This window comes from Natator depressus, chromosome 12 (genome assembly GCF_965152275.1).
Source record: "Natator depressus isolate rNatDep1 chromosome 12, rNatDep2.hap1, whole genome shotgun sequence".
Lineage (NCBI taxonomy): Eukaryota > Metazoa > Chordata > Testudines > Cheloniidae > Natator > Natator depressus.
In genome coordinates, this window is record NC_134245.1 from 30526567 (window position 1) to 30592829 (window position 66263).

The 66263-nt window shown below is 41.3% G+C and overlaps 1 protein-coding gene across 7 annotated transcripts; it reads left to right on the forward strand.

The window, feature by feature from the left end:
• Positions 1–43180: 43180 nt before the first annotated feature.
• NUDT7 (nudix hydrolase 7) lies at positions 43181–59034 on the forward strand. 7 transcript variants are annotated; one of them, XM_074969171.1, is made up of 5 exons: positions 51962–52014; positions 53646–53721; positions 55511–55664; positions 56981–57139; positions 58527–59034. In XM_074969171.1, exons 1-5 carry the CDS (start codon positions 52002–52004, stop codon positions 58908–58910), a joined length of 786 nt encoding a protein of 261 aa, XP_074825272.1. In that variant the 5' UTR covers positions 51962–52001; the 3' UTR covers positions 58911–59034. The 7 variants fall into 7 exon arrangements, with proteins under 7 accessions (XP_074825277.1, XP_074825275.1, XP_074825272.1 ...); XM_074969172.1 differs by having other exon boundaries at positions 52002–52014; positions 55514–55664; XM_074969176.1 differs by lacking the exons at positions 51962–52014; positions 53646–53721 and adding an exon at positions 43181–43209.
• The last annotated feature ends 7229 nt before the right edge of the window (positions 59035–66263 follow it).

The following is a 66263-nucleotide window of genomic DNA, read 5'->3' on the forward strand; positions in this document are numbered from 1 at the left end:
GACAAGTGATGGGGAAAACTGATCAGCAGATGAAACAGGCAAATGCTTTTCCATTCCTACACATTTCATCTTGTGAAAGTTCAACACTTTTAACCACATGCTTTCTCATAAAACATTAGCATAAGCCCTTTTGGTTTTAACTGTTTTGACATGCTTTCTACGAGTGCTTTGATTTTCAGCTAGAGGCACTTCAGTGACAAATCCATTCATACATAGAGAAGGAGCAGGTGTCTGTTAAGGGATCTTCCATGCCCTGAATTGTTAGCTATTCCCTCCCAAAATAAACTCCCTAGAAGTCTGAGACCTCATGCAGTAGTTGCTACCTGGGGGAGAAAGGGAAAGAGAAGAGGGGGAGGGTTTTGATTCCAGAATGTTCAGTTTGTCAAAATACATGAAAATATTCAAGCAACAAAAGGCACAACTTGTACATTTGTGGCGGCTGACTTTGTATGTGAATCATTTTGCACAGCTTGATTGGGGGAATGTAAATAACTTACAGCAGCTCAGAACAAGAGATTGCAAGGGAACAAACAGCCTTTCCTAGGACTATATTGGGATAATTCTCCTCTCCAGCTGACTTAAAGTGGACTAATGGCACAAGCTGAATAGTTGTTGTAATCTAGTGCAGTGGTTTTCAACCTATGGAGCACGGACCCCTGGGGTCCACCGACTATGTCTAAGATTTCCAAAGAGGTCTGCGTCTGAAATTGTTTAGGTATCTGCAAATGAAAAAATAAGGTTGAAAACCACTGATCTAGTGAAATTTAGGTCTGCCCTGAAAACTGGTGTCCACACAGAGTCCGTTTGCATTATACTGGCCACTCTGCTGTGCTTGGAGCCAAGTTTTGAAAGGGTCCTCATGCTGAGTTCTAAAAAGTTGCCCACAATTTTTCACACCCTAAGGGCTTGTCTATATAGCAAGCTAATGCCCAGCAAGTTGTGGGTGAAAATTGACAGCACTGTCAATTAATACGCTAGCATGCTGTGCGCTAATTCACCATTTAGACATGCCCTAGGTTTTTGCATATGCAAATACTCAGATTTGTGTACGCCAGCTTTATTGCCACTTGCAAAGGGCTTCTCCTTCTACTAAATTTGAGTTTGTGCACACGCAGATTTGGACTTACAAAATAAATATCGCATGTGCAGAAAACTTGGAGGGAGAAAACTGGTGCGATTTTGAAAATCTAGCCTTTAACATTCACTTTTTAATTAAAAATGAAACCAAAAACATCTCTGGGGAATGGATAGATGCTATTCAGAGTGATGTATTCAAACCCTTTTAGACCCTGAGCATGTAAATTATACTTGTTTTTGTTTTGAACATCAGTGAATTCCAAGTTGTTGCAAGTTATGTTTCTTTGCCACTTACCCCTTTTACATGATCACGAAACACAGAAAGGTCTTGGGTAACATTTTCAAAAGTGCCTAAATGACCTAGAAGCCAAGCCTGGGACTTGGCTTCTAAGTCATTTAGGCGCTTTCGGAAATGTTAACTCTTGATTCTCCAAGTCCTTATACAGCACACAGCAGAAAACACAATGTGCAGCAGAGGCTTTGCATGGACACAAGCAACACTAAGAATCGGTCTCCTGCACTGATTGCTAGTATATCTTAGTACCCTTGCAGACTTGCTCCCTCCCTCTAAAGAGTACAGGGCATAAAAGGTCATGGCATGCGTGGAGAATGGACATGTCTGAGAAGACATGGTCTTAAATGCAACCCACTTTGTGCTGAAAAGACTTTACTCTTACTACAAAGCAGAAATTGCCTGGTGCCTGTCTAGCAGCACCCTCAGTGATGTAGGTTTGGCTTCCCCCGCACACAATGTGCTGTGGTATTTCTTGGAGGGGTGGGGAGAAAATTCCTGTGTGTCTTCCCTGCCTCCCACACTGCAGGGACCCTGTTCTGGTCCCTGCTCATGTCTCCCCAGCCGCACTCCTCCCGCAGGAACCCTGAGTATCCCTCAGCCACGGAGTCTCTCCTCTCTTACCCACACAGTGCACGAGTCAGGAGTCAAGTTCTCAGATGACTCCCCTGTGCTCTGCTGTACAAGAACAGACTCCCCAGCACCAGGTTGTAACACCATTTGGCCCCGCTGCCTCTCCGTCTGGATGAGGCCAGGCCACCTAGACAGAGGGGTGGCCGGGTCAACTTTCAGTGGTGACCACACAGCTGGAGCGACTCTCTGGACTGCTCTGGCAGCACCTGTGCTGATTTAGTACAGCCCCGCTGCTTTAAAGTGGTCGGGCCAGGGCCACCTCAGCTCTGCAGCCTGTGGAACTTTGAGCAAGTGCAAAAAGCGTGAGGCGAGGGGCTCTCACCCCCACTAGTCTGCCCCTAATTGGCAGCACTGCTGCGCTGATCGTCACACTTCAACCTGCGGTTCTATGAGCACCATTCCACACCCTCTCTGTGCAGGATCAAGCCTTCACTGTGACTTACACCAGCCTTGATATCCTTATCCCTCAGCTTTGTCCAGAGACTTCCATGGGCACTGTATCTGCTCTACTTCAGGCTGCCTTCTGCTGAATTTGGCCCAAGCTTGGTTTGTGAAAGCATTAATTTACCCTTTGAAGTGAATTTTAAGTGAGCCATTTCTAGGGTCCTGCATGAACTTGCAAAACAAGAAATTCTTGAAGCAAACTGTGTAAACATTTCACATATGCGTAGCTGGAAAGACACTAATTACAATAAATGGTGCCCCAGGTATGTATATGGCTAAGCAATTAACGGTGTTACATTAGATTGCACATTTACAGAAACTGGCCTTACAGGGCAGGGGATCCCAGGAGATAATTTTCCCCACCAAAGAATATTCTTTGACAATATGCAGAATCAAAGTAACTTCACATGGCATGTGGGTTTATTTTATGTAAAATAAATATGTGTATGCTGAAAACCACAATTTTCAAAGAAAAACCAGTGGAACCAACCCACAACAAAGATGGATTGTTTTAAAATGCTCTGGCTATTCCATTGTATTACGATGTGTCACTTGTGGCTGGAACATGAAGCCTTGGAGGATATAAATAAATAGTTAAATGAATGTCTAGTTGACATATTTGCAAGGTACATCATGACACAGTGCCAGCAGTTGTGCATGCACAATTTTGATGACACCTGGCTAGTTTAAGCTTCTGGGGATTATATCCCTCGTAACAAACTAAAGATGTTCGTTCATAGGAATTCAACATCCAGGAGTGTATATGCCTAATGTTTGCATTCTTAGGCCAGGATAGCAGTCCCTCCAGGAAGATATAGTATTTATTTAAATTCCTCCTTTTAAAGGCCTGCATGGGAGCTTCTGCCTTTTGGAGAGATATCCCAGTACCTGCAGTGGATAGATGGACGAATCAAGTTTGCTAAGTGCTGAAGACACTTAGAAAGCTAGTGAGAACACTGGCATATAATGAGTACACTAATCTGTGCTCCCCAAACACTGACTACACTGAACTGGACATGTTTAAATGCTTTCTAATCTCACCATTCTTGAGCCATTTTTATCTCAAGAGTGGAGGGCAGAAACATTTTCCAGTGTGAGGATATATCCTCTTTAATGACTTTACATGACAGCTCTGGTTTTCCCCTTAAAGGAATGGAAAAGAATAAATGGAACTGCACCCATTTATGGCAGCTGTGAATTTGACACTGTCACTTGAAAACTCTCACCCTCTTCCCCCCTACACACAAACGCACACACACGCCCCTGACCCCTTCTGAAGCCCTATTATGACTAGATCAAAGACAATTCTTTTTGCTAGAGTTTCCACATGGTGAACACATGTCTCTGATTCACACTCAGGTATCTTATTTTCACCTCCTGGTATTGCTCTAGCTGATCGGTGACCAGCACATCTGTTCTCATGGATGCCCTTTTGTTTTCTTTGAGATGCTGCTAGAACTCCCCTGCACTTCAGACCAACTCGGGTGGTGAAATATAGCACCTCGCACCATTTCCTTTGGAAATAACATGAGAAAACAAATATCTTAAATATTAGAATTCTTGTGGTATTTCTGCTGCTTATTCTGAAAATACCACAAAAATTGTGTGTGTGTATGTTTGTGTGAGTGATGGTATTTCAGCTGAAAACAGCGATGGCAACACTCCAATCAGAAAGATGGACAAGCCAATGTACAGCTCGGGCATTGCCTAGGTTCATTTCTACTGAGATCACTGCCTGGGCCTCAATCCAGTATGTGCTTAATTTTGAGCATGAGTAATTCCATTGATTTTAATGCTTAGGTGCTTTGCTGGATTGAGGTTGTGTCATTAATGATGGGAAAACACCCATGCCAAATTTAGTCCAGCGGTACATGAGTGTGTAACTATAGCTTCCTATTTTACGCTATGTGGAAAATCACCTCAAAAGTAGGTGCAAAGTGATAAGACTTAACACTAACTTACACAGACACAGCAGCCTACATACTGCCTAGAGCTATGGATAAAGACATCTTGAATTATTTATCTAACCGAATGTAATGTGTGCACACACAGTGCAATGCAGAGGAGACTCAACCCCGTTGCATTCGAAGGCGAACAAGGAAAGCAACAGCAATACTGATCACTTTGGCGGTAGGAATTTTTGTTTTCAACCATCGTAAAAAATAATGAGGCAATGAATAAGGATGGATTTTCAAAGGAGCCTAAGGGAGTTAGTCACTCGACTCCAATTCAGTGGGTAATCTGGGTGATTATCAAGGTTGGTGTTTTTGTTACATAACAAAATAAGACAAGTTACTGGGGATAAGAAAGCTGTCTTGCCAAGATTGCCATCCATCAGTAAAGTCATGAAGTTCTTGCTCCCAATGAGATTTAAAAATAAATCTATTTTAAGAAATTGTCAGTCATATAACAAACAGAGAAAAGAAAGGATGCTTGATATATTTACTTCAATAAAGACAGACACAGCGGTAGGTTTTATAGGTAGTGAATACAGCAGATTGTGGAGAAAGAAAATAAATTAACGCATGCATCAAGGAATTAATGGGCACTCGCCTGTATGAAATGTTCACATTCAAATTTACTGCTGTGATTTTTTGATAGGTAAGGAACGATAGAAAGTGGAGTTCACCACTACTCTTTGTGCATGGGGTTTTACTATGGGGATTTATGGTAATTGTAATTTATGAGCATCAATCCAATATTGAAATGATTATGTTGACTGGGTTTCAGTCTTTTTAACTAAATAAGCCTTTTCTAGAGGGATTATAGTTCGGATAACCTTTAGCCTATCACATGTGGAGGAGAATACGTTGGATTTGGCCAGTCGATTTTCTACAAAAAAATAAAAAGGTGAATTTGGACCTAAAAATACCTCAGCTTGCAATAAGCTGTATATGCCTGAAAAGATTCTGGGAGAGGGTCCTCTTATAAGAGGACATCATTTAGGATTTACCTGCATGGGACATCCCATTTTGATGGGAGTTTATTTTTGAAACTGCAGTATACAACAGCTGACAAAGTATCAACTTCTTTTTGGGAGGTTGTGCAGGGCTGAGAGAACAATGCTTTGCAGTCCTGCTGTCATTGCTATCAGAGGCAATGCCTTGAGGGGGGCATGCGGGGTCATGTCCCCTACCCCCGCCAGATTTGCTGCTTGGCTTTTGTACTGAGCATGCTCACATAGACTGAAGCAGGCTGCCTTCACTCTGCCCTACCCCCGCCCCCATCAGCAGGCATAGCTCGTCTCTGATTGCTATCCTTTATTGTCTGCTCATAAAGAGGCTGTCACTGGTTACTTTAAGAAAGCACAAACTCTGCTTCAATTCACCTGTCTGTCACTTTCCCATTATTTCTACTTTCCTCCTCAGTCCAGGATAGTAAACGTTTCTGAGATAGTACTTACTACCCACCCAATCTATACAACAAGGATAGCTAACTCTTCATCCAGATCATACAGTAAGTCCAGCCCACTAGCAATTTTGCAATAAATTAACAAAAGCCTTCAGAGCTTGAACCTATCAGTTTCAAGCCATAGGTATTAGTAAAGTTTATAATGACAGTTTTGATTTTTCTTCTCACATCTGCCAGGTGATAGATACACTGTGCATCTTTAAATGTACTGGGCACAGCAGTACTCAAACATGCTGTCTCAATTAGGATTATAAAAGAAATTAATATTTGTTAATTTTCCATAATGGGAATGCATTGTTTGATTGCTGTATGGTATGTATCAAAATTACAATCTTTTGTTTTCTGTGCCCCAACAAGACCTGGAGTATAATTTGACTTTCCATAGGAAATACAGAAAGTTGCTTCTTCTAAGAGTGTATTTTAACAGCTGGTGGCTGGAACTGTTGGAATAGTTGGCAATGAAACTTGAAACCATGGAGCAAACTTTGGAGACTACCATACAGGTGAAGCCAGCAAGCTTTCACTGGAACTGGCTGTTGGGCCTGTGAACCTTTCATCAAAGTTCAGAATTAAACTTTTCTCCTCTGCTTGAACAGACACTAATTTCTACAGTTGTGTGGTGTCATTGGGCTTTATAACAAAATGTGAGCAACATTTGATCATGACAGGAACTGAACGAATCATCAAAGAAACCCTCATAAGTACTTGAATAACTCCACAGAGCTGAATGATGCTCACCTTTACTCTGTTAGGTTCAATATCTTATTGCCCTGCAGGCAGAACCCAGAGACTCAGCTACCTCTCTGTCTCGTGTGTTTGGGTTTTAAAGCTACCGTGGAGCCCTATATGGTTAGTTCAGTCTAAATATCTCCACTTGGTCCAGGTTCATCACAGCAGATCTATTAAAATACAAAGTGCTGTAGTAAGTGATAATAAATTAGATGTAGCCCAGAGGCTGCTATTTTTATAGGGTTTTTTAATTGTCTCATATAATAAAAATATGTTGTTTTATAACAATACACTGGGATGCTACTCAATAATTATTAAAAATATAAAGGACTCAGATCAATTCAAATTCCAACCATTCATAAACAAAACAACTCAGCTGGCCTAAAACACCTAACCACTAAAAGCACAAACCAAAGACACAGAATAATGGTTAGCCAAAGGCCAGACTGAACAAACATTTCTAGTCGAGTGATCAGAGGCTCAATAAAATTTAGATTCTGATGGATATGAAGTACAGAGGGAATGGGATCTTGATCCATGTTAAAACGGATGCACCCATTTTACAGTCATTACAATCCCCTAAAAACTGCATGTTGTTTTTGTAGCATGATTCTTTTTGTTTGCCCCATCTAATGGATTTTCGCTAGAACTACAGCACCAGTCCTGGGGACAGCCAGGTTTCGTTCAGTTTGCTTCCTATCCAGAGATTGTTGGGTCTCTTCACATTTTCTTGCAGCTCTGGCAATGGAAGGTAATTTGAGGGATGCTGGAGAAGTATGAAGTTTAGCGTCATTCAAAATCTCACCAGAACTGGACATTTTTGCCAAAATAACTTCCCTCTGGTGTGAGCAAATTCCTAAAGGCTCAGGCCTATTTAGAGTACACTAAATCTTTCTCTCTCAGGAGCTTTTGCTTTTCTTGGGTTAGGTTCTTCCAGTCCTTGAATGTCTATGAGTTAGGAGTGTCCAAGAGGCTATTTAGACCATCCATCCTCTTCTCATTCTTCTAGAAGGTTCAGGCCAAATTATCCCTCCACTGGTATAGATCCTACTAAATGATAGAGCCCTTGTTCTAGAAACTGGGGCTTCTGGAATCTGTTTTGCCCCCAGGCACTGATTAGGGAAGGCCACGAGGAACTTTTGCACAGATACCTATAGAACAAGTGGAAGGCTGTTTGATTTGTGGATGGCCCATCCCTTCTGTTAGAGGAACAGGTCTCAGTTTAGGAGAAATGGAGATGGTAAAATGGAGTCTTCAAGTCTATTCTCTTAAAAGCTGTAAAACACGTGCATCTTTTGTGGACACATTTTTCCTGCTACATTATGTCAGGAGAGTTTCTACTGCACCTACAGATCAAGTGACATCTCCTGTTATAGGCTGCCCCTGTGGAAGCCACATTAAAGACAGAGAGAGGCTTCTTTTCCATGAGCTGTTAAAGTGAGATGATGGTGGTTACTTTCCATCTAGTGAAATTCCTTTTTTTGCTGTAAACATTCCTAGAGGAATCCTCATATAGTGATCTTGAGTTTTAATCTATTTTCTGGCAGATCATAAGTGGAACATATATTGCCTAAACATGTATAGGTTTCCAATAGCAGAAGAGTCTATATCTACAGATTGCCTACAGCTGTCCTAACCACATGAAAAGATTGAACACTTTCCAGTAACCTTATTTTGCTGTGAATTCATTCATCAAATGTTAGATGCTAAGCAACAGACAAAGAATGAAAGCTTTGGCTTCACAGCTTCACCCTGTTGGTAAAACTTTCACAGCAACTTGATCCTTAGTACAGGAAACACAAGAGGAAATACTGCTTTAGAGAGGACTTTTTTTTTCTTTCTGCCATTGAATTTCAAAACTATTAAGCCATGTCAGGACAATGCACAGTTGAAGAAAATGCCTGAATTGGGACTGATTTTCTAGCCTGCGCTCCAACCAAATCCCCACTGAAGTCTGTTGAAACCCATTGGGACTGTCCTCACTTCTGTACATTTCAGAAGCCTAAAGCCAACAGAAGAACTTCATCCAAAAGGCGTTCTTGAAGAGAGATTTCTAAATATCCTATATATTTAGGGACCAAACTTGCAGTCTTTTACCAAGCAAATTTACCATTGACATCAAAGTTTTTCCTTGGTTGGACTGTAGGATTCATACTATATAATTTAATCTATGTATTATCTTAATTATCTTCATTCCATAATTTTTCCAGTGTATTCATTATTAAATTCAAGAGTTATATAAAGGTGATACACAAATTTCCAGCAATTCAGTGTATTGCAAAGTTTCAAGTTCTTGAGTCTGGGGGTCAAAAGACCAGAAGCCAAATTCCTCCTGGTATAACTCCATTAGAGGATGAATCTGGTCCCTGGATTCCAGTCTCCACTCTGACACTGACTCATTGGGTGACTTGCGAAATGTCCCAATTTCTTTGTATCTACATTTTGGCCAAATTTGAAATGGGTCTAATTGGAGGCTCTAAGTATCATTTCACAGGGGTGTTGTGATCCACTACTAATATTTGCAAAGCACTTTGCAATTCTTCAATGAAACATGGAATAAAACTGTGTATTATTTTTGATTACTTAATAATCAAACTTTTCATACCCACTTTGATAGATGGTGAGAATGTCAGGCACAAAGAGAGTACTCCTATACAAGAAGCCTCATTCACCACTTCATTACACCATTTTTTAACCAGTTTATCTCCATTACTTCCACAGGTTAACACTAACTCCAGTGGAGTCATGCCAGTGTAAAGCTGTTGTGGAGTGGTGAACCTGGCTCAAGAAGTGTTTTGCTTCTCTACAGGAATTCTGACCATGGTGTATATAGAGTAATCCATAGGAGCACCTATACTCTGGCCCCTTTGTATTTATTTTTATATTTGCCAGATAATTTAAATCTGAAACTTAATGGTCAAACTCTCAGCATGAAAAAGTACCTTTGTGTACAGATCTGAATAATGATTTTAAAATGTTGCCCTAAGATGGGATACACTTGTCTTTGAACCTCTGAGCAAAATTCTGTCTTTTCTGATCGAGATGACTGGGGGAGAAGATTTAAAAGGGACAGGGAGCTGCTTCTGCCAGCGCATCTCTGCAGGCAGAGAACAGAATACCAAATCAGCGCTCCTGTGTCTCCTAGATACACACAGAATGTTCTGATGGTGTTTCTTTTTCAACTGTAACAGTAAATCCAATTTACCATTCTGTAACCATGACTAACATGAACGCCGCTTGCATGCTTTCAACCATGACTTCTCCATTGTAGAGTATGACACCTCTATTCTCCAGAGACACAGACATCCTATAATATGCAGAAACTCCATGACACTCGCACCCATAGGCGATTCGGGGACATTTTTAAAATCAGCTGAAGCCCTCCCTTCAATAACTGAACAAGCAGACACTTTGGTTATTACTCCCTCCCCTTTACCTCAACTTCCAATTCTGTAATTTATACAAAGAATTGGAATTCCCTTTCCCTCTTCCACAAGCCCAAGTCTTCCAAAATCAAATATTTACTGCTCCAAAAGAGGTGCTTATCGGTTCTTTTGTGTAAGACCGCTTTGGGAAACAGCACTCAATACCATCTTTCAGATCATACCTCTCAGCCACATTGTAGCTATTTTTACATTAATGAGATTCATGATAATGATCAACACTGTAATTTACTAGTCAAGTCCCAACAAAACTTGTTTTCTTATCAAAACTTTCCCTATATCATTACATAGTTCACAGAACATGGGCCTCAACCATACTGAAAAATCATTGTAACATCACAGTGTATAGACAACATAATATTGTGGATTAGCTGATGGTGGTAACTATAATAACTAAAGCGATCTGGTGGCTTGAACACAGAACCAGGCATGAATTCCAATCCCAGCTCTATTAATGAGTCCTTTAGTCTCAAGTGAAGTGTGTCCCTCTGTCTGTTTCCCCATGCCATTGTGAACTGACCAATGGGGAAGATACAATGTAGAAATACCATACAGGCAACTGGATCCCTATGTAAATACAGTCTAAAGAGCCAGTTTTCTCAGAAGGAGTTCAAACGTTTTTCTAGTTCAAGAGATTACAAATTTACACACTCCTCCTCATTACTGAGGAGAGGGGATTGTTGGCTTTGCACAGAGCAAGTCAACATATAGTTAAAAAAACCTTAATTAGAGAGGAAAGCCATGCCATTAAACAGGTGATTACATAGGAATGCAGAAGTGGCAGCTGACTTTTAATAATCCTGGACAGGAATGTACAGTTTATCGCTCCTTAGCCCCCAGGAGAAGAACCTTGAGACCAGGAAGAAGCTGTGAGAGCCATATAAAAAGTGTGAATCTCTGGTGAAGTAATGAGCTACTGTCTAGTGTGGCGCTCCCTTTCCCTATCTTAAAAACACATGTCAAGGTGATGTTCTTGGAAAATAAAAATTACTTACCTTCTCTATGGATGCAATCCAACTCCCATTACAAACAATGAAAAATTCCACTTGAGTTGGCTCGGCCAATATATGACTTTCTGTGTGATTGCTTATTCCTCTCCAATACATGTCGTGTCTAATTTAAGATTGCTTGGGAAGAAGGTCATGCAGGCACACCATGGTAAAGCCAAGAATTGAACTCAGTTCTCTTGCTTCCTAAGCCAGCACCTTCCTTCCCCAAGATCATTCTTCTTACTCATGTGAGCAAGGTTTACAGGATTGGACTGCTATTTTGACATTCACAAAGTTCACTATCCTTTGAGTGTTTCTAGTCTCACAAAACTGGTGATTAATAAATTGCCAAAGTACAAAGGATTCTGCTCTTGAAATATGCACTTTCAAAATGAAGAGATTTCAGTTAGCCATTTAAAAGAATTCATGGGATCTTGCCTTGCTTAAGGGTAATCTTCTTTTTGTTCAAGGAGGATGTCTTCAAACATTTTTTAATTTAAACATTTAACCTCAGCATTATCCTAATCCATTAATGGATACAAGGATTAGAACATTCTTTCAGATATCATTATGCAACCTATAATAACTCAATCTGATGGTAGGGAGAAATCACATAAAAATTCACCAAAAGTACATGCACTTTTTACAAAGTTGTATCATACACCTTGTAATGAAGAATTTGGAAGCCAGTTTCCTATGCTGGTTTATGAAATTCACTTATACAATATTTATCTGTTATGAATTTGAATAATTCAGGCCAGACTTTGGCAACCATCCTTGAATATCTTTAGCTAGCTACACCCAGATAGAGCAGATGGGGAATCAACATCATTAGTTCAGGAGAACTTTGAACTAATTAGTGAGTGAAAAGAGAAGAGGGGAAGCTCTTTAATTATGATGTGAGGAGAGAGACAGCATATTGAACCTATAAATGCAAAGTCAGAAGGATGGCAAACAGCAGAGGATAGGGAATTACTACAGAAGGATCTGCGAACTGGTCACAAATTGATTTGATGTGCTGGATGGTAATTGATGTTAATACAAGCTAATATATTTTATAAAAAATAGCAAGCACAAATATTAAATGGAGGCTACTGGCTGGAAAATAGCAATGCTGAGAGGAATGAGCAAGTACCTGTTGATATTAATTGATACTGCAGAGACAAAAAAGACTGATGTGATTTGGAGATGTACAAAATATACAGCATGCCTATCTAGAGCACATGTGAGAGCCCACAGGTAATAATTCCTCTTTATACAGCCTCAGTGAATCACCCTTGGAGTACTTTATACAGTTTGGGGTTCCTTGACATTAAAAAATAGGCCATTACTAATTTAGTGCGATGGTATGTTCCCCCTACAATAGCCCCTGAAGTGGTTAAGGTAACTAAGTGGGCCAATTAAACTCCTAGGCTGCACCTGGAGGAGGAACCAGGGAGCAATGAGGACTAATTAAAGGATGACGCTCACCTGGATAGGAATGGATGGGACTTGTGTAAAGCCAGGTGGCTGAAGGCGGAAAGGGGCTGAAGGAAGATGGTCTGCAGTCACTCTCTCGTCTACACGGCAATTAAGAGCCCGTGGCTTGGGCTCAGGTTAAGTGGCTGTTTAACTGTGGTGTAGAAGTTTGGGCTCAGACTGAAGTCACCAGGGCATGGGTGGCACAGATCAGCCACAAAATCAGCTGTAAGTGGTTTAATGCACCCTGCTGTAATGGGGTGTCCACCCCACACAGGGCCTGGAAGTGTTAAGGGTAGGCAAGGCTCAGGGAAAAGAGCAGAAAGGTTTGAGGTAGGTCAAACCCCTGCCAAGGAGAGGGTCCCTGAGCCGGGACCTGGAGTAGAGGGTGGGCTGGGTCCCCCTATCACACACTGCCAAAGTGGCACTGGTGAGGCAGTGAGCAGGAAGTCTGCCTGAGCCCGTTTGTAAAGAGGGGGGAACACATACGGTGACCTGGCCGGAGGGTCGAGTCGTGAAGAGGAGGCTGCACTTCCTGGAGTGAGAGGGATCGCAGGGTGAGAGGATGCAAGGAGACAAAACACCAGGGGAGGGTGCAATGCCTTGTCAGAGCTAGTCCCCAGAGTGACCAGGAGGAGGCACCACCAATTGTGAGTGAACCCTGTGACACCTGCCTAGTAGAGTTCAGCTACAGGAGAGAATTTTGTCCCAAGTGGTTTTGAGTGGCAGTATTCATGAGTGCCCAGAGCAGGGGTGTGAGAATTGACTCTATTCTTGACTCTATTCCTTCCCAGCATATCCAATAATTCACTGTGTCCCCAAATACATGTCATTGATCCTTTTGGACTCAGTTTTCCCATGTTAAAATTGCTATGGCCAGAGACTTACTGCAATCCTGACATGGGGTTGGTGTGAGGCATAAATAATAAAAGCTTGTCAGACACTTTGAGGTCAGGGATTAATAGCCCTATATAAAAGGAGAGAGAGTATATGTGGGTTGTTTCGTGTTTTAGCCCTCACAAATCTTTTACAATCTGGACTACATTTAGATGTAACATGTAAAGAAGAAGACAGCCAAGATTTACTCTTTGCCCAAGGGGAGAAAATTTCAAGGTGTTTACACTCCAAACATTATCAGAGTGAGACATCTGAAAATTAGAATTCTTTGTTAGTCTATTAATATTTACAAATGTGTATAGTTGCGTAATATTCCATTCCCCAATTTCCATGCATAGCAGAGTGGAAAATGCTTGCCCTGTGCTACAATATCATTTTGCCACCATGCTCTGTCATGTAGTGTGTTGGAGTAACTTTTTCAACTTCTTTGGGAGTTGTGTCTCAATTTCCTGCTCATTTGGATGCAATTGCAGTGGAGTGAGTAAATGCTGCAATGCAGTTACAGATCTAGCTTAGCAGCCTTACATGTTATATAGCCAAGAGTTCATGAAATAGATTAACCTCATATTAGGGCTTCCTTGCTATCCTTATTCTATATTTTGGAGGGGGACAAAAGGGTGCAAAGACCAACCAATCATGAGGCAAAGAAGATGGAGGAGGGAGCAGCCCCTTGTTGTTCTCTTCAGGATCCAACAAAAAGTCCTCCAGAAAGGCATCACGGGTAATATTTTCAAAGCATCTGAATGATTTAGGAACCTAAGTCTCATTTTCAAAAGGAAACTTAGGACCAGTTGTTCAAAGGTATTTAAGCATCTAACGATGCAGATAGGTGCCTTGTGGAATTTTCAACAGTGCCTAAGCAGGTTAGGTCTCTAACTCTCATTGACTTCAATGGGAATTAGGTGTCTAAGCATTTTTTAAAATGCCACTAGGTGTCTGTATCTTTAGGTGCCAAAAACCAGGGCTGTCCCTACCCATCCGCAAAGTACGCAGCCATGTAGGGCACCAGGAAATTTGGGACGCCAAATTTCCTGGTGTTCTATGCAACTGCGTGCTGCTCCAGCCCCTGCTCCGCCTCTTCCCCAAAGCCCCCACCCCTGCTCTGCCCCAGCCCTACCCCCACTCCACCCCTTCCCCAAAGCCCCCGCCCCTGCTCCGCCTCTTTCCGCAGCAGCAGGAGTCGAGGCTGCCCTGCGCTCACTGGGTGGCGGGAAGTGGGGCGACCCGGCCCCAACCCACTCCACTCTGCCGGCTCGTGCTGGGGGACGGTTTTCCCCCTGCCCCCCCCAAGCCTGCTTCTGCCCCTGCATGGAGGCTGGGAGCCATCCTCTTCCCCCCCCCCCCCCGTGGGGGGGCTGCGTAGGGTACCAAAATGGCTAGGGTCACTTTTGAAGATGGAAATTAGGATCCTAAGTCATTTAAGGATTTTTGAAAATTTTAGCCCGTATGGCTGGAGATATACAAGCTTCTTGGGCCAAGAGTGTCAGCATGGAGTGGGGGCAAAGCTTGGGATCAGCCACTCCATGAGTCATGCTGAAAGTCAGAACTAAGTCAGCTGTGAGAATCTTCACTTGAAGACTGAGAGAGAGGCCAACAATAAATTCTGCCTTCAAAGAACAAATCCATGAAATTCTGCCCCCCAGCCTCCACTTTTGCAGATCCTAAAATTAAGAAGTCATTTAACTATTGCAAATGAAAAAAAACATTTTTCAGTCTGAGTCTTTGTATTAATTTTGTAGTTGTGTTACCCGTGGTTATTTGAACCCAAAGCTATGGTAACTAGTCTCTGTTTTCCAGGCAGTGTCAGGAAATAAATCACTGGTGGACACAGCACCTCCATCTAATAAATTATTGGTACACCCAAGACTGCTTCCACCCAAAATCCTTTTTTATTGAGTCTAAAGTACACATCAAAATCTGGCAATCATCTAGACTCATCCCAGATAGATATAGTTATCCAAAGTCTGAGGTGGTATCAAGTGATTCAGCAGCAGGTTTCCAGTGGCCAGCTTTTCTCCTAGCCTCTGGAGAGTTAGGTGCCAGTCTCCGAGCTAGTAGAAATCCTCTTAAACTTCTCCCAAGCTTCTCCAAAGTGCACACACTAACTAAACTTTTTATAGGTTTTCTCCAGACCAAGCACATAACTCATAATAGCCACTAATAGGCTAATAATGTCCCTAGCAACACCCTAGCAACAACTAATAATAATTCATTATTCTACTTACCGGCCAAACAACTTCAGCAAGAAATTTACAAACACAGGCACCCAAATCAAGGTCAGTTTTCCACACTCCCCCGTTTCCCTCAACACACTTCTCATGAATCTGTCCTGTCACTGTATCTATCCTGTTAGTAACACTCTGCAGTTTGTGCAGCTGTTTTGTCTGTCTAAGGCCAAATTATTCCTATGTGGTATCCTCGCTTCCAGACCCTGGGGGCTAAGTGCACAAGATGGCTGCGAGTTGTGTCAAGTCCAGTTCTCTCGGAACAGTCATACTAACCAGACACACATTGCAGAGCAGATATAAGGGCTGTATTAAAATTCCTTTACGAGATGCCCACCCTCTCCTCTATTATTTGGTAAAGGGACAATTTCTGAGCCTAATCCTTCAGTCCTTACCCATGCAAGCAGTTCTAATTGTGTGTATCATCCTATTGACTTCAACAGGACTCATGTAATTAAGAAAACTCATGTGAGTAAAGGTTGCAGGATAAAGCTCTATGGATGTCATTTTAAAAACAGCTACTTTATTTTGCAGTATCCCCTATTTATCTTACAAAAAAATCCGTCTTAAACCTATAATATACTTAGGAGATGATGAAAATTTAAGGCAATAGATTTTGGTCTTTTTTTCCCAAACAGTACAATATACAGCCAGGTAATTTCTCCTTATCATTCTCTATTAGTAAAATAAGTTACTTCTTTATCCATTTACCTGGTTTAATATCACCAGATAGGCCTATTATTGCATTTTCATTTGCATGTATTGTGCTTGTGCAGGTTTTGGTTTGCTTTCCATCTCACACACCTTTGTCCTATTGACTTATGCCCTCTGTGCTCCATTTCCATTTTCAGCCATACTTTATTTTTCATTTGACAGAAAGGAATCAGAAATAGGAACGTGATCTTTTTATAATCCAAATTCAGGGACAAAACTATATATTATAAATAGTACCTTGCTCTGTGAATAGTCACACTGCCATCAGTGTATTAACTGTAAAGAAATGCATTGCTAAAGAGTATCAGAAGCTAGTTATTCTGTTTTATTCTATTGTTTACACTGCTGTCAGCACCATAGTAGGTTAGCATCTTCTATATGTACACTAATCCCTGTGACCAACATTTGTCCCTTATGCTTCATTCTTTTATGCTTCCTCCCACCGAGAGGAAATGGGTGTGTGCAGCATAGTGATTTAGTAGGGTGCGGTTTCATGTTGTTTTTGTTTTCAATTTTGTGTGTACAGTGCGATGTGTCTATACTAGAGAAGGCAAGGCCCAAGAAGCGTGCTTTGCACTTTGAGTGCATTTTGCCACTTGCAAGGAGAGGGATAATGAAATAAAACTGATGAAACGGAAAGAAATTGCAGGACATTTTTTGAAAAAAATTCAAAATTTCACTCAAAAAACTGTTGGCATTTTTCATTCAGCTGTAATGGGGAAAGACGCTGGAGTGGAGAGGGAGTGGCTAACGTGTTTTGATCCAGTGACTTCTTTACATTGACTTCAGTGGTCTCTGGATCAGCCCCCGATAAGATTTTAGAAGTGTTTGGCATGTGCCTCAAAAATTTACCTGGTGTCACTGTACCTTGGATCTGTAATTTTGGATGCTCAATCCAGCCAATCAGAAATACATAAACTTCTAATGTTTTCCTCCACTAGAATTTTATTTCTAAGTTGTTTTTCCTAAGAATAAAGCAAAAAAGCGCATGGTACTCCATGTGCTGAGCTTTGCTGTTTGTTTTTTTTTCTCTATTTTCATACAATAATTAAATGCATGTTTGGGCCAAACTTTGTCATGGGGTATGTTACAAGAAAACAAAGCAGTAGTGTCAGACACAGACTACAGTAAGCAGAGACTAATGCCAGTAGACAATTAAGGGAGAATATGGGATCGAGTGTCAGATGAACAATTTTAGTTTTAATATTTTTTTAATATTTAAAATATCCCATTAATTCTAAACTAGGTCAAACACAATCTGAGCTGGCACGCATGTGATGGCATTTCCTTTGTTTTCCAAGTGAAATCACTGTTATAGGAGCTGAAATATTTTTCAGAAAATGCTTGAGTTTTAAGAGGTGACATTTAAAAAAGGATATAAATTATAAAGCAAACATCTAAACATTTTCATAATGTTGAAATGGTTATTGTAAAAAATGTATTTGATATAATAAGAAGCATATGTTTTGTTAGGCTGAATCCACAGAAAATATTCTCTGTCGAACCACTGGATAATCATTCACACTGAATTCACTCCACTCACCCCACAAAACATGGGTCTATCCTAGAGCTTTTCACACACAACAAACACTGTGCTTTTAAAGAAAAAAAATCGTGTTTCTTAAGAGTGTTAGCTAAAAAAGCTAATTTGCTCTCCATTTCTTCTGAAGATGCTTATGCTAAAATGGGTAAAATGCAAAGGTGAATAAAACCGAGTCTTATCCTATGCTACTTTCACACCAAAAGCCCATGGAACTCTTTCCACTATTTGGCATCCAGAATTGCTGAAAGGCCACCATGGAAGTCTTCCCATTGACTTCAAAGACTTTGCATCAAGCCTCTATTAAAGATAAGGAATGTGAGATTGGTCTGATGGTGCTGAAACCCTAATGAAAGTGGAGAATTTTTCATCCGTTCAGTTCTCATACCAAAGTCACCAGTTAAAATGGTTGAAAGCCAAATCCCGCTTGCCTCAATCACACAAAACTCTCTTTGACATCAATGAATTAAGACAACAAGGATTGCCCTTTAGAGACTAATTTAATGAACATAATGATTAAATAGGTTGTCATTAGCTCATCTATGAATTTTCCAAGTTACAAACAAAGCAATTTAATAGCTCTTCGAAATATGCTGTCTTAGAAAGTCAACATCCATAAAGAGACAAAGCATACTGTAGACAACAGGGCTTACTCTGCTTTATTAACACAAAGGTTGGAGATGTATCAGAACACTCAAATAAAAGACATTCATCTTGGTTTAATTTTGTTTCTTTCTAAACATGAACATAAAACCAGGATACGTGTGTGTATGTGGAGGGAGAAGACAGGTTAGTCTCTAAGGTGCCATAAGTACTCCTTTTCTTTTTGCGAATACAGACTAACTCTGAAACCAGAGATGGGAGAGTATCTAACAGTGTGTCTTAGATTGCATTCCTAGGTGAACTGCATGAATGTAAAGTGCTGATACAACTATGGATGTAAGTTTCGCAATCAATCAGACTCAGGGAGCGGTGAAACACAATGCTGCATCATCTTTAGACTGTAGAGCAGGAAAAGACCAATGAGCTAAGCCATTCACAGTTTGGATGGTAAGGTATCACTGGTGTAATATCAATTAGTAAACAAAACCATTTAAATAAAATGAAAGAAAAGACCAATGAGCTAAGCCATTCACAGTTTGGATGATAAGATATCACTGGTGTAATATCAATTAGTAAACAAAACCATTTAAATAAAATGAAAAAAATGACCCTTTATTAATAATTTGTATTACACCGAGCCAGCATGAGCTGCATCTCTTTTATCTGTCTAAGCTGTCAAACGAGACAACTAGTGACAATGAGGAGGGCTCAGAGAGGCAAAGTCAGTGCCAATGAAAATGATATGTGTGATGATTAAAATAACCAGTTTAACATCATTGTATAGGTGGGACGTTGAACATGTAAGTTGCCAAACACTTAAAATTGTATTAAATGAATTCATAAGATGGTGCTTTAAGAAAACAGGATGAGCTGAAAATAAAATAAATGGACTCAGCATTGGGATGAGAGCTTGTTTGCAAGCTCATGCCAGCTAAAGCGATCAGAAATGTTCTGATACAGAATAGGAGAAGAAGAAACTCAGTGAGGTTCATTAGTCCTGAAATCAACATGTAGGCAATAAATGCTCACAAAACAGTATGGCAAGATGATTTTTAGGATTGGTAGTGCTCAGAGGTAATATGATGCAACCCATCCTTCCTTGCAGTATTGGTAAAGCAAGAATTTAGGGGCCAATCCCACTCTTGCTGAAGTCAGTGGAAAGATTCCCACAGATGTCAATGGGAGCTGGATTGGCCCTTACTAATTTACAGAATGAATAAAAAATAAGGACTAGAGAACCTCACAAAGTTCTGAAGCTCAGACAAAAAATATGGATATTTACAGAATATACCTAAATGTGACTCTTTACCCTTTATTATCTGCTCTCATACTTTGCGCAATCCAATTCACCTACCCACATGCACATTCATATTTCCTCCAGAGAAAATGCTTCCAGTTCTACTCTACTCTGATTATTTTCCTTATTTCCTATCGGCATCATAGCTTTAAAGGAAATCCTGTTATCTGTGTTGCATCTGGATCATTCAGCAGCCTGTGAAATAGGTTGAAGCCATTATGGACAATAAATGAGTTTAATTTCTTTCCTCAGTGCACTTAATGATGTACATATGACCCTGTTCACACTGAAGATTGTGGGCATTTTGCCATTGAGTTTGATGTGTGCAGGATTTAGCCTTTAATTTAGCTTTCACAGGATGGTTCCCTTAAAGTAGCCCCTGCATTTTCACAGTTTTGATCGTAATTGTTTGAGGGAGGACCTCAGGTGCAGTAGAATTAATACCTCAGTAAACCCAAGTAATTACTTTTGCAGTCGTTAACCTGTATTAATTAAATGACAGCTGCTCATTTATCAGCTTATAATAAACAGGAATCTACTGTACTACATCAAAAATGTTTCTAATAGTCATTAGAGGCCAATCCTGCCTTGGTTGGTGATGACAGAGGGATTAGAAACATTAGCAGATGCAATCCCCACTCTAGGAATTCTATCAGCTAGGGCAAGATTCCACTGAGCGGGCTTGGGGGATGAAATAAACCCATATTCCTGTTGCTTTGAAAATGCAAACGTCAGGCTGGTGCAGACAGCGAGCACAAGACTTAAAATATGGCTTCCGTAGGATTTAGGCCAGGTGCTAGCTCTCTACAAGTGGCAAGTTTCACCTAAAGCAGCCCATAACCCAGTAAGCAGTCCCTGATGAATGCAGGATATAAACTAGGGACCTGATCCTGTCAGTTTCCGAGCCCGTTGAACTCCACTGTCGTGTAGCCAATGGGAGCTGAAGGGAGCTCCAACCCTCACAGGAAGAGCTCAGCACTTCCCAAGGTTGGATCCTGATCCAGCTCCAGATGAAGCCAATGAGAATTGGACTGAACTCTAACTGCAGGGTACCCCTCGATCAGCAGACCATACTCCCATGGGGCTGCATGGGCTGGCTGAATAGTTCAGGTCCCTGTCCGGGCTTTATCCTGAGCTCCAAAGAGAAATGCAGCTTATTCAATGGGAAAAGGCTACCTTAACAGACCCTTCCAGCCCCCAGCCCTTGTGCACCAGTGGGTGGCATTTAATATCTGGCATTCAGACACTAAAGCTCTGTCTCTTTCATCCTCATTTAAGACTCTCGTAATGGGATAAGATGCCAAAAGCAGTTAGTTGTGGAGGTGCCCCAGGGACTGAACCAGGCACCTCCACAGCTAAACCACATGAGTTGAAGTTTAGTAGCTGGTGCTGTAACCACAGTGATTCAGCACAGAGTGGGACCTGTAACTTCCATTCACCAGTGAGGTAGAGTAAAATAGTCCTATGCGCCTGGTAAAATGTGACAGACATAGATGACTTCTTATTACATTGGCATCTCTTACCTAACATTTTACAACTCGGTATTTTAATGCAAGTCACTCAGAGCCAGACCTAAAACCACACTGATGATTTTACGTTTCAGGGACTGATTCATGAAAAAGCAGCAATGTGGGCAATCTGACGCTTTTCCAGGGATATTTTGGGACTAAAATTGAACACTGCGAGGGTGGGAAAGGGCTTGTGGGTGGGAGTTAGGTGAGTATGTAACTGCTGCTGGTACAGAACTGGAACTGAAGAAAACTGCCACGTCACACACACACAGACTAGGGTATCCTTTGCATTTGTGACTTAACCCACACCAAACCCAACCACCTATCCACTTTCTTTGGGGGACAAATGTCTGCTGAGGAAAAGAGAGAACTGTCTTGGAATTACCCATGTGTTTACCCTCACTGTGGAGACTAGTTCCTAAGAACTCACTCTGTCACACCTACCCTCCAGGATGCCTAGTCATAAACACAGAAGAACTGCATAGTTCAGCTGTACAATGAGGCATACTGCACAATGGGACTCCACTCTCCCTGCGAGCTAAAAAGCAGTGCTCCGTAGGGGCTCTTTTGCTCCATGAAAACATAGAAGGGAGCTTGAGCAAAAAATACTGGACAAGCAAGGATGGAGAGAGTGGTCTCACAAATCCGTTGGCCAAACCCTTTCACAGGGAGTCAAAGATTACAGATACAACTGCAATTTCAGGGCTGTAGTAATAATCATGACGCACATCTGGTAACAGTGGAATCCTTCAACCCAGCTCCATCTTCAAGCCCTGCAGATAACTACTGAGCAAAATCTGTGAACTCAGGCTTTGCACTGGGGCTGCGATTCACTCCAGCCTGCCCACCTAATGAGACCAAAACAGCTCCCTCCATAATGAAATGGTTCTTTCTTGGGTAATGTCTCAGATCTTTGAAGAGCCTGCACCCTCAAGTGAGTCCCAATCAATTTCATTCTCCTAAGAAACAAATATAAACAACCCTGAAATGACAGCGAAAATTGCAGGGGAAAGTGATATCCTGCCCCAATTACATAGTACAATGCTGTGTGTTGTTTTTGTACAATATACAGTACTTAATTATATAAATTATGGTTGGGGAATATGTCTGCAAAACACAGCAAATTGATACTAAAGAAACAATAGTTCAGGTTTGGATTCAGCATTTGGCATTTTGCAGTGATGAAGCCAATCTTCAGTATTTTGAGGTTTTCTCTGATTTAGTTTTTTGACTGGGAATTAATTTATACCAATTCACTTTGCGTTATATCCTGTCACTTTCTAAAGGCAGCTGATAACAGCTGATCCTTGTAATAACAAAGCAGGCTATACATTATATGTCTCCAGTTCAGCCTAAATGCCACTTCAGACTTTGAGTGACCATAAATATTTGCAGGAAGACTGTCTTTTTTTTCCAAAATGCCAAAAGAGGTCTGATAAAATGCCACAATATCAACACTGAAGATAGTTTACTGAATGTGATTCCTTTCCTCTTCTAGCAGATTTGCAAATGATTTTTTCCCCTAATTTTCCCCATATTGTCATCTAATTATTTTTTCAAAACATTGCCTGAGCACAGCACAAAAATATCTACACAAAGAAGTGTCTTGACCTGGTATTATAGCGGGCAGGTGGTAAAACAGGATGGGCACCGGGGCCCAGATCCTCAAAGGTATTTACGTGCTTCACTCAGCGGGAGTTAGGTGCCTAACTATCTTTGGGAATCTAGGCCAGAGTCTTTAGGATTTTGCTGCCCAAAGCAAAGTAGTAATTGACTTTTGAGGCCTAATGATACAAACCTTTATTCTCTTGTGTTCTTACTCTAACTTCTATAGGATTACTCCACTGAAAAAGAATTTGTATGATTGTCCTTTAATTGTCACTGACACTAAGTAGAAATGGCACTCATTTTATTTCCTGATCTCGTGAAAGATATGCCATTTCCCCTGAAAGAAGTTTCCTTTTGTACCTAGGGGACAGCCCTTTTCCTTATCACTCCATAAAAGCATGGAACAAGTATCTGAGTATCCATAATTACCTTCCCCCCTCCATCGCCTTTATCCTATTCAAGGGGTTTCATTAGCAAAGTATGAAGCTGAATGCAGGATAAGTTGAACAAGTGGAACTTTATTAAACCCTGTGCACTGCTCTTTCCAGCGCAACTCCTCACATTCCCTGTTTTGCTGGTGTCCTCTGACTCCATTTCTACTGACCTTGACACACAGAGCATGCTATGTTTTCTGCATTCACTGACTTCCAGCCAAAGTTGGTATTTAGCCCCGTTCAGACATGTTCCCACCCTACTCAGGAAGGGGTTAAAATAGTTCCTCTGGGCTCAATCAGCTCTGGCCCAGTGTACCTGTGAGGCCTGTTGCACCTGGAGAGAGGTGGCTCCTTAAAAGGGAGGATTCCCTAGCCCCACAGAGCAGGGACTGCTTACCCAGAAAGCTTCTGAAGAATCTCTGCTGCCTCATCCCTCCAGAGAGGCAGAGGGACTATCTTTATTTTACTTTGATCTGCTTTTAATTAGAGTCCAGGATGCTGAGCCTGGGCCTCTCAGATACTTCCTGGGGTGAGGAACCCAGACTCCTTCACAGAGTATTTATCTGTTACCTGGTGAGGAATAGTGAGGTAAACCTGGACTGTTTTGTGGGCTGCAAGATTATTTTGCTTGCCTCTTTTTTTAAAAAAAAAAAACTTGGACTGTGGTCAGGCCTTGAAGGAGAGGAACTGCTTCTCTGGGACTTACAGCCAGGAGATGGCTCCTGACACTGCGAACTGTGTTACAGCAATACTTACAGCCAGAGAGGGAAGTGGGGATGAGAGAGGTGCCCACCCTCACCCCAGGGGATGGAGAGGGGAATGCCCTAGAGGTACAATCCATGAAAGGAGCATTGGTGACCAAGGACACTGCATTTTAAAATCAGTAATTGCCACCAGTTACTATACAGTGATGTGTGAGAACCCATGTGTCATAAATATAAAGGGAAGGGTAAACACCTTTAAATTCCTCCTGGCCAGAGGAAAAACCCTTTCACCTGTAAAGGGTTAAGAAGCTAAGATAACCTTGCTGGCACCTGACCAAAATGACCAATGAGGAAACAAGATACTTTCAAAGCTAGAGTCGGGGGAAACAAAGGGTCCTCTCTGTCTGTGTGATGCTTTTGCCAGGACCAGAGCAGGAATGCAGGTCAGAACTCCTGTAAAAAGTCAGTGAGCAATCTAGTTAGATATGTGTTAGATTCTGTTTTGTTTAAATGGCTGATAAAATAAGTTGTGCTGAATGGGATGTATATTCCTGTTTTTGTGTCTTTTTGTAACTTAAGGTTTTGCCTAGAGGGATTCTCTATGTTTTGAATCGGATTACCTGGTGAGGTATTTACCATCCTGATTTTACAGAGGTGATTCTTTTACTTTTTCTTTAATTAAAATTCTTCTTTTGAGAACCTGATTGCTTTTCATTGTTCTTAAGATCCAAGGGTTTGGGTCTGTGTTCACCTATGCAAATTGGTGAGGATTTTTATCAAGCCTTCCCCAGGAAAGGGGGTGTAGTGCTTGGGGGGGGGGGGAATATTTGGAGGAGGGGGGAGAGATGTTTACAAGTGGGCACTTCCGCTGTTATTTTTGTTAGACACTTTGGTGGTGGTGGCAGCATAAGGTCCAGGGACAAAAGGTAAAAGTTTGTACCTTGGGGAAGTTTTTAACCTAAGCTGGTAAGAATAAGCTTAGGGGGTCTTTCATGCAGGTCCCCACATCTGTACCCTAGAGTTCAGAGTGGGGAAGGAACCTTGACAACGTGTGATTAGACTAGGAGATAACTGTACTAACCACTGGCAAATGTTAGTCCACATCATCAGTATCTTAGACTTAGATATTTTGACCCTGTTTTTTAGGTGGACTTCAATTCACCCTCTGATATGGTAAATGCTACATTGCACAAACAATTGCACCTATTTAGGTGACTAATTGATTTGCAAGGGCAATTAATTCTTTATAATAGTGGAGACCTTCATTTTTCAAATGCGCACAATACTGTCATGCTCAATATCTTCAAGTCTATATTAGCAGCCTTAGTCCAGGATTTTACATGACTGTAGAGTTCACACTTTCACGGAACTATGCAGTACGATTTACAGCAACCTCCATATACAGTATTATAAAGTAACAGTCAAGAAGCTAAAAAGAACAGAGAGGCTTCAAGCAAAGATTCATTTAGATCAAGATCTGGAGGCAGATCTTCACCCAGTGTAAATTATCATAACTCCACTGAAGTCAATGCCCTTAGATCTTTCCCCTGGGACATCTCTCAGGTTGAACAGTGTTCAGATTCAGAGTTTCACTTCAGGCCTATTAAATAAATTAGTCCTACTAGTAAAATTTGCATCCAGACTCAGATCTCAGATTTTCCCCATTCTTGGAGGAGGGGAGTACTGGGACCCTGGGCTGCAGTGAGGACCAAGGAAATATTTCTATGGGAAGAAACAACTAATTGTCTTCAAGAAATGCTGTGAGTGAATTCCAGATTAAAAGGGCAGGAGACATGAATGGGTAACCCCTGCCCCCAGGAGTGTAGTGTGGAGGAGAGGATGCAAAGAGGAGGCCAAAAATTGATTCACTGCAAAAGAAATGTCTGAAAATGCAACTCTTTCCTTTTATTTTCCTTAGTAGTTAAGGCTTTTTCTTTGATTTCTCTAATCCAGCTTCTAACGCAGTAGATGGAAAGTGTTTCACATCATTTAAGGCAGAAACCACTAGTACAGGTGGATTTGGTTACAGATACTAGCAGGTGGCATGTTTCCAAGATGGTTCTTACAGTGCTAGGAAATATCCATACTTGTTGTTCATGAATTCCTCCTCTGATTGAGTCTTTTCATTTGATTTATGGACTATTCAGGTTTATAATTTTTCACATCTATACTCTAGTTTGTTTAGTTTTCCCGCCTCATACATAGGTCATTTATGTAGGAATTAGGTTACCTACTTACAACCCATTAAAGTTAGATTGGAGGGGGCTCCTTACAGACATATCCTTTTGACTAGTTATTTATATATGGACCATCACCAGAAGTAGACACTGTAACATTATTTTAAAGAGTAGACCATTCCCAATTAAACCACAACTGTGAAACGATGTAAAACTCCAAGGGAAAAACCCCATTACCACTGACACCAATCAGTCTCTTAAAAATGCTGAACAAAATCAATGTGGTTTCTTGGTATCATAGTCCTTAAAAGCCACAAAAATCAAAAGTCACCCCCTTATGACTTACCAAATAATTAGGGATGGCATAAACTTTTATGGGTTCACTGCTTGGCTTAGTTCAAACAAGCCAGAGAGAGTCTGAAGGCCAGATCCTCAGCTGATGTAAACCAACATAATTTCAAGGATTTTGTTGGAGCTTCCCTGGTTTACTCCAGTTGAGGGTCTGGCTCTTTATGTTTAGTATCCATCACATTTCTCTCTTTCTCTCTCCTTCCTCCTCCCAACCAAGGCAGATTTGTGTCTCTTCCCCGACCCAGTCTTTCTGGTCCCATGCCTCCCAACTAGTTTGGGGTGAAATTGTACCATTTCAACTCACACCCAGCAAACACAACTCCCTTTGTCACCTTCTCGGAAAGCAAAATAACATGAGATCTCCTGGGTTAGGAAAAAAAACTTTTAATAGGAAGAGAGAATTTGTCTTCTTTGAAATAGACTGCCTATGCTTGCTCAGTTAATAGTGTCCCTTCCTCTGTGGCTTAAACTGGTGTTTGTGGAGGTGGGACACACTCCTGCAGATTATCTCAATCTGCAAACAGCAGGTCAGTCTAGTGTGCAAAAACCTCCAAAAAATCAATTGGTAATAATTGCTATTTGCTTTTCTCAGCTAGATGTCACTATCGCATACATCACGTGCCCATTGGCTCCAACTAAAATAAATTCCTGTTCTTTCAATCCAAACTCAACATCACCTACAACAACTAGTATACTCATCAAAGCACTCTGATGGGACTTAAACAGGTCCTTACGTGCTTTGCTGAATCAGGGCCAAAGTTCCACACTGTCAATATACTACACTGCTAGGATAGTAGTAGGCAGAGCTAGTACTGAATCTTTACTAGCATGTGCCTGGTTTTGGAGATGAATATTTTCCCCAGTGTTTTCATCTTTATAGGGCAGAGTTAAGGCCTCTGCTTAAAAATGCATTATTGGAGGGGGGGGGTTGTCAGTGCACCTTAATGATATTTTAGTGCATGTTCCAGTTTATGTTCCTATTTTATGTGGAATATTTACTGTACTATTCAGATTTGTCTTATATAATAAAGTTTATTATGGAAGAAACTGGCGGCCTATTACTAGCATGGTTTAGTGCATGTAAACGGTTTACAGTGTAATTTCATGCTCACTTCAAAGCCTTTAAAGATGCTGCAAAGCCGTTTAGCTCCCTGTAAACCTTTCAGCCCTGCAAATTGAAGTCACTGGTACTTAACTGCTTTCTCCAGGACTTAATTTCCTCCTAGATTAGGTAATTCAGCCTTTTCTCCAGTGCAAAAAGCAAGATTTTTCATGCTCCCCACCATTAAATTAATGTGCACCACTTTTCCTCCTTACCAATGTAATCAATTATTGTAAAAAGGCTATGTTTGAATAAGTATCATGAGTATTGTGATTCCACCACATCTCAGCCTCCTTGTTTGTCTCATCCACATATTATGTCTTGCCTTTAACTGTAAGCTCTTTGGGGCAGAGGTTGTCATTTATTACATGTTCATACAGCACCTAGCACAATGGGACCAACTTGGTGGTGGTCTTTAGGCATTACTGCAATACAAACGTTGAATAATAACAGTAAAGTAACTATGCAGGTATTCAAAGTGGGGAGACATAATAGTGTGAATAGGCCTTTAACGATAGTGGTGGTACAGAGCAGTAGTACTCTGAACATAGGGGGTGAAGTCCTGGCCCCACTGAAGCCAATGGGAACCTTGCCCTTAACTTCAGTGGGGACTGGATTTCACCCAGAGTTTTTATTATTACCTTAGCATGCATACTGTATCTACTTTAAGAATTAAATGAGATAGTTTTAACAATTACACCATTACATAAACAAAAGATTAACAACTCTTGTTGACCTATGAATGAAGATAATGTATCTATCTGTGACTACTTTAAACCCTGTACTTTTTTATCAGCACAGCTTAGTCTCTTAGGACTTGCCTACACTACCCTGCAGTTCAGACTTCAGGTGCATGACTAGTAGTGTGCACCAAAGTCCTGCCCTGTAACTCCCCTATATGGACATTGCAGGCAACAACTAAAAGGTTCCTACCTTAATGTGAACTAGGAACCCACAGCATGCCCACAGGGATTTACAGTGCAACACTTTGATGCACACTGCTCTTCACACCCCCATAATCCAGACTGCAGGGCAGTATAAGACATAGCTTTAGACTTTTCATCCAATGGCATTAGAGATTCTAGTTCCAGGGGTTTGGCTCCTACCCATCTTTTACATTATTATAGTTAAGTACTTAAGAGTTGTTACACTTCTGGGAGGCAACCACTTTCAATTCAGATATGCACGTTCTCAGCCCACGTGCTCAGCGTCTAATGGATTGCCTTATTTGGGGTCAGGAGGGAATTTTCCCCTGGGTCAGATTGGCAGAGACCCTAGGGGGTTTTCACCTTCCTCTGCAGCATGGGGCATGAGTCACTTCCAGGTTTAAACTAGTGTAAATGGTGAATTTGCAGTAACTTGAAGTCTTTAAACCATGATTTGAGGACTTTGGTAACTCAGGCAGAGGTTAGGGGTCTTAACCAGTGATTCTATCATGACAGGCAGTACAAATATATCTACTGTAGGTATAGCTAATCTAGTGGCCCTTTGGATGGATATGGTGATGATGAACTATTGGCCTATTCCACATGATGCCAGTTTATTTTCTCCTCTCAAGATACAGACTGTGGAAGGGTAAGATAGAAATGAATTAGGCTGCTGTAAGGAGACTCAAAGTTTCCAAGTTAGACCTTAATCTTTAATGTAGCATGAGAGATTTTGAAAGGAGTATTTCCTCTATGGTTTGCATGGCTTGAGTTTGATCCTGTAACTACTGTGCTAGAATAAATAACACTTCCTTTGCCCTTCTGTTCTAGTGTTCCAAATATTAATTTCAAACATACACATATTAAATAAAAAGTACTGCAGGTGGGTCTTATTTGTGACTCTCTCTTCAGGTTTATTCTAAGCTTGACTTAGCAGGAACTTTTTTTAAGAAAGCAAAAATTTCCTGTAGCTTAGGTCCCCCATCGACACACACTGCCTGTGCCTCCATTCTTCCTCTGCTTCCAGCTAAAAAGCACAGCTTGAGATCATGGATTTTTTAATATGCTTAAGCATAAGAACATATCATCATGTGCTCTGAGCCCATTGACACAGCTGTCCAAAATTTTAACTTTATTTTTTTTAAGTGCCTAATTTATTTCTGGGCAGACTCACTAGATCTCCTATGTCGTTTACTCTGAAGACGCTTCTCCATCGCCGCCTCCTATTGATGTAAGTGAGCACTTTAGCTGGATTTCCTTGCGCTCATCTTATTATTTATGGTTCTCTGTCACAGTACCAAATGTTCTAGAAGAAAAACCGAACAACCACAGCTGAAAATGTTGGATAAGAAAAGGAGTAGCTGTTTTTATTTCTATTTCATAAGTTTCAACGTGTATTTAGTTGCAGATCTGATATCCTGTTAATGCATTTCTGTTTTTGTTCCAAAACTTTTAAACCCATCTTCAAGTGAATATGTGAAATTCTGTCCACGAGACAAGACAATGTCTAGCATTGTAATTAGAAGCATTCTTAAGAATAATGATGATATCTACTATCTCTGTCTGATTATCTCTAATTTGCTGTTGTAGGTGTACAGCTACTAAGCATTGCATTTCAAAGGCTGAGCTATGCAATTTAGACTCAACGCTGCATTTAGGGGCAAGATTCAGTACTGCATTTGGGAACAATCAGCTAGTTACAGTCCCCAGTACCTGAGTATTCTGGTTGCAGCTCCACTGCCAGGTGTTCATAGAGTGTGGGGCCATCGGCCTGCCTCTGCCTACGTGGTCTCCCTCCCACACACACCCAACCTTCTTTGGTGGTATTTGTATCCCTGGAAGCAGACAGAAGGAAAAGTCCCTCAGCTCCCCAAAGCACAAGGACCGCCACCATCACCTGCTTTTGCACAGAGTGAACAATGGTGAGGGAGGGAGGTATGGAATGGCCGTTGTGCCATTCCCAGCACATGTGCACTAGGGCCAGTCTCAATATGGAGTCCATTACAGCACCTAGGCTGTGGCATGCCTTTCACTGTACTGAGGGGCATGTCACATGCCAAAAAGGCTGCAATACTCTTTCCGATACATAGAATCGTTGGACTGGAAGGGACCACAAGAGGTCATCTAGTCCAGTCCCCTGCACTCAAGGCAGGACTAAGAATTATCTAGACCATCTGTGGTGGGGCGAGTACCCCATCCCCTGTGAGAGTGGGCAAAGACAGGCCAGAGAGGCTGTGCAAAGCAGCAGCCAATCAGGGAGGGCCTATTAGAGAGCCAATCAGGGTTGGGCAAGAGGTGGCCAATCAGGGCTGGGCTCAGCCCTATATGAAGGCTGCCCAAGAGAGGAGCAGTCAGTCTCTCCCAGACCTCCAGCAGGGAAGGTCAGTCTCCTGAGCAAGGAGACCAGCACCAGCACCAGCACCAGCACCAGCACCAGCACCAGCACCAGCACCAGCACCAGCACCAGCACCAGCACCAGCACCAGCACCAGCACCAGCACCAGCACCAGCACCAGCACCAGCACCAGCACCAGCACCAGCACCAGGGCAGGGCAGACTCTGGAGAGCATAGGAGAGCTCCAGCCTGTTACCTGCCAGGCTGTGGGCCCTGACCAGAAGGGCCTAGAGGGTGCAAAGGGGTCAGAGGGGAAGTGACCCAGGGAGAGCGGACAGATGAGGGGAGAGAAGGAGGGCAGGCAGCCTGTTGCTAGAGGGTCCCTGGGTTGGGACCCAGAGTAGTGGGTGGGCCTGGGTCCCCCCCATTTTCCCCTTATCTTGCACCTCACCATGGGAAGTGGCCATAACGGACTGCAGCAGACTCCTGAGAGAAGGGATTAGACTTTGGGGTGTGGTTGGCCACTGTGGCAGGGGTGAACCAGGAGACTGCTGTTAACCCCCCCCCCCCCACAGAAGGGGGCGAGCATGGTGGACTAAGGGCACCGCCAAGAGAGGAGCAATGTGGTCCAGAGACCAACAGAGGGTGAGAGACAGATGGGACACCACTGGCGGAGGGCGCTCCACATGGACAAAGCTAATTCCTGGAGTCACCAGCGGGAGGTGCCGTGGTGGTGAGTCCCAACCCCGTCACACCATCTCTGACAGGTGTTTAACTAATCTGCTCTTAAAAATCTCCAATGATGGAAATTCTACAACCTCCCTGGACAATTTATTCTAGTGCTTAACCACCCTGACAGTTAGGAAGTTTTTCCTAATGTCCAACCTAAATCACCCTTGCTGCAATTTAAGCCTATTGCTTCTTGTCGTATCCTAAGAGGTTAAGTAGAACAATTTTTCTCCCTCCTCTTTGTAACAACCTTTTATGTACTTGAAAATTATGTCCCCTCTCAGTCTTCTCTTCTTCAGACTAAACAAACCCAGTTTTTTCAATCTTCCCTCATAGGTCATGTTTTCTAGATCTTTAATCATTTTTGTTGCTCTTCTTTGGACTTTCTCCAATTTGTCCACATCTTTCCTGAAATGTGGCACCCAGAACTGGACACAATACTCCAGTTGAGGCCTAATCGGTGTGGAGAAGTGCGGAAGAATTACTTCTCGTGTCTTGCTTACAATACTCCTGCTAATACATCCCAGAATGATGTTTGCTTTTTTTGCAACAGCGTTACACTGTTGACTCATATTTAGCTTCTGATCCACCCTGAGATCCCTTTCTGCAGTACTCCTTCCTGGGCAGTCATTTCCCATCGTGTATGTGTGCAACTGATTGTTCCTTTCTCAGTGGAGTGCTTTGCATTTGTCGTTATTGAATTTCATCCTATTTACTTCAGACAATTTATCCAGTTTGTCAAGATCATTTTGAATTTTAATCCTATCCTCCAAAGCACTTGCAACCCCTCCCATCTTGGTATCATCAGCAAACTTTAAGTGTACTCTCTATGCCATTATCTAAATAATTGATGAAGATATTGAACAGAACCAGAACCAATCCCTGCAGGACCCCACTCATTATGTCCTTCCAGCATGACTGTGAACCACTGATAACTACTCTCTGGGAATGATTTTCCAACCAGTTATGCAACCACCTTATAGTAGCTCCACCTGCATTGTATTTCCCTAGTTTGTTTATGAGAAGGTTATGCGAGACAGTACCAAAACCCTGACTAAAGTCAAGATATACCATTTCTACCACTTTCCCCTTATCAATGAGGCTTGTTACCCTGTCAAAGAAAGCTATCAGGTTGGTTTGACATGATTTGTTCTTGACAAAGCCATGCTGACTGTTATTTATCACCTTATTAACTTCTAGATGTTTGCAAATGGAATGCTTAATTATTTACTCTATTATCTTTCCAGGTACAGAAGTTAAGCTGACTGGTCTGTAATTCCCTGGGTTGTCCTTATTTCCCTTTTTATTGATGGGCACTATATTTGCCCTTTTTTCAATCCTCTATCACATGTCATAAAGGTAGTTTCTAGATTGAACTGAACCTGTCTTGCTGGGCTTGATAGTCATTGTCAATTCCCATGACATGACAAGGTGAATAAGTGTTGCCAAATCAGTATACTAAGCATAGATCTGATCTTGTATGCCTTTCACATCCAAAATTCCCAGGGAACAGCTTTCCTTTAAATAATATGAAAAAGAGTGGAGCAAGACTATATTGGTTACAGATAAAAAAGCCAAGGTCAGAACCTGAATTCCTTCAGTTTTTATTTGGTCTGCATTCAAGTAAAACTTTCACTGACTTCACTGGGAGTTTTACCAAAGAAACACTGAATAAGGTCTTCAAGATTTGGTCCAGTGTATCTGTCCATTTTAGGAAAAATCCATTTCTCCTTGGGGAAATAGGGAATGTTAGTTAAATTTAAGGCCAAATCAAATACTTCCCACCACAAAAATTATACTTTAATATATGTATTTGCTTAGTTATTTTGCTATTCAGTGGAGAACTTTTTTTTTGTCCTCAGTGCACAATGGAGACATTTCCTTCCATCCTTCCTGAAGTCCTGCATCACAACATCATTCTTAGTTGAGGAGAAATGGATGGGGGTTATTTTGCAAACATAACACCAGATTCTCTGCAGAGCATTGCTCATTGCTTTCTTCAAAGGCTGAGATTGCTGCCAGTCGGGGAAGCTAGAGACAAGACATGGAACCTAGGTCCCTCACATAGTAAAGTAACATTGGTTGACCCCCACAGACTTTAATACTTCAAGCTTGCTCTAGACTTGCACCATTCTAACTGCATTAGGCCCTGACTGAAGTCAATGGGTCTGCAGCACAGCATTAAAGTTAAACATGTTTAGGTGCTTCCCTGAATAAGCATAGACTTTAGCATGTGCTATAACTGCTTTCCTGAACCAGGCCCTTGCTATTAAAATGAATCATTTCTGAATAGCCAAGCATGACAAATGTTTAGCCATGTTAGCACTTATTTGCCTTAAAATTGAGGTTGATAGGGAGAGAGACTTAATTAAAAAAATTCAAATCACTACAATGAACATTTTACAGCTCTGAAAATGACCTAAATGACTTACTTCTCACAGTTGCCTTCCATGGATTTAACTTTTTCTTTTCTGTTCGTAAAAGCCAAGACGTTAGGAGAGATTTTTCCAGCATTACCATGGAGCAGAGCATTGTTAGATTTGTGGCTAGGCTGAGTGATCTCCAGCCAGTGTCTGATCCCACAGTCTTACATTCCGGTTTCTTTGGATTACCACTACACCACTGCTTTGCTCTGCAATGTCATCTCTTTTTCAGAAAATATTGGTAGGCACTTTTCAAAATCCAAGTTAGCAGCATCAAAGGGAAAATAAAAGCAAGCTGACATGTCTCACAAGGACATCTCACAAGAACATATAGGATAGTTCTCTTATTTCCATCTCAGTTTCATGTCACCTTTGGAATGGACTCAAGTAAAACAAAGCAAGGACTAGTTAAGGAGCAAAATATGCATGCCCTTAAACCTTTAGTAACAGTTAGTTATGGTTTTTAATATCATTATGACACACTCTTGTGAGCTGTTTTAACATGGTTACAAACACTCTTGCTGTGTCCATGGTGCCATAAAAATGTATGCAAGGCTGTTCTTCATTAATAGGCTTATAAGATTATTTTGATGTACAAACTTTTCCCCTTTAGCCAAGGGGATTCTAGGAGAGTAATGATAAAGATGATATTGTTCTTCTTAAGGGACTCTATCTTGCATGCTAATGCACTCAAAATTCTCATTGAGGTCACTGAGAGCAAATAGGAAAATGTTGTCGATAAGAGTTTGGAGTGTGCAAGGAGCGCAGAATCAGTCCTACAATCTGCCCAAATTGGAGCCACATGCACAAAATGTCATGTTTTATCTTCAAATGTTTGCAACCGAGCAATCTGGAATTTTATTAAAAGTTCCAAAGAGAAGCTTGTCATTAATGCATGACAGTTTAAATGTAATTTCATTTTAACTATTCAATTAATTTTAATATTTTTCACAACAAACAACAATACATTTGAAACAGAAACATCCAGTGCAGTGCTAGTGTTTGATGATCTGGTTTATAAACTAGATTTCCTACTGGGGTAAACTGGCTTCAGCTGAGCTCCATTAATTTACAACAGCTGAGAATCAGGCCTTTACCTCTTAATTATTTCATAGACCTCAAGAGATTGAAATAGCATAAGGGAGCCTTTGAATTAATGCATTTCATGAGGAAACTTCTTCTGTAAATATTTGGGCAACCAGGAAATTTAACACTTATCGGACAAGTCCTAGTGATCTAAATACAACACGTGAGCAATCCCATCTTATTACCTGGGGCTGGGAGGGAGTTAGGTATCCAACTCTGACTCTGTTTTATATAGGGCCAAATCCTGCCACCTTATTACTACAAAGAGTCTCACAAAATGTTACAGGCCTAGGCTAGGATTTTTAAAGAAGCCTGGAGAAGTTAGGTGTCAGTGGAAGCCATTGAGGTCAGAGTCAATGGGAGTTGGATACCTAACTCCCTGTAAGCTGCTTTTAAAACTCCTAACTTGGCCCCATAGCATTCGATGGGGCTGCATAAAAGAGTAAGGTGAGCAGGATTTGGCTGTGTATGAAAATCTGCAGCTCAGTTTAGAATAAATTAATATTTTGCTTGTGAATCTCCCTGACAGGAGGTTTTTACCAGTAGCGTTTCATACCTGTTACAGTAGCAGATAGTAGGGAATTGCATTCAGTGGGAATTCTGTACACACAGGCAAAGCAGGGCTGGAAACATTGTTTCTGTTGCATTGACACTGGCTGATTTATTTGCTTGTTTAGATGACCTTTTGCTAATATTTAAAGGGGCACAAAAGTAAACAATTTCAGAAATATTGGTGCTGACAACTTATCCCGTTTCAGGAATTAATTGCCTTTTTTTTTTTTCCAAAAATTGCCTAAGGGGGCTTTGTGAAAAAAATCTACATTATTTTATTAATACTGAAGGATTTACTTGAAAGTAATCCAAAACTAAACACAAGGAGCCTCCAGCATAACAGCTTTCTGTCTTGTTTCAATAGTAATTGTAAAGTACAATGAACAATCCCTGTTTAGTTTTATGCTGGATATAGCTATAGCTATATTTAAAATCACTACTGTAACAAATGCCTGTTTGTGATATGGGTCATATAGGACTAAAAGAAAAGCAATTACCTGGATCAGAACACATGTACAGAGCAGTGATGTGGTGACCCTGAACTACTCTGAATCATGGGAGGTTTGTCTTTTGCAAAGGACTGTTATAACTAACTGAATAATGTAATTGCAGCAGGTTGTATTGCATGCTATTGGTTGCTGAAACCAAATCAGAGATTAGATACGTGACAGCAACTAAATCAACTGTTGTTGGAGGAGTGGAAAGCTATGTATTAGGGGCATGATCTCATTCCCATTGAAGATTACAGCTGTCTTTTCATTGAATTTAATGGGGATCGAATTGGAGTTGATGGGAAAACAAGAAAAATATTTTTCACGTTTTTAATTCAAATTACCCCCACAGAAAGTGGGAGATGGGATAAGAAGGACCTACCAAAGGCAACACTGAAGGAAGGAATAGGGAGGAGGAGGAGAAACAGGAGATAATGGATTTACAAAAGGAAAAGCAAGATAGGATCAGCCAAGTCAAAAGCTGCCAGGAGACGAAGGACAATGAAGAGTAGAACATAAGAAGCCCTAAGACTTGACCCCGAGGAGATCACTACAGATCTTGATGAAAGCCGTTTCAGTGGAGGCTAGACACCAAATTGGATAGGATCTAGGGTGGAATTTGAAGAGAGGTATAACCCAGGAACCCTTTGGTGCCAACTGGCAGAGGACACAGGGGGTGTACAGGGTTTTACAGGCATCCCCTGGAACAACGATGCATAATAGTTCACCAGAGGAGGAGGTCTCTGCTGAAAGCCAGTAGCCTGCTGGTCATCATAACCATTACCAAATGTATGTTCAGACAATATTTAAGAAGTTACTTATCTGTTCTATAAATTATGTTGGCCCCACAATGTAGGACTATTTTTGTACTGAGCCTATTGCTGACCTGCAGAGAGACAGCAGGACCTGCAAAGTCAAGAGGAGAGTGTTTATGTTGCCTGTGGCTAGTGGAGTTGGGAGCTGACCCCTTGCAGGCACAGACAACGCTTCCTCACACTAAGGGCAGGTGGTAGTGAGGTGCCCTCTCAACCCTGGGTACCCCCAGAAAGCATTACAAGAGGAACTGAAGGCAACATTTTGAGAAAAAGGAGATGGGCACTAGCTGGCAATGGAGAGGGCATCAAGGGTGGCATTATTTGGATGTGGGTAACCATAACTAGCTTGTACTATGAGGGGAAGGAACCTGATGGGAGTAAAAGTTTAAAGGGCAAGGAAGGTCACAATAGGTTTGCTGGGGCAGGTGGAAGGTTAGAGGAAGAAAGCAGGAGTGAACCCTCAGTATTTGTAAATAGGGAGGAGTGCAGGAAGATGACAAATACCATGTGCTTCTTTCAATATTACTGAAACACCAACACTTTCATTATGGTTTCATTGACTCAGTAACAATGCCTGCTTCATGCCATACATGCTATTTGCAATAGCATAGACACATCAGATTCAGACGCATCAGTTGCAACTAGCAATTGAACTTATCTCCATACTGATTCAAGAGGAGAACATGAACAGTTGAAATCACTGTCAGCTTTCCAGGGGCTCTCTCTATTGTCCCGTCTGCCAGCCAGAGACCAGCACTGATTAAGCCCACACGGCTTACCCACTCCAGTAGTAGCCTTCACATTAGTGAAGCTGCAGAACACCAGAGGTGTGTACAAGTAAATACAAGCTGCAGCGGCAAAATCGGTTCAGCAAATGCATACAGCAGTGACAGTTTCATTAAACAACAGCTCAGTGAAAGGCAGCAGGAAGGCTGAAATGGCTGGTTTTATAAAATTATGAGATTTAAGGATTAGCTCTATTTATTTAGTTGAACAAGGTAATTGCATGGTGCTCTAAAAACACTATATTTTAGTTTACCAAAATGCATTTTCTACATTTTTCTTTAGATGTTGTAAGCGGAAGATAGCACTTAACTTTTCTAGCAATTGAACATGGCTTTTGATGATTGGAAAAATCTGCTGAGGGCAATAGAATGAAATCATTTGAAATACAATCATACAAATAATGGGTCTGGTTTTACACTGTTTTCAGTTCCCCACTAAATGTCAGTGTAATGTAAAGGTAATAAAAGTAATTACAAATAGATATAGACATAAAGCCAATCCTATTTTAACTTTTTCTTTGCAATTCACAAAGAATTCTTTCTTGACAATGCACTGAGAACTACTTCATGAAAATAAATAGCCAAGGAGGAATATGGATTTAATTGCTTGCATGGCCGCATTGCTAAAGTAAAACAGCTGTGATCACATACTGAGATAAAACCATTGTTCAACAAATAGTTTTATTAAACATCTCTGTGGTGATGATGAGTCCAACTCTCCAAAAGCAGAGCAGACCGCTTTCTGGACCACCCATTGCTCTATGGTTATAACAGTGTGTTCAGTTTTTGGGAGAGTTTGGTGGGAGGAAAGTTGCCTAGGTGCAGTGTACTGTACAATATTTATGAAATTAAATTAATACTGTAGCTCACTGATACATTAAGTTGTGTAACCATTTTATTTTAAAGTTTAAGCGAATTCTTTGCTAGGAAAAAATCCTGGTGTCTTTGATCATTAGCTGATGACAGTGGCAGAATTCCTGAGAATTCCATCATCTCAACAACAACGGACTCCCCAGCAGTGGAGGGGAGGGCCAAAAGGAAAACTAGGCTCAGCTGATAACAAGGGACCACTGAAAAATGTAGGTACAGGGGTGAGGTCAGAGGTATAACAGGAGCATCCAAGGAGACAACTTGGCTACGGTCACACAGCAGATCAGTGTCACAGCTGAGAATAGAGCCCAGAAGCCTTAACCCCCAGCGTAAACCTACTGTACCCCACAATCTTCCCAACGGAAGAATCCAGGATTGAAAGTCCAGGAGAATGAAGTCCTCTCTTTATCTACAAAGTAGCCGTAAAAGCAAAAGTAGTACAAGTTTTTCCAACACTTAAGTTCTGACTTTGAGAGCTTTATTCACAAACACTGTACCTGTGTTCCAGGTTTCCAAAAAAAAGTCTGCGAGACTGAACGTTTTTACCCAATTGCTTATAAAAAGAATTAGCATCTAACTCAGAGATATATGGACAGGCTACTATGGAACATGCAATTGCAAATAAAATCATGTTTCAGTCTGGGATTCTTGGAAGTGCCATGCTTAGTGCCTAGGGCTGGAGAGTGTTGGGGGTGAGAGAGGGACTGCAGAAGCAAAGAGCCATTGCAGAGAAGGCCCTGTTCCTCTGTAGAGCCCCAAGATCGGCGCAGACCCAAATCTCTTGCTTTTTCTTCAGAGGGAAAACCACATCCCACCCACCCCACACAAATTTTAAAAGGCAAGGAAATTCTATAGGTGCAAACTCATGATGTTTTCCATTCCCTGTGCAGGAGTAGCCTGTGTAGCGGACAATAGGGCCCTAACACTCTGAAACTGACTTACTGCATGTTTCTAAGTATATTAATTAAAACAAGTAAGCAATTTCCAAAGTGTGTATGTGCATTATTTACGATGGGAAGGGGATTGTGGTTTAAAAAAAAAACTGCCTAGCATAGGCAAATGGGCTTGTTTGAGCTGTGATTTCTGATGCCAAATGAAGAACAGATTTAGGATGTGCTGGGAATTATTGAAATCAAACTCATTTCACAGCCTATTGATCAGGGGTTGGGTTTTGTTTTGGTTTTTTGGTAACAGATCATCCACTGAACAGCTGCATGTTCCTCCCAGAGCTCATATTTAGCCCAAAACTTTATAAATCATTTGGAATATACAGACAAAAGGCCAAGCCCTCAGCTGATGTAAATCTGCATAGCTATATTGTAGTCAACACTGGTTTATGTTAGCTGAGGAACTAGCTCAATAGTATTTAAGATGCTTGTATTAAATTTCCCTATTGCATTTGAGTTACAGTGAGGACTCTGTGTACTTTTCTTCAAATGAGCAGTGATTCTCAGCCTAGAACATTTGTATAATAATAAGGAAGGCTTGTTTTATTTCCCTTCAGTGAGTATTGTCAGCTGTGGTGGAGGCTTCCCTCTAGTGGCCATTTGCTCTGATGATTTATTTTCAAAGCTAATAATCTCATTTGAGTTGCTTTCTATAACCCATTAGGTGTTTGTAATTTAATTTAAAACAAAACCATTAGGAGGAGATGCTTGAGTTGATGTAGCATTAAGCGCCTATTAAAATGCTTTTTGAAGACCTTTTATATTATGCAGCAGGCTCAAGACTAGTTGCTTCAAACTGTGAATAACTTTGAGATGGGTACTTGAGTAACCAGTGAATTTGAAAGAACTAGTGGGGGACTGGCTGGTTCAGAGAACCGGTACAGGGAGAGGAGCCCCACATCTCTGGGGTGACTAGTCACTCTCTGGCCCCAGTTGGTAGTTATTAGGGCTGAGCAAATCTTACTGTATCTTGTTTATATCTCTGTTTATATAGTTTACATTTTCCAGATCCTTCGGGGTCCAATTTTTCAGGTGATGGCAACAGATCAACTTCTGCTGGTTTGCTTGGTGCTCTAGGTTCTTCAGAACCTTTACCTTTAAGAAAACCCTGCACCCAGCCCAAAATGTTATAGGAAACACCCTGACACACAGGGCCTACACACACTTAACTTTGCTTTTTTTTTTCTGGGGGGTGGTAGCATGACTGCCCCCAACTAAAATCTTCCAGATATGCTAAGTAGCCACTTTCCTCCCTGTCTTCCTTATTCAGGGTGGCTGCCTAATGTGGGCTATTTCCCCGCCTCTTGACCTGTCAAATTTTGGTGTTTCTCTTCAGATACTGACAATAAAAGTGATCATTTTGATTTTATGGTGCAAACCGCCATCCAATAGGAACTGGGACTACCAATCCATTCCACATAGACTATCAAACAGCCATCAGGTGATGACTTGAGGTCACTGTTAGCTAGGACTGTGTGAAAGAGTCTGAATTCATCCAAACGAAGGTGGTCAGAGGTTCGAAATGGGACTATGAACAACTGCCATAATAAACGAAAGTTTGGAGGACCTGGGTTAATGAACTTTGGACAGTCCTACCTCCCCAGCACATGTACTAAACTTTTCCTTCCGCAATCCTGAAGGTTTCCTGGGTCTACTGCTATATTTTTCATGAGGTCTGGTGACTTGACCCTGTCTCTGTACTCTCCTGAAGCCTCTTAGGGTATGTCTACACTGCAATGAGACACCCGTGGCTGGTCTATGCCAGCTGAGGCTCAGGCTAAAGGCCTATATGATTGCGGCTGCCACCCGAGATCTGGGACCCTCCCACATTCCAGGGTCCTAGAGCCCAGGCTCCTGCCTGAGCCCGAACGTCAGCACCACAATTAAACAGCCCCTCGGCCCAAGCGCGGCGAGCTGGAGTCAGCTGGTGTAGGCCAGCCGCAGGTTTTTAATTGCAGTGTAGACACACCCTTTGGAGATTCTGGGGTTCACATAGTAACCATTCCCACGTTTTTTCTTCTTCAGGAATTTCACCGAGACTGGGCTAGTTCCCCAAGCCTAGATGAATCTCATTTCCTGTTGGGCAGATGTCCACATCACAAACCAATGGCACCACAATAGCCTCTTTCATTGTCAGTCTCCCTGAAGAGAAGCCAATGTGTGGTAAGTAAGAAGACTAAATCAACTTCTCACTCCTACAGCTGGCCCACACAGATACTTCTATATTTATGATCCAGAATTATAATAAAATAATAATACTTACCTTTTGCATAACTATATATATATATATATATATATATATATATATATATATATATATCTGACTGGCATTCTGCTCTTTCCTAACATGGAATCCAGTCCTAAAGTCCATACTCCGTCCTCGTTCAGACAATATTCCCATTGCAGTGAAAGTTCAGAAATAATTAAAATCAGTGGGAGTTTTGCCTGAAACAGGATTAAACAAGGACTTTAGGACTGGGTCCAATTCAGATCAGATCCAAAACAGTACAATGCCTAAAATGGACACAGACATGCAGTGTGCAATGCGTAATCTCTAAATGTGTGAGTAATATACAGTCAAACCTGTCTTAAGTAACCACACCAGAGACCTACAAAAATAATTTACATAACAGAAGTGGTCTTCTAATAAAAGTGGAACAACATTATACTCAGTACATTTGGGGATACAGACCAGAGGCTGCCTAGCAAGGGTGGCCTATTTCAAAGTTTTATAACTATTTAATAATGCAGAATCTCTGAGCTTCCAGGTGCAGTTTAAGTGATTGCATTTCAATGCAAGTTGTGGCCTTGTCAATTAATCCAGTTATTGTGGTGGTGTTTTTTCTTTCTACATCTTCCCACGTGGCATCAGCAGTGATTTGATGAATGACTGCAGAAAAACAAAGTAATTCAGGAGAATAGTTTGACCCTTCTCCTTTTCTACCCCTCCCCACCAATAAGAAAAGCTAAATTAGGCAAACAGTTATTTGTAAATAAACTTGCCCAGTTCTAATATCAATATTTTGTAACATGTTGCATGTGAAGTGCCTTTAATTCATCTTAGGGAGGATTTATTTTTCTTTAAATAGTCTAAAACAAAGCCTAGATAATATTATAGTTTGGAACACTTAGATAATCTGATAATGGTATATGCAAATACCATTTGATAGTGAATGATCATTAAATGTAGAGTTATATTACTGTAATTTTTACAGCTCTGTTTAAATAATATGGTGTCATGGAATCCACATATAACTCTATATATATGCATGCAAGTTTGTGTTTCCAAGTGGTATGTGATGCCTCTGAATCTGTCAGTTTAGCAGCATCCTGCCTCCACCTGCATAAACAAATACTTGATTTGTGCTTGCAATGGTAAAACAATAGTGACCCTGCTGTCCTATCAATTGCTTCTAATTTAATTCACATACTTCCTTTTTATATCTCCTTCTCTAGCTGTGTTCATTATGCTGATTGGATGCAGCAGAGCCAATGCCTATTTCATTTTATGATTAATCTGATTAACTAATAACATGGGATTGTGATGTCTGTGTACTAGTATAAGGAAGCAATGCCTGTTTCAGGGAGGATGGCAGAATAAACCTGTTAAAGGTAGGCCACAGGCTGATTTTCAGATGAAAACAGAGCAAGACAAACAGTATCAATAGTGCAGAGTTATTCTCAACCAATATAGTTTGGAGCAGGGTGATGGCTTGTAGCCTGCAGGTAATAATAAACTATTATTTGCCATCATCCGATTTTAATCTTGTTTTAGAATAAATGATCAAACTGTAGAAAGATTTGCTAGTCAAATAATGTGTTTCATGTGCTTACTGAAAGAGGAGAAATCAATTTTAAAAGCATAACTGTCTTAAAAAAAACCAAGGGTTTGTACCACTTATGAAAAATAGTATACTGCGTTGAAGACTTTAAAATACATGTTTTCAAATTCCTCTTGATTTGTATACATACAACATTGCAGATCTCACTAGAACTCTATTTAATATGCATCTATTTAAGAACCAGCTTCAATATATTGGCAGCCGATGAAGTGAATCCAAATTAAGCAACTGATTCCTAAAGTCATAAGCTTGTGATTTTAAATCTTTAATGGGTCTGTGCAGTGGTGATTTAGTAGATTGCTTTATGGTAATGGGTTCCTGTATTATTTAGCATTAGCCATCCTGCAAAGGCTTTTATGGGTCTGTAGGGTAAATGCAGCAGGTCACTATGGTGATCTAGTACTTAAACTGACATGCTTCTTGGGGTTCTGTTTATGTGTCTTTTACTTGAGAGTGTAGTTGTAGCCATGTTAGCCCCAGGATATTAGACAGACAAGGTGGCTGAGGTAATATCTTTTATTGGACCAGCTTCTGTTGGTGAAAGAGCTTTTGAGCTTACACAGAGCTCTTCTTCTAGTACATTTAACAATGCTCTGACTTTTATCATCAGGTAGCAGACAGGATGTTTATATAGCAAAGAGGATTTTTTTTAAAAAAAGCTGTGCTATTTATGTGAATGGCTGTATTTTGTTCATCACAGCTTGGCTCTAAAGGCTTGCAAAATCCCCACATCTCAAAAAAGAGGCCAAGGATATTATGACTGTGTCCTAAAGATGTGTATGCAAAGAAGTTGATTAAAAGCCGCTAAAGTAGCTTTGAATACAACTGTCTGCTGACTCTCACTGCATAACATTTCCAGGCCTGCCATTATGTACTATGTGCACATAGAGTTGACCAGAGAACAAATGGGTTGCATGTACATACTCATTCTAATTCAGAATATTGTATAGTTTATTGCTCAAATAAATGTAACATAAGGCTATAGCTGGTCTGCATAAGCAGTAATCACTGTATTATATGTAGTCATGCATTTAGTGTAAGGACTTTGGAACTTATACCTGAATATACTGCTCTAATTGCAGCAATCTAACAACATTCTTGTTAATGAATACAGCCAGAATTCAACCCTGATTTAAGCAGAATCAGCTCTATTGCAGTTCATTAGTCAATTGTATTATACCCATTTACAACAAGGCTACACTTTAACTTGATGGTTCCATTTGACTCCAGTTGACCCCAGCCAACTGAACCCAGCATTATAATTGCAAAAGTAAATTTTAAAGATTTAAGCGCATTCAGCAAAAATGTCACTCTTTGGACCAATGACATCATAAGAAAACTGCCCAAGCCTCAGGGAATTTGCTCAGACAAAATTTTAAATTACTATAACAATCTTAAACTTTGAGTAAAATCTTGGCCCCACTGAAGTTAAGGGGAGTTTCATCATTGCCTTCAAAGGAGCCAGGATTTCAACCTGTATATTTTTCTGTTCTTTTTAGTCAAACATGTGACTTGCGCACTCGCAGACATTGAAACATACAAGTCTTTGCATGGTACGCAGCACCGTGCTCAGGGTTCTTTGATTCCTCTGCGTATATGAGCGCAGCCTGTTCATGAGCACCAGGAGGGTCCAGCAGTCCTCAACACTGAGAAGTAGTAACACTGATGTTCCATGTGCTCTTGTTCCCTCACCTTCAAGTGCCTGGGGTAAAAAAGGAACAAGACCTGCATAGAAAAGTGTGTATGCCTTCACCCTCACCAGCCAACAGCTCATGCTGAGAGAAATATCCCAGTTCACATGTATGTACAGGGTTAGTATAACAAAATCATGGGTCACATTTTCAGCAGGTATAAATCAGTGTAGCTCCTTTGAAGTCAACAGAGCCATGCTGATTTGCACCCATTAATGCTCAGAACCCATATGTACAGCACGTATCAGACAGGCTAGACACTTTCATTGTCTCTTCTAACATCTGGATAGAGCAAATTTAAACTTAAGGTGAAGCCAGTTTAGTTTCATCCCAGACCATATCTTCAGCTACTAAGGCAGCAACAGCTAATAAAATATGGAAACTAAAATGTGCTACTCTTTCACCTACTGAGTAGTACTCTACTGCACCAACGAGCCAATTTGGTTTGAATACTTGTGGCACCTTAGAGACTAACCAATTTATTTGAGCATAAGCTTTCGAGCGCTACATAAGTGAGCTGTAGCTCACGAAAGCTCATGCTCAAATAAATTGGTTAGTCTCTAAGGTGCCACAAGTACTCCTTTTCTTTTTGCGAATACAGACTAGCACGGCTGTTACTCTGAAACCTTTGGTTTGAATGTGGGTACTTGCACAGAAGCTCATAAAAGCTTAGGCTCCAATAAATTTGTTTGTCTCTAAGGTGCCACAAGTACTCCTTTTCCTTTTTACTCTAAATGGGGTACTCTAGTGGCTCTATTTTGCAGCAGAGTGATTTCAAAGAAAAATACTTAACACCTTGTTGTATAGCTCTAGCCTTAGAGGAAGTGGGGTCCATTTGCAGACAAAACAAAACCTGCTAATTGATTACTTCATTCTGTGGCTGCTGCGTGTTTTGCGAGCAATATCCTATTCCAGTTCCCTAAGGTCTACTTTTCCTTCCTCTTAAACACTCAGCTCTCCAACTGCCAAAAAGCTGAGTAAAAACAATCCTATCTAAAGAGTTTGCAGGTGTTAATCTGTTTACACACAATGTGCTGAGCACTCTAGCTCTGCCCGTTCCAATATGACAGTTATTCAGCCACCATATGTTTGGTTCCTGTGCCTATTTAGTGAAAACAAAGGATGTTTCACAGTTTGTAGGAGAGTGTTACACATGCCAACTCTGAGGGAAAAGAGTTCAAATCACAGCAAGATGCTGAGAGCAAACATACCACTGAAACTTTGTCTTCCACTACGGTAGTCACCTGCTTTGTTTTTGAATAAGCAGACTATGCAATATTAGGAACATATGCTGCTGTGTACTTGCCCACCTTGGATAGTTAGCTGTGTATTCCTATTGCTTCCGCAAATGGCACTGATATCCACCAAAAAAACCAAACAAACTACAGAATATTAAGCAGGCTTTTCCATAAGTAAATTTCAAGAACTTTGTTACATAGCAGATCTTTTGAGCCAGATCTTGAACTGGTGTAACCCAAAATGTTCAAAAATCATGAGTCAGGCTCACCACAAATCATGAGATTATATAAAAATAATAGATTTGGTGTTTTTTATTTGCCTTCTGCTGTTTGAGCCTTTAACATGCACTGGTCACATTTTGAAGCTTTCTCCACAGCCACAAGGGCTAGAAACTTACTTTTTGTTTAAGAATGAAGGCTGAAATCATCACATCTCCACCTTATTCTAGTAGCTAGGGCTTTAAGGAAAACAATAATTATCATGAGACTCGTGACAAAATCATGAGTTGGCAACACTGACATAACTCCATTGACTTCTGTTAAATGTGACTTCAGCAGAGTTAAAACCCATTTCCACCATATTCATATCATAACCATATTTTCATGAAGAATATGAGGTGTAACATCACACAACACAAGAACCAGGGTTACCCAATGAAATGAATAGGCAGCAGGTTTAAAACAAACAAAAGGAAGTACTTCTTTACACAACGCCCAGTCAACCTGTGGAACTTGTTGGCAGGGATATTGCGAAGGCCAAAAGTATAACTGGGTTCAAAAAAGAATTAGATAAGTTCATGGAAGATAGGCAGGATGGGCAGGGATGCAACCCCATGCTTTGAGTCTGGTTGTCACAAAGTCTCTGACTGCCAAAGCCCTCCCCCGGCTCCTCCTTGTAGGACAGAACATTTGACTCGAGACATCATGCAAGATATAGGAGACCACCACATTGTTGTGCTCTGTGTCCTTAAAGGGAGCTATAAATTCTTTGCTGATTTGCTGAAACGTAAAAAGCACTAAATTGAAACACTGATAAATCTGTGCCTATTGCTGTGAATGTTGTTAGACTAAAAAGCTACAGAGTAAGTTGTTTTCTCTTTCATGCAAATTGACTCTTTCCATATATTTAAATTCTGAATCCTATTAGTTTACATGTTGTTGGTACTAAAGAAAAGGAAGAAAACACTGAATTTATGCAAATGTCTTGTTTTAAAACAACAACTTTAATTTATGATACATTGAAAAGCAACTGATTCACTGACTTCCCCAAAGGAACAGAAGCATATTATATAATGAACACCATGAGGACATGGGAGAAGATTAAAGAACTGTATCAGGGAATAGAATCCAGGTCTCTTGACTCCCACTCACTTGCTTTAAACTCCGGCATAGGGGCTATTACCATGATAGAAGCTGAGGCTGCAGGAGTTCTAGGTTATGCATTACATATGGTCTGTGTCCATTGATTGTGGGTATTGACTATCCTCCTGAAGGCTTGGTTCCTGTAAACTATATTGAGAGGTTTACTTTAAGAATGTTTTATTTGAAAATCCCTGACATGCCATGTGTATCTACTGGATATAATCCCCCATGGAGTGAGGCGAGAAGGGGAACTGGAAACCACTGCAACCCTAAGCTTGCACTAGTTGCCACAGAGCAGCTCTGCGACTTGTAAAGAGAAGATTCTGTGTCTTAGGCTCGTTTCCCCACATGAAAACCCTCAGCTCTGTGCATGAGTCAGAAATTGTCCCATAAGGAATTAAATATAATCGTTAACACTCACCTGCAAATGCATCGTACAGTTCAAAACCACACCCACTCTGTTCCACTACCTACATGTAACAGAGATGACTGAAAGCCATGATGTATACTCCAGAAAAATTAATTCAAATGCCTGTCTAGGCTATTGAAAACTAAGATCTTTTTTCCAATTCCCACAATCTAGAAGCTTATTTCTCTGACCGATGCCTGTTTAAAGCTGAATTTGCCAAATGACACAGTAACAGAAAGCACAAAATTCGTGCTAATTGTAAGTTAATACTTTCAAGCATGTGGTGTCAGATTTTCTTAATCTCCTCTTAGAATGATTCATCTACAGAAAAAGTCAAGACTGTGGAAGAAGAACCGTCTGCGTTAAATGGAAATGTATGAATCGGCTTCTTCGGCATTAAAGGGAAAGAGCAGTTTTTAACTTTTCTCAACAAAGTTCAAGCTGAACTATTTCAGTTGTTGGCTACTGGAAATGAAACCATTAGGGCCTGATTCTAGGCTGCCTTGTGCCTTGTGGAGCCATTTACAATTAAGCAAAATGGGTGAAAAATGTCACCATTCTGAATGGGAGTTCTACCACTGACTTCCGTGGGAAGAGTTAGGTCAATGCCGAGAGCGCTTTGCCCCAGGAGCTGAGTCACAATCTGGTCCCTGGTTTCCCTTTGCTCCCTGAGTGAAAGTAAACTGTGCGCACTCAATACCTAGTACAAATAACTTCCCTCTGCATGCCTTGGAATAGCTGGCCAGTGTGATGGGGGCAGAGCCAATGCTCAACCACATACAACCCATTACTACAGGAGTGAGAGTTAGGAGCCCCATGGCTACTCAATCTCCCACACTGTTGCTTGTGATACAGACAACCAGTACAAGGAGTATGGGCCTACATTATACTCCCTAACTTCCTGAGAACACATGCAGAGGGAATTAGTCTTACCCAAATGTATTACTTTCTCTGTCCATGAGACGATTCATGATAGTAAGTACTATGCTTGGTAGTAAGGCCCAGATCCTCAAAAATATTTTGGTACCTCGCTGCCATTAAAATTAATGGGAGTTAGTTACCTAAATACCCTCTTGAGGATCTGGGCCCAGGTGTTTGCATGGAGAGGGAAGTTATTTGTACTAGGTAGGGCTGGCACAGGTTACTTTCATTCAAGGAAGCAAAGCAGGGCCCGGGGATCAGACCATGTGTACTTGTAGATCTGACCTGAGAGAACTCAACATAAAAAGCTACAGTAGTTGTTGCAGAAGCACTTGCTTTATTGTAGGAATACGGCAAATGAAGTGTGTTGCTTGGTTTGCACACCAGTCCCAAGAACACTATTAACAGATTCTCTGTTTAAAAACAAATAATGCAAACCAAATTATTCGTAAAGTAAGAAATTGGTCAAAGATGCATTATAATTACATTTTTTGTTTGTTTCTAAAACATCTGCGTTCTGACTGAGAAAGCCAAAGAGAAATGTAGTCTGACAACATCATTATCTGCAGTAATGACCCAGTAGGTGTTTGGATGGACAACCCAGGAACCAATCTCTCATATGGATTTCTTAAAAGAACTGCAATATGTTCTTAAAGATTTATTTTGCTGTATGTTTTTCCCCACACTAAATGGTTAACCTATTTTATATAAACAGTCTAAAAATGTTTATATTCCACAACAAAAACAAATGCTTTCTGTGCAAGTTCCTTTGAAATTGTGGGAACATTTAATATAATGTCAGTATTGTATTTTGTTGCAAGTAACAGAAATAACTCAAAAATGCCATTTTGGTTTCTCACGTATTGAAGTTACACTGTAATGTGCATTTTATTTAAGCTCCAGTGATGCATTGTTAAACTAATTGTTTGTGCAAGCATTTTAGGGACTGCAGGTTAATTGAGTCTACTCTATAAAGTGTGTACAGTACACAGAACAGGGCCTGATATGTTCATTTATTTAACAAGATTGTAAAAGAATGTGCATTGCAAGCTAGTTAAAGGTATATTTGTACTCTCGTCTTCAGAGAATTGTTTCACATTTGTGTGAGATGTCATTTAGATTGCTGATGTCAGAACAAGGAGCAATGGTCTCAAGTTGTAGTGGGGGGAGGTCGAGGTTGGATATTAAGAAAAACTATTTCACTAGGAGGGTGGTGAAGCACTGGAATGGGTTGCTTAGGGAGGTGGTGAAATCTCCATCCTTAGAGGTTTTTAAGGCTCGGCTTGACATAGCCCTGGCTGGGATGATTTAGTTGGGGTTGATCCTGCTTTGAGCACAGGATTGGACTAGATGACCTCCTGAGGTCTCCTCCAACCCTAATCTTCTATGATTCTAAACCAGGATGAACCACGATAGAAAGATTATTGTTCAATGAAGTGTTTATACATCACTAATCAGTATTTGAAGCTAAATCCTAACTCTGTATACAGTGTAGAAATCAAAACCCAGAACAGACTACAAGGATAACTGGAAAATGATATAATCTATTTTGTAACTCTTTGGAGGTTGTAAACCCAGAACCAGAAGATTTAGAGCATGGCTATTTCTGCTCCCTCTATTGGGGAGAAGACAAAAAGACACCTCTGGACAACTTCATTTACAGACCATTTTGTTTACCCATAATTCACTTACTGAGTTTTGTCCCTTTGGTGGGAATTTGTTGAGTAAATGTGATGATAGATTATTGTCATTACTGTTTTCGTGAAAGGACATAGGCATTGGAACATAAGAACATAAGAATGGCCCTACTAGGTCAGACCAAAGGTCCCACTAGCCCAGTATCCTGTCTTCCGACAGTGGCCATTGCCAGGTGCCCCAGAGGGAATGAACAGAACAGGGAATCGTCAAGTGATCCATCCCCTGTTGCTCATTCCCAGCTTCTGGCAAACAGAGTGTAGGATATGCCTGGTTGAGAGGCACCCTGACTGTACAAATAATGGATTTTGGCCATGTATCTTTATCTAAGGGAGTCCAACTTTATCTGTCCAAGGGATGTGTTTTGCTTTGGCTTCCTCACCTGAATCTCCTGTGGCCTGCATGGGGACAGCTGCAGGATTGGATCAGCAATAATAGGACTGGACCAGTAGTAGCAGAGCTGACTCTCGGCAGGGCCCATGTAAACTAGCGATAGACGATCACCGACTCCAGTCCCTATCAAGGCTGACGGGAGTAGCAGCGCTACTGCCTAGCTGACTTTTCTCACCAGGTGCCTCAGGCGCGGGTTGTAGCGCTTACCCAGCCTGTGCACCTTATTTAAAAGGAGGGGACTGATTCACCAGTGGGATTCGCTGCAGGAGTGACAGGGTGAAATACCATGCAAAGGCGGCCAGACTCACTAGATGATCACAAAAAGAGTGAAAAAAATCTGTAACCAACCCCACTCCCCACACGTGGGGCTGCTGCACTGGAGTTTCTGGCACTAGCCCGTTGAGGGGCTGGAGCTGGTTAAAAGTGAGGGAGGAAGCTCGCCAGGGAGTTCGATGTGGCACAACCCCAGGCTCCGATCGGGTCAGGAGCCGCGGAGCCTCGCCCAGGCCACTAGAGGGTCGAGCGAGCCCTCCCAGGGCTCTGACTGACCCTGAACCAGGCGCATTCCAAGCTCTCCCCGCAGGCTGGCGTAGCATGGGCTTTATTTACCTCCCCCGTCCGCCCATGGACTCGTCCCCCTCCCCCGCCCCGCCTTCGCCTCTCTAGCCAATGAGAAGCTAGCGCTTGGCAGCTCTGCTCGCTAATTGGGGAAACACAGCTGCCAACCAATGAGAGCGGACGAATTGCGTGGCAAAGGTGGGGGAATTGTCCCTCCTCTATCCCCGAGCTGTTTTCCTTCAGGACAGGGGCCTGGGGTGGGTAGGAAAGATGGCGGCTCTGAGAGACGCTGAGGATGAGCGGGGAAGGTAACAGGCCCCGTGGTCAGGGCGCCGGCTACCGCACGGGCCCGTGGCGAGGGGCGGGGCAGCGGTGGGGCCAGGCGGATTTCTCCCACCCCCCCCTCAGAGGCCGTGAGAGCTCTCCGCCCCCCGCTGCCGGTCCCTGGGGCGCGGGAGTGCCTGTCCGGCGCGGAGCCTGTCCCGGCGCTGTAGTTAAGCGACCTCCCCGCCCGCTCGGCGCCGTCTGCCCCCGGGCATGGGGGTCGCACAGGGACGGGGGGTGACACAGCGATGTAGTGGGATCAGCCTCGCTGTAGCGTAGGTCAGGCCTTAGGGCCAGGTTTTTAAAGGGACTCAGGTGCCTAACTCCCAGAGGCACTTCCCGGGCTTGCCTCGCTGGCACCGACATCGCGGCAGGCTTGTAAATCTCACACTCGCTCCTTCCGGCGCAAGTCGGGGTGCGGCCGTTTATGTCAGTACCGGGGTGCCCGGTTTTCTGGTGACCTGCGTAGGTTTTTACCAAGGTCTCAGGCGCGCGCACACACACGCCCTTGACCTCCAGTCGCTCAAGATGTGAACCCCGCCACTGATTTAGTGACTCTGGTCCCAGTTTCTGGGTGTACGTGCATACAGGGTCATCCCTGCGTGCCCCTTTTCTATGGCATGGGACCACAAATCTCTGCCGAATTAGGGCACTTCAAGCGTGTTCCTTTGTGATGGTAGAGCTCCGTGTATGCCCTCCCCCCGTCAGTCTTTTAATGTATTTATCCTCACCTCTGTGAGGTTGGGAAGTGTTATCCCCATTTTACAGATGGAGAACAGAGGTACAGAAAGACTATGGGTATGTCTACATTGCAAAGACAAACCTGCAGCTGGCCTGTGCCTGCTGACTCAGGCACCTGGGACTCACAGGGCCCTAGAGCTTGGGCTCCAGCGTGAACTTGGAAGTTTACACTGCAATTAAACAGCCCCTTAGCCTGATCACCAAGAGCTGGAGTCAGCTGGCACGGGCCAGCTGCGGATGTCTGATTGCAGCGTCGATATACCCTGGCCTAAGGGTACATGTATGTTGCAGGTAGAAGTGCAATTTCCAGCTCAGGTAGATATACATGCACTAGCTTTGAGCAGGCTAACATGCTAAAAATAGCAGTGGACTAGCTGCCTCAGTACAAACCTGTCCAAGACTTAGGTACATACTTGAGCAGCTAACTTGTGCCACCATCTGCGCTGTCATGGTTACATTGCTATTTTTAGCAAGCTGGTTTATGTACATCTGTGCCATCTGGAAATCACACCCTTTGCTTCAGTGTAGGTGTACCCTAAGTGACTTAGAATTACAGGGTTAAAAGGTCCGCAGAGGTCATCTGGTTTTAACCCCCTGCCACGATGTAGGATTTGTTGTCTCAATTTTATCTAAGACCACATAGAAAGTCTGTGGCAGAGCAGGGACTTGAAGCCAGTTTTCCCAGTTCCTAGCGTCTTAGCCACCGGACCATCCATTCTCTATTGCAGGGGTAGTCAATTGTTTTTTGTCAAGGTCCAGATTTCTTTGTCAGGTCATAGTCAAGGTTCAGATTCCAGGGAAGAAAATAATAAACCTATAATGATAAGTAAATAAAAAGATTTCTGTGTCCATTCAAAAATGTCTGCCGGTCCAGATTTGACCCACATTCTGCCTATTGATTACGCCTGCTCTATTGTATGCGCCTGGGTGTACGGACTATCTCTCTTCAGGTTAATATAAAAAGTGTACTGGGTCACCAACCTTTTTCATAAAGATAAATGCCTGTATTGTAGCCAATAAAAATATTCACAGAATTTACGTGAAGTATGTAAATACAGTTTTTTTTTAAATTCTAAGTAACGTGTTTTGGGGCAATCAGCTTTATGTGTCATCCTTTCTTAATACAAGGGAGGAGGGTCTAAAGTAAAACCTTGTTACTCAAAATGTATTTGACTAGTTTGAGCAGTCTACTTTAAATTATTTAAAATACTTCATAGTATACTAAGAAAAGTATTGTAATGTATTTTTGTACAAGAGTAATAAGTTCTTCGGAATAGACTGCACTGCAGTCTTTTGATATTACATCTTGACTGAGAGGCAAGATTGTGCTTGCAAGTAATCCCATTGACTTCTCAGGTGTGTAAAGTTACTTGTGTGAGTTTTCAGGATTGGGCCTTTCTTTCTTTTCTACTGTGCTTTATAAGACATCTCCCTGTTGACAGTTAACAAAACATAAGCATCGTAAATTATTCTTCTTAATTCAAGGTGCAGTCTCCATGACTGTCAAGTTGCCTTGAGATTGTATGCATTAAGTGCAGTACAATATGCCCAGTCCTAGTTTTGCTATTTATTTCAGTGGCAGTCAGGATCAGGCCTATTAACTAATATACCTAACCCTCATGAGGTGGCATTATTCCCATTTTGCATATGGCAAAACCAAAAAAGAGATGTGAAGTGACTTGTCCAACATCAATGACAGAACCGGGAATGGAATCCAATTCTGGCTCCAAGTCTAGTATCCTTTCCACTGAACCATGCTGGCTCCTAAATGAAGTATTTTACAGATGGGAACCTAAAGCAGAGATTAAGTGACTAGGTGAAGATGTCATAGGATAATTATTGCAGAGCTGGGAAGTGAACCCAGTTCCCCTGAGTCCCAATCCAGTAGCATATGCCAGTGGTTCCCAAACTTGTTCTGCCACTTGTTCAGGGAAAGCCCCTGGCGGGCCGGGCCTGTTTGTTTACCTGCACACGCGGAAGGTAAACAAACCAGCCCAGCCCGCCAGGGGCTTTCCCTGAACAAGTGGCGACCCAAGTTTGGGAAACACTGGCCTATGCACAAAACCATTCTGCCTTCTAAATGGGGCTGTCAGATGTGGCAGAACACAGACTCATCTTCCAGTCATGCACCTTTAAGATTTTTTTTTGGTAACTACTGTTTCATTAACTGTGTTGAATATGTTGAGCAATACTGTTCCCATAAACACACTGAGCAGGGTGGAGTCTTATCTTAAATTGAGTCCAAAAAGCTTTAATTATGTAAGTGCACAATCATATGCAATTTAGAATTATCAGTGGGGGATAGGAAGTTTAATTCTCACTGTATACACTTTTTTAATGAATATTTAAGAGGGTGTTTTTAAATGCTGTAATATAAAAACACACTATGGCAGTGTTATATTTGCTAATGTTGCTCTGTGTATGTAGCTTGTATATAATATTATGTCTGGTATATAATTCAATTAATACCAACTGATTACTTTTATATGAATCAGAAAAATTCAGTCCATGTTGCTTTGGGAATGAGATAATGATGATCAGTAGGTTGGATTCAAAATAATTGCAGGCTTGTATGAGGACAATATTTACTTATGTTTACCTGATAATTTTGAAAAACAGGACATAATATTTTTGACAGCTCTGGTATTTGTAAATCCTAAATGATAATCTTTCCTATATTCTTAAGGAGTAGGATAAGCATTCTGTTTAGTTATGGAGCATTTTTGTTTGTTTTTTTAGCAGAAGTATGAAAGATAAGGCCAAGATCAATTTAAGAAAATATGATGTTGGAAACAAATTCTCCCATTTGCCACTAGCCAAAGCATCTGTTCTTATGCCTCTGATGGTTAAAGATGGAAAGCTGCATGTGCTATTTACTGTCAGATCAATGAAGGTATGTGAACCAGAAGGTCAAAGCCAACTGTGTAACATCAAAAGTAAAATGAGAAAGTGTGTTGCAAGATTAAGCTGTGTGAAAAGAAAAAGTGAAGGAAGGAAAGCACTCAGCTGATACTCATATTAACCCATATTCTTATCCAAGTATTAGTCTCTATGTACAAATCTTAATTGTTACTGCATGGTTTTAGAGTCTAGTCTTCACACATGTATGCAACCAAAATATCCATACACACCTCTTTATTTGCACATGCAAACATTGATCACTGATATTTACTTTCCAGATACACAACAATAATTTGGATGTTTCTGTAAAGTCTGATACAAGTTTCCAGGTCAGAGTAAAGGGGACTATTGATCGGTTTCCTACAGAATTCAATTAAAACAAAAATTTGACCTGTGCAATAAAGTTTTTACCAATTTGATTCCTAAGGTTGTATCTAACATGACTTTTCCAGTCTCTTTCTTCACTTCTAGATGTGAGAGACCAAATCTACCTTCCTCTCCATTTTGTGCCAGTGGTATCTTTCTAAAACTATTATCGTTACATATTATACCTAGGTCTACTGTCTGTACTCTTTGATAAGTAATTTACCTGGCTGCTTTTTCGTCTTCTGAGAGGTGCAACATCTCTTGAAAGATGCAATAATAATGTTCCTACTTAAAAATCTTGACACTGTAATAATACGCTTACAATAACTGAGCGGACACACTGATGGTAAATGAGCTTTCTAACAAAGGCTCTGATTGGTTCGTAGAACTCACTATTATTAAAGTGAAACTTCAAATAAATATAATATAGAGACATTACTTATTCAGAGGTGTTTTTCTGCTGTTGATTTTGGTTTTTTTTAAATGAATTCTGTACCTTGCATATTTAATTATTTTGTTTGACCATGCAAAAGTAACCATTTTAGTGACAGATAGTTCCAAAGAGCTTTTTCGATCTCTTATGTGAGGCAGAGATGGCAAAAGGCCTTGAAATGTGGATATAAATTTTAAAGGAAAGTATACAATATAAAGCATATGATGATAAAGGTAACACGTTACTATAAAAATGCCTCTTCTTTTGTGTGATGCTGAAAGTGAGGGACCTAGACTGGGTAGATATAGACACCATGTTCAGATGTTGAGAAAGCTTCCTCATACAGCTCTGACTGTGCATTTCTCTTCTCACCTGTAGAGCTCTTGTTCCAGTTCTCAGCCTTGTTGATTAGAAGGATCTACAATAATTTGGAGTAATTTTGTGGACACAAGGATTTAAGATGAAATCAGAAAACTCATGATACTTAATAATACTCCTTTAATTTCCAGTTGAGAAGATCACCAGGGGAAGTGTGCTTTCCAGGAGGTAAAAGTGAGCCAACAGATAGAGATGAAATAGCCACTGCTCTCCGGGAAGCCAAGGAAGAAGTGGGACTCTATCCAGAGCAGGTGGAGGTCATCTGTAGGCTTGTACCTGGAATTGATAAAGTAAGGTGTACCAAAAAGAATCAAACAACTCTGAATATTATGAGGAAACAAGCTGAAAATTGCATTTCACTTCTATAAAGCTTATCACTGACATTTCAAACCTGTAGCAATGAGTGACCTTTTACTTTGTAACAAGAATGCAGCCAGTATACTTCCTCTGTTCTGGAGATGTCTTTTGAGGTGTAAATCAGTGTTACGTTTTCTAGGTTCTAGCTATCGCTCTCATGGGAACAGTTTTCACATATTGGAGAAAAGATATAAAGTGCTACATTTTCAAAGCAAGTTTTTTCATATTTTTATGTATAGGTCACAATTATATTTTATTAATGCTCTAATTTTTGTTTCTTTATTTATATATTAGTCTTCTTACTGTTAGTTTTATCCTGCCGGATAAGAAAATGAAAGTAGTATCTCCTAGGAGTACAGTGGAAACATGCATTATCTAATATTTTGAAACTTGAAGTATTTAGTATTTGGCTTTAAAGCACCAAAATTCATAGAAAGGACAAGTCTAGCTGTTACAACAGTTTTCTTAAATATTTTCCTGCTAAGTGCATCATTCAGTATATCATTATACATTATAATAATTTGAAATATACATATATATTTGAGTATACCAAAAATGTTAACTTTTAGTGCTCTCTGTTACAGCACTATCTACTTTTGTAGTGTCTCACAACCAATTTCATTTTGAGAATTCTTAAGGTTGATATAAAAATGGTGTAATGTAATCAATTGAATAAAAATATACGTGGTTACCTGATGGCTCTTGGTCTACAAACACCCTTACTTGTCTTATTCTGCTCTGTTACCTTGATATAAATCCAGAGTGATTGGATGTAAATAGTCTATCCAGATTTACACTAGAGTAACTGAGAGCAGATTGTGACCCTTGTGTTTGGAACAGTAACATTTCCTTGCTAACTCTACAAGTGATGATGGTTGGCTTTCATTGTAACAGTATGTGTCAGGTTTTCATATTTATAATCTGTATGAATAGGCTGCTTGTGAATGCCTTACAGTTTCAGCGACCTCTACTGTATGGAATATCAGACTCACTTGTGTGTGTGATTGTTGCCCTGTATTGGTAGCAGTGTGCAGAGAGTATAAACACTGATGTGTGTCCCAAATGAGCAAGGTGCATAAGCACCTGCGTAAGTTGAAACACATAAGTAGTTGCATTGATATCAATGCTAAAAAGTACATACATGCTTAAGTATGTAATTTTTGAATTAGGGCCCGAAACGGCCTCACAAGTATGATTGTTTCATAGGTTATCCACAGTGATGATTTTGTTATACTGTAGATAGATTTTCTAAAACATTTGAAAAAAACAGGATTTTCTTCTAAGTATTTCAAACAAGTTGATGTTTTTTCTTCCTTTCAGGTGGGTTCTTTAGTAACACCAGTTGTAGGATTTATAGAGGACACATTCCAGGCCAGACCTAATCCAGATGAAGTGAGTGATGTGTTTTTGGTGCCGCTGGAGTACTTTATCGATCCATTAAAGTACATGACCGTGCCTTATAAAAGAGCAGATGGTGTTGCAAGTTGGCTGCACAGTTTTGTATATGATGACCCTGAGCGTAAAACATCACTTAGGATATGGGGACTCACTGCACACTTTGCTGTATTTCTTGCTCTTGTAATTTTTGAAAAGAAACCTACATTTGCAATTCAGTATGATTTTGACAACTTAATTTCATCCTCTGAGAAGAGTTTCATGGAGCAGTATATGTCGCTATACCAGGGAAGAAGCAGCAAACTGTGAGCTGTGGGACTGGCACATCAGTGTAAACAGTTGGTTTAAATTATTTTTCAAACTTTACTATTTGATTTTCTGAATCAGAAATTGTCCCATTTTAATGCCTGTATTGGATTACAAAAAATAAAGTGCTGATAGATTAATGAGCCCTAAATAGTTTAATTTCTGTATTTATTTTACATGTATTTAAAAAAATCTTGGCCTTGTGCATATCTGATCCTGGTCCTGCTCTCACTGAAGTTTGGCCATTGACTTCAGTGGAAAGAGGAGCGGGGCCTGTATTTGTACACATATAAAACTATTGGAGGAAAACATTTTCCCAGGGTGAGCCCTAGTACTACATGTCAGATTTCAGCCTCAGATTATTTTTACAGGCATATTAGAATCCCTTGAACTAAAAACGGTTATAATGGAAAAGAAGATGCCATCTTAACTGTAGTAATGCAAATGGTGTTAAAATAATGCTGATATTCCTTTCTTTGGTGTAAAGCAATAGGCTATGCCTGCATTTCCCACTAATTAACCCACTAGTGCAAACTATTGTCCTACAAACTCTGCACTAGCAGCAGACAGAGGATGCTGACAGTTTGCCCACTCCTCTTTGTTAAGGCAAAACTCCCACTGAAATCAATAGGACAGAGTCGGGGAAGCAATTGGGAAGATGACAATAACCTGAGCTGGGTTTCAATGCCTCCAAAGATGGACTCTGGCTGTGGTCCCGTTAATGATGTCAGGGGAAATAGACAAATTCGCTCACAGTGGGCAACACTATATGGTACATCAATATTCCTGGTGCCCAAAGCAAAATGTGCAGATTCCTGTGCACAGCTATTCAGAGCTCTTGGGCTGAGGTAGAGATGATGCACAGGACTGGGTCTGCTACTGCACACAGCTATGTTTATTTAGTTAATTGAGTTGTCATGACAACTGCTTCAGTGTATAGGTTGCCATTGGCATCTGATGAATACAAGCAAATCTTAAAATTTTCTAGCCAGGTCAGCAAAGTCTGAGAGATATGCTGTACATTTGCACAAGATAGAGATGGTATTTTTAAAGGTACATCACTAAGAACCCAGTGCTGCATACATTTGGGTGACAGGTTTCAGAGTGGTAGCCATGTTAGTCTGTATCAGCAAAAACAACGAGGAGTCCTTGTGGCACCTTAGAGACTAACACATTTATTTGGGCATAAGCTTTTGTGGGCTAAAACCCACTTCATCAGATGCATGGAGTGAAAAATACAGTAAGCAGTATATATAAAAAAGATGGGAGTTGCCTTACCAAGTGGGGGCTCAGTGCTAACGAGGCCAATTCAGTTAAGGTAGAAGTGACTTATTCTCAATAGTTGATTACTTTTGTAGTGCTAACGAGGCCAATGCAATCAAGGTGGATGTCACCCATTTCCAACAGTTGACAAGAAGGTGTGAGTATAAGCAGAGGGAAAATTATTTTGTAGTGACTCATCCACTCCCAGTCTTTATTCAGGCTTAATTTGATGGTGTCCAGTTTGCAAATTAATTCCAGTTCTGCGGTTTCTCATTGAGGTCTGTTTTTGAAGTTTTTTTGTTGAAGAATTGCCACTTTTAATTCTGTTTTTGAGTGTCCAGGGAGATGGAAGTGTTGTCCTACTGGTTTTTGAATGTTACAATTCTTGATGTCTGATTTGTGTCCATTTATTCTTTTGCGTAGAGACCGTCCGGTATGGCCAATGTACATGGCAGAGGGGCATTGCTGGCACATGATGGCATATATCACATTGGTAGATGTGCAGGTGAACGAGTCCCTGATGGTGTGTTAGGTCCGATGATGGTGTCCCTTGAATAGATATTCGGACAGAGTTGGCAACGGGATTTGTTGTAGGGATTGGTTCCTGGGTTAGTATTTTTGTTTTGTGGTGTGTGGTTGCTGGTGAGTATTTTCTTCAGGTTGGGTGGCTGTCCCTAAGCAAGGACTGGCCTGTCCCCCAAGATCTGTGAAAGTGAAGGATCGTCCTTCAGGATAGATTGTAGATCCTTGATGATGCGCTGGAGGGGGGCTGTTTAGTTGGGGGCTGTAGGTGATGGCTAGTGGCGTTCTGTTGCTTTCTTGTTGGGTCTGTCCTGTAGTAGGTGACTTCTGGGTACCCTTCTGGCTCTGTCAATCTGTTTCTTCACTTCAGCAGATGGGTATTGTAGTTTTAAGAACGCTTGATGGAGATCCTGTAGGTGTTTGTCTCTGTCTGAGGGATTGGAGCAAATGCAGTTGTATCTTAGAGCTTGGCTGTAGACGATGGATCATGTGATGTGGTCTGGATGAAAGCTGGAGGCATGTAGGTAAGTATAGCGGTCAGTAGATTTCCGGTATAGGGTGGTATTTATGTGATCATTGCTTATTTGCACTGTAGTGTCCAGGAAGTGGATCTCTTTTGTGGACTGGACCAGGCTGAGGTTGATGGTGGGGTGGAAATTGTTGAAATCCTGGTGGAATTCCTCAAGGGCCTCCTTCCCATGGGTCCAGATGATGCAGATGTCATCAGTGTGGTACTAGGGGATGAGAGCTGAGGAATTGTTGTTCTAAAGCAGCCATAAAAGTGTTGGCATACTGTGGGGCCATGTGGGTACCCATAGAGGTGCCGCTGACTTGAAGGTATAAATTGTCCCCAAATCTACTCATGGTTTGCAGGATCAGGCTGAATTCACCTAAAATACAGTATTATCAGAACAAGGACCTGCTCCCGCTCCCAGTTAAATTAATAGAGCTTGTGTTTACACAGCACGGTGGGAGCAGGAATTATAAGATATTTACAGTGTTAAGAAAGAGAAGCTTGAAAAAATAAAGGTCAGTGGTACAATTCCTGCATAATAGACTAGTCCTAAAGGCAAAATGCCTTGAGAATGTGAGCTGTTAAATAAATAAAGTTAGTATAAAGTTTGCAGTGCAAGTGTATTTATCAGGCCAGAACTTTTTACTTTGTCACGTTAAATAGGACATTTCACCTCTCTGTGTTCAGTGAATATCAAGACTAAAAGTGTAGTGGTTTACTGCTCTGACTCTTAAAGAAGCACATTTCTCCTCTTTAGGAATGTTCCAATTTCTACTTATTTCACATCAGGCTCCAGGCTAGAATGGCTCTTCCATTTCATCCAGTAGAGTTGGCATTTCATCTTGTAGCCCATGAAATACAAAACACTTGAGCAGAGATGTTCTTAGCAAAAAGATAAGCTAGTAATGAATCTTAAAAGATTGATGTGCTTATACAGACATCTGAGTATATAATATGAATGACTGCTCAATGTTATATGTACTGTAGCCTGAAGATGATAAAGATGCCTTTAAATTTATGATGCAAAGAATAAAACCTCACAGTTCTTCACATTAAATGAATATTATTTCATTTTTAAAGGGTACTAGGAATTATAGTGATAACACTTCCCATTGAATACAATGCAACTTATATATCATTGTCTTGGCACAATTGGGCATGTATCCATAGCTTGTAATTTGCATTCTTTGTAAAGCTCAGTCCCACTTTTGGATATCTACATTTCAAGTCCAGTTCAGAAAGCTTGAAAAATTGGTGATGAGCACACTCCTTTGTTAAGGCTGTAAAGGGAAGCAGCACTCCCTGTTGACTAAAGACTGGGAGTCAGGATTCACAGGTTCCATTTCCAGCTCTGCCACTGACTTGCTCTGTAGGTATGTCATGTAGCTGGAAATGTTGCCCTACGTCTATGGGTGTGGAGGTCACATCGGCAGAAGAACTGGTGCGGTTCTGCTATGCAAAATATACATCTCTGCGTGGCATGAAGTCCAGCTCCACAGGTGCTTTCTTCCTGGCAATATTTGAGAGCAAGTGCAGAGGACAGCGGTCTGCCATAAGGCATATTCTACAGTTCTTTCTCTTCTGCACCCTGCAGGGTGCATGCTAGTGTTACAGAAGCTGCAGTCATTCAGGTAGAGTATCCCTCACAGAATTGCTCTGCCCTGGAGGGAGAATTCCTCTTCTCCCCATTCCTCTGACAGAGAGCCCCAGCTGAGATACTCAGGCTGGGAACTGGGGACTCGATGTGGACCTTAATCTCTCTGTGCCTCAGCTCACTCATAAATAAGATAGATGTGGCAATTCTGTGTTGTGAAGATTATTTAATTATTTTGTGTAAAGCATCAAGAGATGCTTGGCTGGGAAGCAGTGGCATAGACATAAAGTTATTATTACTTACTGTTATTGGAAAGCGTCTCTCTATCATTAACTTTTGTTATTCCATTTCTAGTGTCATCCACTAGCAATATGAGCTGTAACTGATGTGACTTTCCTTCAGAACCTTTGCTAAATTCTTTGAGTATCCTTAGCGTATATCTAGACTGCAGCTGGGAGGTGAAATTCCAAGCACAAGTAGATAGACTTGCACTAGCTCAACCTGAGCTAGAGCACTAAAAATAGCCGTGTTGCTGTTGTGGCACTGGCGGCAGCTCGGGTTAGCCACCCAAGTCCAAGCCCGCCCAATCTCCTGCATCCGAGCTTGGGTGGCTAGCCTGGGCCACTGCCTTCACCGTAACATTCACACTGCTATTTTTAGCATGCTAGCTCAAGCTGAGCTACCACAAGTCAGTCTGCCCTGACTGCAAATCCTACCTCCTAGCTGTAGCATAGACATAGCCTTGCAGATTTTGACAGTTGTCTCATTTTTTCACTGTCTATTTTCATCACATAATTCAGCCATTGCCTGACCATTCAGGAGTCCTGGTAACAGCTGCTCTGTTCAGTTATTCATATATAGCTTTTGAAGTCTCCTGCAGACACCGGCTGTGGTAACTAAACTTTCTTTGATACAGTCTGCACCTGGGGCAGCACTCAAGAAAGTATTGTTCAGTTTCTCCGATTGTTCTCCGCTGCATCACCTCGGCCATCTGAACTCTCATCCTGCTATTCATAGGTCTCTAGCATGCCTTACCGGAGCTTCTTATTTGGATATAAAGACCTACCTTTTCAAAAGGCACGAGTGATTGGTTCTTGAGTGCTTGTCTACTAGATTCCACTTTGGTGCATATGTGCCCCATATGTGTGAGATTGGTTTCTTTTGGCCGGCAGTGTCCGTTGGAGCTGTGCTGCACCCTACATGCCCCTAGGATCCAAGGATGCACCCAAGGACATAAAGGGTAGAGCAAGCCCAAGCACCAATTAATTCATCCTTCCCGCCCATGGCAGTGAGATGGAACTCCTGCAGTGTCCTTTGCTGTGCACTATGCATTTTTTCTAAGGGTAGTTAATAATATTATTATACATTCATTGGCATTAACAAACAAACAAAAACAAAAAATCACCTTTTTCGATCAGATCTCCCAGTACTGGGATCTAGATACTATAGCTGAAACAAAGTCCCCAGGGTTCACAACTTGCTCTTCTTGTGACATGGCTATCCTGCTTAATGAGGGGCAGTCAAGGTGTCTTTTTTGCCTTGGAGAGGGGCACGTCCATGCTCAATCTGTTGCTCCTTCTCCAAGAGGACACAGAAAGTGAGAGAGGCCCATCTTAAACTTTGTCTTAAAGACAGCCTCAGAACCTGATACTGTCTGACCTGCAGATCAACTCCAAGGCAAAAAAGGCACCTTGACTGGGCTAGTTCACTCTCTCAGGTGCCTAATCAAATTAGGCAAAGACCTCATCAAGCTGCTGTTTCCCCTCATGATCTTCAGCCAAAAGGTAGTTCGTTGTCCAAATAGAGTCCTTCTTACACCTCAGCAGAGACCAGTCACTGAGTACCCAAGGTACTGCCTGAAGCCATAGTCCGCATTGCTCCTAGTACTGACCTCTCAGTACTGATATAAACACGCTCAGTGCTGACAACTCCAGTGCCGATGGCTCCAGCCTCTATGGTGCAGAAGCTTTTGGCAGTGACTTTCTCAACAATGAAGATGTCCTCGGTACTGAATGATCTTGCAGTGACACACAGCCAGAGTCACCCTTGTTCTCCTCTTCTGCTATTAGATGACCTTCTACCTCAGTATCTCTCACTAATACCATTATGACACCAGTGAGCTCTTTGGCTCAGGTTGTATGGAGGATTCAAGATCGACCTAGGACACCAGACAGTAGATCCCTCTGTGGAGAAAGAATATGCATTTTCTTCCTTCCCTTCTGAGCATAGTAGGGAGCCTAGAAAATGGTGGGGTAAATTGTCCGTCTCTGCCTTAGGGAGCAGCCTGTATTGTCTCGCTCTGTGATTGGGTTCTTGTGTGGTATTCTTCTGAATTCTAAGAAATAAAGTACTGTTACATTGCAACCTTCAAACAAGAGTACTTTGTTTTTATCTGACTTCTCTGTGTATGCTGTGAAAATTAGACTAATGCCAACTCAGTGATTGTCTGACATTTACTTGGCTAGTACAGATGTCAACATGCCTTGGTAACAAAACCCATCATCTCTTCAACACATCTAATCCCTAAAGACAGCGAGGCAGAAAAGGTGACACTCAGTCTTCTCCTTTCAGCGTGCAGCATGCATTGCTGTCAGCAAACTAGCTCCATTTCTGACAATGTCAGTTTTCAATTACCTTTCTGTATGGTGAAATATAGCCAGAGATGCAATGTATAAAACACCTAAAAGTCCAAAATCTTTAGTGGCAGTCCAAAGTAGTATCATAAACAGGTAGAGGGCATGTAGTAATAATACGAGTTTCCACGTGATTCCTTGCCAACATGTATTAACCATAGCCTGAAGGGGTCACCTTTGTGTATAGGAGTAGTTCATAATCATTCAATTTTAGTTCTCGTCAATTAACTTACCAGACTGCTGAAACCACTAAAAAGGAGGCCAATTTTAGAAGTGATGTAGGCCCCTGTCCACTCTGGCATAAACTGAACCCACCAGCTCATTTGTTATCAACCTCTGACCGCTTTTGGTTTTACTAGTCTGGTGAGAGCTAACCCAGCAGCTGAAAGGTAAAAAACTCCATAGTGGATTACCAGTTCTCAGAGCAATCCAATCCCCTAAACAAAAATCCTTCTTAGCTCCTATCTGGATGTGAAGAAGAGTACACCAACATCCACAGCGACTGTAGCAAAACCAGTGGTATGTGGCTACAGAATACCTAGAAGAACAAGATATGAAAGAACTCCAAAAATCTTTGGAATTCAAAGAGGTAGTTAATACTTAGCCCCCAGATAGCACCATGTCCATAGTACAGTATAAACACTAACTAATTTTCATATCATACCTGTGTGGCATCATTTATCCCCATTGAGGATAAAAGGGGGGGGGGGGGAACAGAGGCACAAAGATGAAGGGATTAGGCCCAGACAATGCAGCGACTCTATCGCAAAGACAGGATGCTCAAGGGTTTCAACAAAATTTCACCATGCTTGGCCTGAAAAGACATGGCA

Bases quoted from the DNA above. Each gene is read 5' to 3' on its own strand.
- NUDT7 (XM_074969171.1), top strand. The intron at 53,722-55,510 runs GTTAATATAAAA...TTGTTTTTTTAG, and splicing joins TACGGACTATCTCTCTTCAG to CAGAAGTATGAAAGATAAGG. The intron at 57,140-58,526 runs GTAAGGTGTACC...TCTTCCTTTCAG, and splicing joins TTGTACCTGGAATTGATAAA to GTGGGTTCTTTAGTAACACC.